A 59,241-nucleotide genomic window follows, 5' to 3' on the forward strand; every position below is an offset into this window, starting at 1 on the left:
CCTCTGCTGTCCTGTCTGCCCCCCGTACCCTAAGGACCAAATGACCATGAGCCGGGGAGAAAGTCCACTGCACGCTCCCGCCCAGCCGTGTCCCGGAGCCCAGGGCTCCTTGCACAATCCACGCTGGAGCCTGTTCACCCCGGGAAAGCTGGGCGGCCTCACCGACGGCCGGGCCTGCGTGTGGCCGGGGTCCTCCCGGAGGAGGCCAGCAGCTTCCGGAGTGGCTGGAAGGAACGCAGCTGCTCCTCAGCCCTCCGCGGGCCGGCCCCGGGTCCTTGCCCAGACCGCTGGGAACTGTCGTTAGTAACTACTTTCCGATTCAGAAAGAATGTGCTCTTTCAGCCCGGCTTGTAATAGCCCAAACCCGGAAACAACCCAAATGTCCAAAAACAGTACAATGGATAAATATATCACTTATTTCGTGGAAAACGACACAATGGTTACAGCAAGGAAAACGGGAGAACCGCAGCTTCATGCAAGAACGTGGATGAATCTCACAATAATAACATGGAGCCAAAATCAGAATATTCAAAAGGTGACAGAGAGTGTGATTCCCCTGGTGTGAAGTTCAGTGACAGGCAAACTACTGTTTTGTTTAGGGATGCATCCATGAATGGTTAAAGAGAAAGCAGGAGAATGACAGAGGAAGAAGAAAGAGGTTTGGGGAAAGGCTTCTGGTAATATTAATATTTCTTGCGCTGGATGGGTATTCACTTTATAAATACCCATTAAGTCATATGGTTGTATGGTAGGCACTTTGCAGTATGCATATTTCATAATCAACAATTTTAAAAGTTAGATACAAAAGGATAACCTATGCCCATGATAATCTGCCTTTTCTGACTCAAATGCAAAATCAAATCTAGTGTTTATGGAAAACTAGCAAGCATCATTGAAAGAAATTAAAGGTGACCTCATTGAATGGGAAGACATCCCATGTACATGGATAAGGTGTAACTCCATTAAGACAGCATTATCCCCCCAATTTATCTGCAGATGCAACTCAGCCCCTGTCAGAATCCCGGCAGGCTCTATTCGCGGAAATGGTGAAATGCTGATCCTGAAATTGATACGGAATTGCCGGGGACTCCAAACAGCTAAAACAATACTGAGAAAGAAAAGCAACATTGGTTCCTGATTTCAAAACGTACTCCAGTGCGATAGGAACCCAAACCATGCGGTGCTGGCAAGAAAGGAAACTTGGCTGTACATCTTCACGAGTTTGGATGAGGCAATGGTTTCTTAGAAGTAACACCAACAGCCCAGCAAACAAAGAAAAGAAGCAGGTCATGTGGACATGGACGAAATAAAAACTCTGTACTTCACAGTGCACTACCAAGAAAGTGATAAGGTGACCCACAGAATGGGAGAAATGAGGCTTCCAATGTCTTCACACTCTCCTAACACTTGACCATCTGCTTTTTTGACATTCAATTCAAATTTGACATTGTTGCTATAGTAATATAAATGGTGCAGCCACACAAAGTTCAACATTGAGTAGCCATAGGACCCAGCAATTTCACTCCATGAGAACTGAAAATGTATGTCTACACAAAAACTTATTCATAAATGTTCATAGCAGCCTTATTTATAACAGCTAAAAAGTGTCCAAATGTCCACCAGCTAATGAATGGGAAAACAAAGGTGGTCTATCCACACGAGGGAATATTGTCTGGCCATAGAAAGGAATAAAGCACTGAGACGTGCTACAACATGGATGAGCCTTGAAAACATGCTGTGTGGAAGAGGCCCGTGACGGAAGTCTGATTCCATCTGTGAGCTGTCCGGAACAGGCGGATCTGTAGACACGGAAGGTAGATTGCCAAGCGCTGGGAGGGAGAAGGGGAGAGAGATGGGCAGTGACCACTAATGGGGCTTCTTCTTAGGGTGATGACCATGTTGTGGACTGCGACAACGATGATGGTCACACCAACCTGTGAACACATGAAAAGCTACTGAATTGTACACTGAAAAGTGCCCGTTTTATGGTAAGGTATATCTCAATTAAAAATATGAAATTATTTTAAAAAATAAATTGGAATGGCTTCTTTGTTTTAAAAATTACACTTATACGACTCATTTTTTTTTTTTTTTAAGATAGTGTGCTCCTTGTAAGAAAAATGGTCACACCCCCTCCCGGGAGGAGTAGCCACCACACCCTGTGGACACTCTGTACCCTGCTTAGGGGAGGAGGATCCCAAGTGTATTTTTGTTACCAGTGGAAGGAATGCCTCCATCCCCCGCCCAACACACACACACACACACACACACACACACACACACACTCACACACACACACACACTCACACACGCGCGCGTACACACACGCATGCTGGCTGGAAGGATGGGAGGTAATATTAGCCCTAAAAATGCAAGTCCTTGGCTCCCAGGACAGGCGTCCCAGCCATCTGGTGAGGCAGGGGCAGCCTCTCAGGAGGGCGGGGCTCCAGGTCCGGAAGCCCGACCACCCACCGGACTTGGGCGCAGCAGGGAGGGGCGGGGTGTGAAATTGTTCGAGGGGCACGTGGGCGGGGCTGGCACTCGGGGGCGGGGCTAAGGGGTGGGCGTGGGCGTGATTGGCAATCGGGGCGGAGCTAGGGCGGGGCGTGGGCGTGGCCAGGCGCCGCGGGCAGGGCGTGGGGCGGTTTGTGAACGGCGCGGGGGCGCGGCTTGAGGGCGGGGGCGGGACCAGAGGCGGAGCCAGCAGCCGGGGCGGGGCGCGGGGCCGGGACCGGAGCCGCTGGCGGGTCGGTGCACAGTCGGCGGCGGCGGTGGCCGCACTGGCGGCGCAGCCTCTGTGCTCGTGGCGCCCTCGCCCTCGGCCCCCTCCCGCCCGGCCATGCCGCCGCCCGCGCCGCCCACCGTGCTGGTGCCGTCGGAGCGCGCCGTGGTGCTGCTGTCGTGCGTGCTGTCCGCGCTGGGCTCGGGGCTGCTGGTGGCTACGCACGCCCTGTGGCCGGACCTGCGCAGCCGGGCGCGGCGCCTGCTGCTCTTCCTGTCGCTGGCCGACCTGCTGTCCGCCGCCTCCTACTTCTACGGGGTGCTGCGGGACTTCCCGGGGCCCTCGTGGGACTGCGTGCTGCAGGGCGCGCTCTCCACCTTCGCCAACACCAGCTCCTTCTTCTGGACCGTGGCCATCGCGCTCTACCTGTACCTCAGCATCGTCCGCACCCCGCGCGCGCCCCGCACCGGCCGCCTGCTCCTGGCCTTCCACGTCGTCAGGTGGGTGGCCGCCCCGGGCCCGCGCCCTTCGGGGCCCTGGTCTGGGTCAGATCCCAGGGGGTGCCTGTGCGTGCGCTCCTCCCCGGGGCAGCCTGCGGCTGGCGGGACGGTCAGGCTGTCTGAGAGGGGCACCTGTGTGAGCACCCACTTTCTGCCTCCCTCCATCAGGGGGGCCCCTGGGCTCAGCCCCGGAGGGAGGAGGGCCAGCGCTGGCCCCCAGCGATCGCCCTGGGAACTGAGCGGCACCTGGAGAGCCGAGGCCACGCTGGGTCCCTGGCTCCCGCTTCCCTGCGTTCTGACCCCTGTGCTGCCCGCGGGGGAAGCCCTGGACCCCAGGTTGGGCGATGGGCTAGGGGGCTGCCCGGGTGGCAGGGCCTGCCAGCTCCCTCCCCACCCCTGCGGCCTCTCTGCACCCTGCCCCACGGGAGCCGTGCGTTCGGCAGCTCCGGGGCTGCGGGTCCCGCCAGCCCCTGCCCAGCGCGGTGCCTCCGCTGTGCCGTTTACAAAAGACTCCTGTCTTTCCTCTCCGCTCATCGCCGGGCCTCGGCCCCTGTCTGTTGCTATCTCTGTCCCGGACGGGCTTGACTGGCTGAGTTGAGCAACACTGAGGTTGAGGTTGAGGTCAGGGGCAGCGGCTGGCCTGGAGGAGGGCCACAGGCCGCCAGCGGATCTGAGACCGGGGAGGAGAGCCTCGCCCTGCCCTGCCCTGGCGTGGAGGCGGCTCTTCACGGACCCGCCGCCTGAGGGAGAGTCCCTGCTCCCGCTCCCTCCCTCCCGGTGTCGCTCCCGGACTCAGACTCCGGGGCCGTCCCGCCCCGAAGGGAGACAGGACTCTCCCAGGCACTTCCTCTCCTCCCTCCGCAGATAAGAGCCCCAACGACCGCCTAATTATAGGCCCTAATTATAGGCCCGCTCTGCGAAACGCTTGGGTGCTTTCCAGCGCCCAGGACAGTCAGCACTTCAGCAGAGACACCTGGGTCACGGCAGTGAGGTCACAAGACTGCAAGAGTCACTTGACCTCCTCTCAGAGCTGCTGGCGGGAGGCCAGCTGGTGCCCGGGAACAAATGTCCCAGGCTCAGCTGCTCCGGCCCAGCTGCAGCCGGCCGTTCAGAGGGCGCCGCTGCTCAGGGGCCGCAGACAGGGGTCTGTCTTCCCGCCCCGGCAGCACCCCGCCGGCCTCCGTGTCCATTCACAGACCGAGCCCTGGCCGGCTGGGTGGGTGAGGGCAGTGCATGCGCCAGGGTTCACGTGGACTTGAGAAGGCACCCGAGGCTTTCTGGGCAAGAGTCTCTTCTCTCTCCGCACTCTTTTAAAAATACCGAACCATGTATAGGTTCCTTAGGAAAGCTGTCTTTTCTATAGGAACTGCTGCACCCGGCTTATCTGTATCACCACACACACACACACACACACACACACACACTGAGAGGCCAAATGTTATGATCTCTGAGCACATACTCATCTGGCCACTCAGTGTGTATCATCACATATAATAAAAGGCTAATATGCAATGATAGATCCTCCCTTCCTCCAGTTGATGGACAGACGTAAACCCCACCTGCAGCCAGACATTCCTGAGCACTGAACCACCCATCAGCACCTGCCAAATACCCTAAGCCCCCGATTCCTAAGGAGTTTGACCAGCAGGCAGGCCTGCCAACTGCCATGTCTCCTCCTCCTGGCCAGTCTGGCCGGACCCCACCCACGCACGAATTCATGCTCCAGACCTCTAATACATACACACACACACACACACACACACACACACACTGAGTGGCCAGATTATTATGCATTCAGAGATCATAATAATCTGGCCACTTGGGGTGTGTGTCTGTGTGTGTGTGTATATATATATATTTAAATATATGTGTGTGTGTGTAAACATATATATTTAAAGATAAGCTGGGTGCATGCAGTAGTTCCTACAGAAAAGACAGCTTTCCTAAGGAGCCCGAGTCGGGAGTTCTTCTGTCCGCTTCAGGGGGTTCCCGTGATGCTTGGGAAAGCTTCCTGAGGAGGTCGGTGTGTCCCCTTCCGCCATGAAGAGGTGACCCTGTTCCTCCAGTTTGTTGAACGGGATCCACCTGCTTCTTAGAAGAAAAAGGAGCGGAAATAGCTGTGTCCACGCTGGAAAGGACTCAGCATTTCCCCCCGGAGGCGGAGGCGGGAGCAGGGTTACTGGACGGAGAGAAGCGGTCAGACCCGTCTAACAGGTTCATCTGTGGACAGAGATCCTCCGGACTGGAGGCTAACACCTGACTGGGCCCTGAGCATCCGTGGATTGTTGCTTAAGTGCCTGCTGGTGTGAGAAATGCCATCTTCAGACACTGGCTAGACCTGTGGTCGGCAAACCGCAGCTCGCGAGCCACATGAGGCTCTTTGGCCCCTAGAGTGTGGCTCTTCCACAAAATACCACGTGCAGCAGTGCGATTGAAATTTCTTTGCCCATGCACAGAAGTCGGTTTTTGGCCTGGGCAAATCTATTTTGAAGAAGTGGTTCTAACGCAGGGCCACACTCAAGGGGCCAAAGAGCCGCATGTGGCTCGTGAGCCGCAGTTTGCCAACCACTGGGCTATACTGTCACCACTTGTTACTATTTCAGATAACAGTCCATCCAACTCAAATCTCTGGTCTTGAAAACTAAAATATGACAGCACCCAAGGTTGTTAACTATATTCCGTAAAAGAGTTTTTATGAATTGATTATTTTTAAACTGACAGATATCCTGGTAAGTGGACAAAAGCCACATTCAGACAAACTGTAAAGGTTGGTAAATAGATGGGGAAAATTTAGCCCCATTAGTTAGTGCTCAAAGCAATGCGAGTTTTAACATTTGAGGTATCATTTTTCTCACTGAATTAAGAAAAATGTACCGAAGCAGAATAGGGACGTATTAAATGCCTTTGGAGCCGGTATTTCCCCGCATTGTTCTTGGCGATGTAATTCGGAGTGATCTTGTGGAAAGCACTGGGCTCACACCCCTTGATCCGGTAATCCTGTTTATGGAGACCTAGTCCGAGGAGACAATCCCACACGCACGCAAAGCTGTGTGTGCAGAGGAGCTTGTGAGACGGTTCAAAAGCCACCTCAGTGTCCACCAGAGAGGGCACAGTGTGTTTCAGACAGCCCGCGGGCATTGTAGCCATTACCGGCTGTGAATTCTGTACACCTTTTTTTTTTTTTTTTTTAGTGGTTTGATAGTGCTAGTCGGTTTGGCTCAGTGGATAGAGCATCAGCCTGTGGACTGAAGGGTCCCAGGTTCGATTCTGGTCAAGGGCACATGCCTACGGCGCAGGTTCGATCGCCAAGGTCAGTCCTGTTACAGTTCCATCTTGTCTCTTGGCCTTGACACTGATTTTTTAGTTTGAGGTATAATTTGACAGTGAGATATTTTTAACTTTCCAGATTTCCCCCGTTATGAACATTGTAGCGTGTCACCTTTGTCCTCTCCAGTTATTTCTTCTATTTTTTTCTCTTTTCTGGAAACATTTAAGAGTAAGTCGCAGCCCTGATGCCCCTGAGTGTGTGTTTCTGGAAGACAAGGACAGTCTCCAAGGACCACATAGAGCCCGGCTGCTGTGGCTCAGTGGTATGAGCCAGGAGGTCAGGGTTCGATTCCTGGTCAGGGCACATGCCTGGGTTGTGGGCTTGATCCCCAGTGTGGGACGTGCAGGAGGCAGCCCATCAAGGAGTCTCTCTCATCATTGATGTTTCTATCTCTCTCCTTCCTCCATAAAAGTATACATTTAAAAAATATATATTTTATTGATTTTTCACAGAGAGGAAGGGAGAGGGAGAGAGAGTTAGAAATATCGATGAGAGAGAAACATTGATCAGCTGCCTCCTGCACACCCCCCACTAGGGATGTGCCCGCAACCAAGGTACATGCTCTTGAACTGGAATTGAACCTGGGACCCTTCAGTCGCAGGCTGACGCTCTATCCACTGAGCCTACTTGTTAGGGCCATATGTATTTATTTTTTTAAAGGACCACATAGGCCTCCAGGGGCAGGGGGGTAGCCAGCGGCGTGCTGCAGGGCTGTGGACCTCACTGAGGCTCCAGTCCTGTCACACTGTCCGCGGCAGCAGAGCGAGTGTGGCCTGTGTGCGGACTCCCTCAGCCTCAGTCGCGACAGTTCCCCCGTCTCTCGGGGTCCCCGCGCTGGCTCTGGAGGGGCGCCCTCTCCTGTGGCAGCGCCTCTGCCCGGCGCCCGGCCATCCGGCCGCACCGCTGGCAGGAGCCTCGCAGGAGCGTCCTCTCTGCCTCCCCCGCGGCTGGGGCTGTGCCTCCCGCCTCGCTCCTGTGATCGCTTGGCCCAGGCGTTACCAGCCCGGCCTCCGCTGCATTACCGTGTTCCGCTTTGTCAGGAAGAGGTGCTGTGGAGGGAGCGTCTGCTGCTCTCAGACTCCCGCGCACAGTCCCGGGCAGCGCACTTGCTGGCCGTCGGGGGAGCGGGGGGGGGGAGATTCAGGTCCGGGGAAGCCCGTAGTCAGTCCTCTCGGCTCTGTTGCGGAGCCTGGTACCGACGCCCTGCATCACACGTTCATGCGCATGTGCATCTGTGGCCACCGGCTGCAGTCCTCACCTGAGGAAATGCTGGGCCCTGGCCAGTGTGGCTCAGCGGATAGAGCATCAGCCTGCAGACTGAAGGGTCCTGGGTTCGATTCCGGTCCAGGGCACATGCCCGGGTTGCGGGCTTGGTCCCAAGTAGGGGGCATGCAGCCAAGCCATGATTCTCTCTCATCGTGGATATTTCTATCTCTCCCTCTCCCTCACTCTCTGAAATCAATAAAATATATTTACAGAAAGAAAGTGCTAGAAGCTCAGGCCGCAGCTGCTGGGTGTGGGGTCAGTTCCCTTCCCCTAAGATCAGCCCCGTTGGCCTGGCCCATCCCGTGACCCCAGGAGGTGACCTCCTTTCTAAAGCAGCCCCCCCCTCGCCCCCCCACCAGCGGGCTGCTCCCGAGGGACGTGGGGATGGGTCCTGCTGGGTCAGGGAGCCGGCCCCCACCTGCAGGCCCTGGGCCACCCCTGTGCCAGGCCTCAGCCCGCCGTCCTGTGAGCCTGAGGGAAGGGCGGGCGGGCGCCTCCTCTCGCCATGGCAGGGGTACAGGGTGCTGGCCAGGCTGCCGCCTTGGGCGCTCCTAGGATTTCTCCTGGCTCCGCTGAGGCGGGCGTGGGTGCGGGCATGACCCCTGGCAGGGACAGGCCGCCTGTGCCCCGGCCCACGGCCGCACCCTCTGGAGTGTGCTTGGCCGTCCTGGAGGAAGGAGGAGTCTGGGGAGGAGGAGCCCCAAGTTCACCATCAACACTCCTCCTGGGGCGGGAAGTGCTGATCCGAGAAAAGGGGAAACGGGACCCTGAAGGGGAAGGTCCTCTGAGCGCTAACTGGAAGCCGGCTGCGGGGGGGCCGGCGAGGGGGCCAGGCAGGCGGCCTGTGAATGGGGGTGCTCCTGGCGCGGACCTGGCTTTTCTGTTGCCCCCAGACGGTTTCGGGGGTCTCTGCTGTGGCAGGTAGTTTGCACTGCGCGACCGTGTCCTCCCCAGGCTGATGGCAGAGGCGCCAACCTCCCCCCTCCCCTCCCCCGGTAAGGACAGACTGCCCATCCTGACCCCCCGCAGGACAGGCCGGGTGCCCGCCAGAGCCAGGCTGCAGGTGGTGCCGGGCGGGGGTACCACTTCCTTTGGGCGCCCCTCCCCCTTCTTCGGCCAGAGCCGCAGTGACCGCCTGGTGGCCTGGCCGTGGCTGACCCCTGACCCCTGACCCTCTCCCACATCCCACCCCTCCCTCCACACTAACAATTGGTGCCCATTGTTCCCCAAAGAGACCTGAGGCCCGTGAGCCCTCTCCGCAGGCCTCCCACTGCAGCTGCCTTCCCCCTGGGCCCCTTGTCCGCTCCCGGAGCTTCTAAATCAGCACATTGTGGCCTCACGGTTTCGCTCTCAAAGGCTTTTTGAGTGATGCTAACATTCAAGGCTCCCACAGCGCAGCCGAGGCCGGGAGGGGCGAGGCCCCTTTGTTTCCCTCGGCCTCCGCCCGCCCGCAGGGCCTGTAGGAGGGTGAGCAGCCGTGGGGCCAGCTATGGAGTGACCCTGAGCCCGTGCAGGCTGGCCCTGCGCCCCTGCAGGCCGGCCCTGCGCCCCTGCAGGCCGACCCTGCGCCCCTGCAGGCCGGCCCTGCGCCCCTGCAGGCCGGCCCTGCGCCCCTGCAGGCCGGCCCTGAGCCCCTGCAGGCCGGCCCTGAGCCCCTGCAGGCCGGCCCTGAGCCCCTGCAGGCCGGCCCTGAGCCCCTGCAGGCCGGCCCTGAGCCCCTGCAGGCCGGCCCTGCGCCCCTGCAGGCCGGCCCTGAGCCCCTGCAGGCCGGCCCTGAGCCCCTGCAGGCCGGCCCTGAGCCCCTGCAGGCCGGCCCTGAGCCCCTGCAGGCCGACCCTGTGCCCCTGCAGGCTGGCCCTGAGCCCCTGCAGGCTGACCCGCGGAGCAGGGGCGGGGTCTCCCTTGCCTGCGAGGGGAAGTGGAAGTGGCGCTCTGTCCCCCAGGTGTCCCCGCCCTGGCTGTGTGGCGGAGGTTGGGAAGGTCCCTCCGGGGCAGAGCCGGGAACTCAGAGGAAGCCCAGAGCACCCGCCGGCCTGGGCCCGGCGCCTGGAGGCCGGCTGACAAATGCCAGGGCCTGGGGACCAAATGCCAGGCACCGGGCCGGCTGAGCCCCTCCTGCTCGTCTCGTTCCCCTTCCCCGGAGACCCGACAACAAAAAGGCCGCCAGTTCCGAGAGAGCGAAGCTCCTCACCACCACCACCACCCCCCCCCCCCCACACACACACAGATCTGAGTGCCTTCGGCCAGTTTACCACCATCCCCACCCCCACCCCAGCTCTGGCAGTCAGGGTGTGGGGGGGGGAGGGAGGGTATTTCCCACCCATCCCTTCCCCTCTGGAGGTGGGAGGTGGGGTCCCCAGGCTGTGACTCCGCCCAGAGCCTGTCTCAGGACACCTCGGTGTTAGTGTCCTGGGTCTTACCTAACCCAGGGTCCCAGCATCTTAAACAACAGTGGCCCTCAGTCCTGGCGGCTGGACGTGAGAGGGGTGCAGTGGGTTTGCCTGAGGCCTCTGCCCTCGCCTCGCTGCATCGCTGTCCCTCTGCCCGCCTGGGTCCTCTGTCTCCTCGGAAGGACACCGGTCAGCTGGGCTTAGGGTCCCGCCTCCCTCACCTCTTTAAAGACCTCTCCAACCACAGCCACCTCCCAGGGGCCTGGCGCTTAGCTCCTCAACACAGGAGAACCAGGTGCCACAGCTCAGCCCAACAGCCTCCGGCGGGGCAGGGGTGGGGGGCTGCTGGACCTCAGTGGTGAGGCAAACACAGTGAGAGCGGGGACCCAGGCACCTCTGCGGGGGTAGGAGGACTGGGGCGGGGGAGGCCTCGGGGCCCCTCCACGTGGGGATTCTGCTCAGGGTGTTCTTCAGGCTCCTTCCGTCCAGGGGCCCGGCCTGCTCCCCCTCGGCCTGAGTCCTGGGCGTGGAGAGAAGGGGCCTCATCAGCCACCGGCATTAGCCACGTCCCCGCCCCCAGCGCCTTCCCCTGCATCCCCTGCACGTGGCCTGTGGCCTCTGAGCCTTCTCCTCCCAGGCCCAGCTCTGCTGCCAGCTTCACACTCTCAGGGTCAAATGTGGGTCGCAGCCCTAACAGGTTTGGCTCAGTGGATAGAGCGTCAACCTGTGGACTGAAAGGTCCCAGGTTCGATTCCAGTCAAGGGCATGTACCTTGGTTGCAGGCACATCCCCAGTTTTGGGGTAGGGGTGGGGTGCAGGAGGCTGCTGATCGATGTTTCTTGCTCATCGATGTTTCTACCCCTCTTCGTAAAAAATAATATATGTTATTGATTTTTTACAGAGAGGAAGAGAGAGGGATAGAGAGCCAGAAACATCGATGAGAGAGAATTATCGATCAGCTGCCTCTTGCACACCCCCTATTGAGGCTGTGCCCACAACCAAGGTACATGCCCTTGACCGGAATCGAACCCAAGACCCTTCAGTCCGCAGGCTGATGCTCTATCCACTGAGCCAAACCGGTTTTGGCCATATATATATTTTTAAATGTGGGTCGCAGGTGTCTTGAGGAGGCAGGACCTTTTGCTGGCCATTCTGAACCCCCCCCCCACCCCCCACCCCCAGGCCTCTGAGCATCAGGGCAGCCTCCTGCCACGTGTTTCTAGGTCAAAACCAACGCAAGGCCCTGGCACTCTCCGGTGCTGGTCTGACGCGATGCCCCCGTGCTCTGGCGTGTTGTCTGGGGGGTGACTGCCTTTTGTGGAGGAATAAAGACCCGGTAGGTGGCAGTGTCAGAAATCACAAGTGCACGTCGCGGGAAAGCAGGAACGTGTCACACAGGCCTGTGGAGTGCCTTCCAGCTCACGTGGCCTCTCCAGCCCCCTGTCCCTGCTTCTCCGTCCACATGCGTGTCCTGCAGCCAGCTGCTGGACCCAGGGGTCACATCGGAGGGCATTTTGTGAGCTGTTACGTCCCGCCGTTATTAAACATTAGATCATACCAACCTAAAAGGAAGTGATTATACAAAATTAAAATAACTCAATGTTGATTCCGTCCTGATTATTTCACTGCATTTCACGCTGGCCTGTGCACTTGAGGTTGTTGGCGTGGTTGTGTCTGTGCAGCGGAAATCCCAGCTGATGGCTCGCTGGCTTGAACGTGGCCGCTGGTGGGGATAGTTGCACCTTGGGAATTGGCAGACAGTGCAGGTCAGGGCTTGGCGTATGGTTTTGGTGGTTGTGCGGGGCAGCGGTCAGCAGACCTGTCCTGTGAAGGACCAGGGAGTAAGTCCTTGCAGCTTCACGGGCCATGTGATCTCAGTTGCAGCGGCTCAGCAATGCTGCTGCTGCGGATAATAGGCAAACACATGAGCGTGGCTGTGTTACAATAAAACTTTATATAAAAAAACAAACAAAAAAACAGACCTTGGGCCGGATTTGGTCTGAGGGCCCCAGTTTGCTGGACCCCTGATCTGGACTTAAGAAAGTGGTGGAGAATCCATTAATCAGTAAAGATTAAGCTTCAAATTGTTCCTTGTCTCTGAACTTAAGCAGAGATGGCAGCCACGGGGGGCGGAGAGGGGGGGCAGGCAGGAAGCCGGGTGTTTCGAGGAGAGAGGATGAGCAGTGTCGCCACCAGGAGGAAAAGAAGAAATACTCCTTCAGTTCTGGAAGGTTGTTATCTGTTCCCACCGAGAAGGCCAGTCCGTTCTGGCCATTCCCTGTGGCCTCCTGCTTCCACTCCCCTCTCCCTGTTACCGGCCCCACACCCAGAGCCACTGTCTGTGCTGACTGCAGCCATGCAGCGCGTGGCTGCGGATACTGCGTGGCTGCGGATACCAGTGTTACAATAAAGCTTTATTGTAGCACAGCCACGCTCCTGTGTTTGCCTGTAACCCACAGCGCTGGATAGGAGCACTCTGAGAGTCCGCTGGCCGTGCATGGAATTCACCACGAGAAGTCTTGTGTGTTGTTTCTTCTAAGTTGTGCTTCACACGTTTTATACCAGCTCACTTTACTATGACTCTGTATGTGCCCGTGCACACACATGCACACATGCACGCAAACGCGCTTTCCTGGAGAGCCTGCCGCTGGGACCGGGGGAGCCTGCGCTGTCGGTGCTCAGCAGCCAGTCCCTCCGCCCCCATCCCCACGCCCCTGGTCTCCCTCTTCCTACCACCTGCCCCTTCAGTACCTCCCCCAACAGCCTCTGCCCCCTCGGGAGCTGCCATCTGCTTAGTTCCAACCGCCCCTGGTCGGTCAGCCCTGCCTCACCCTTTCAAAGCCGTCCCTCTGCCTCTGGTCTCCTCGCCGGCAGCTCCCAGCGCACACTCGGCTCCGCACACCCAGTAACCACAGGAAATGCACCCTTTGGAGCTCCAGCAGCACACCTACAGCCTCAGGCTGTGGCCTGTCACCCCGCGCTCCCCCCGTAAGGGCCCCCAGGACCCGGACAAGGGGAAGGACCCCCACGCTGCCTATAGGGGAGCACCTCGGCCTGTCCCTCCCTCCTCGGCGCCTCCTGCCAGCCGGACTGGGGATCCTCCACCCCAGCCCAGCCTCCTTCCTGGTGACTGTCCACACACACACACACACACACACACACACACCACACACACACACACACACACACCACACACACACACCACACACACACACCACACACACACACACACCACACACACCACACACACACACACACCACACACCATACACACCCACACACACACACTCACACACACACACACATCCCACACACACACACCACACACACACACACCACACACACACACACATCCCATACACCGTACACACCCACACACACACACACTCACACACCACACACACACACACACAAACACACACCACACACCACATACACACACCACACACACACACACACCACACACACACACACACACACACACCACACACACACACACCACACACACACATTCCCCCCACACACACCACACACACTCACACCACACACACCATACACACCCACACACACACACTCACACACTCACACACACACACACACACACCCCACACACACACCACACACACACACACACACACACACACACACACACACACACTCACACATACACGGTGCTTTTCCCTTCCCAGAATTCCTTGGGGGAGCCCTGTAACCCATCACGTGATGAGGAACCACACACAGAACTGCAGGATTGTGGTTTTAGCAGCTTTAAAAGCCTTTTACTTCCTTTTCAATAATGTGCCTGCCGTGAACATTGAAGCAGTGGCTCGAAGTTCGTTCATTCATTCATTCATTCATTCAGCAGGCCCTTCTTTTGCCCCATCCAGTGACAGAATAGTGAACCAACACAGCCCTCGCCCTCACGGGCTCTTAGCAGTGACATGTCCTAAAACCTCAGGGTGGCATGAGTTTTTAAAAGGTAATTCTTAAAGCCCTAGCTTGGTTCAGTGGATAGAGCGTTGGCCTGCGGACTGAAAGGTCCTGGGTTCGATTCCGGTCAAGGACTTGTGTACCTTGATTTCAGGCACATCCCCAGTAGGGGGTGTGCAGGAGGCAGTTGATTGATGTTTCTCTCTCTCCCTCTTCCTTCTCTGTAAAAAAATCAATAAAATATATATATATATTTTAAAAGATAATATATTGGGGAAGAGGGGACAAAAGTAGGCTTACAGCTGTGAGTATGCATAACAGTTTATTGCTGTATTATTTATTAATCATTGCATTATTTTCTGTAATAACTGTAAGCCTACTTTTGCCCCACCCTGTATATTAACTTCCCAGAAAAATAACTGGGTAGAGTAAGCATTTAAAATGGACAAACTCCTTGATACTTCGTCATACCCTTTAACGGTTCTGTGCCTTTGTGACTGCCAGGAGGTCACGCTCCCTCCTGCCTCCCCGCTTGGGGGCGTGGACACGGGGCCCTGGCCTGCGGACTGCTGGGAAGGGCTCAGGCTCGGGGTCACCCCTGCCATTGCCATGGGGATACGAATTCAGCTCCAGAAAAGTGAGCCTGGCGCTGCTCCGGCTCCTCAGAGGCCCCTTTAACCCTCACTAGGCGCTCCCCTCCCCACAGAGCCCCCAGGACCTGGGGGATATGTACCCCCCAAAGCCCAGATCCCCTTCCACATCCTCCCTGCCCGGGCAGCCCCAAGCCATCAGAGTGTGCACCCAGACCGGCTGGCCAGGCCGGCTGGTAGGCGGTGGGGTGGGCCGAGCGGGCTGGACGGGGCTTTGAGGCCTCTCGCCCCTCTTTTCCCCGGGGACACTCGGGAGCGGGATTGTCCTTGTCTGAGAGCGTCCAGTCACCCCCCGCCGGCTGTCCGGGCGCCGGGCTGATGCTGTGCCCTCTGCTGCTTACCCCTCAGCTGGGGGGTCCCCCTGGCCATCACCGCGGCCGCCGTCGCCATGAAGAAGATCGGCTACGACGCCTCGGACGTGTCCGTGGGCTGGTGCTGGATCGACCTGGAGGCGGAGGACCGTGTCCTGTGGATGCTGCTGACCGGGAAGCTGTGGGAGCTGCTGGCCTACGTCATGTTGCCCGTGCTCTACCTCCTCATCCGGAAGCACATCAACAGGGCGGTAGGTGCCCGCGCCCGCCCCCGCGGCCCCGGCCCACTGTGCCCACTGCGGGCTCGCCCTGAGCTCGGGCTTTGGGCTCGGCCACCGTAGGGGACAGACCAGTATTGGAGAGCCCTAGCCGGTTTGGCTCAGTGGATAGAGCACTGGCTCCTGGACTGAAGGGTCCCGGGTTCAATTCCAGTCCCGGGCACTGACCTGGTTGCCGGTTCCCCGGCCCTGGGCGGGGTGCGTGCAGGAGGCAAGCAATCGATGTGTCTCTCACATCGGTATTTCTCTCTGCCCCTCACTCTCCCTTCCACTCTCTCTAAAAATCAGTGGGAAAATATTCTCGGGTGAGGATGAACAACAGGAGTAGTGATGGAGAGCTTGGGAGGCGTCATGGCCTGTCTGGTTTGCTGACCACACGGTCCTGTCAGGAGCGGGTCCAGGGACTCCTGCTTTGTGGGTGAGGAAAGGGGGGCTGACAGAGGTGAAGGGCTCCCCAAACCCTCTCAGCTCCCAAGGAGAGAGCACCAGCCTGGGTGCCGGGCCACAGCCCTCTACTGCCCCCTCCTGGGCAGCCCTGGGGTGGCTCAGCGGTGAGAGGACTTGAGGTGAGAGTGAGGGGTGTCCCAGTAAGTGAACTGGGAGGGAGGCCACGGGCCTCACCCTACTGAACCGGTCACTCAGCTCCTTACCCTTGGGGATTTGGGTTACATCGCAGCTGGTCCGCTTTGCAGGCACGCAGGCGGCCATACACCCACACGCTGGGCCAGCCGGCCAGACGTCTCCTGACCCCAGGGCTGGCCGCAGATTCCGGGAAAGAATGGTCTTCCTGTGACGGGCTGGCCGAGCTGCTCCCTGGGCTCAGCTGCTGGTTCTGAGTGTGAGGATGGGCTTCCTCCCGGCCCGGGCAGACTGCCGCCAGGAAGGGCCTCGGTGACTCGCCGCCGATCGGCTCGGCCATGTGCTCAGAGCACGCTCAGTGAGCATCTACTTGCCAAACCGCTGTGTGCGGTGGGGACCCAGCGGGATCCTGTCCGAGGGAGAGGCAGGAGTGTGAGTCGTTATGATAAAGATGCTCATTGTGATAACAGATGCTCATTGCGATAACAGATGCTCGGTGACCAGAGGCCAGAGCAGGAAGGCAGGTGCCCGTGACCCCGATGTGGCCTCCCTCCCGGCTCCCGCTGCAGGGTCTGGGTGCTCAGACGGGACGCGCAGCCAGGGGCCTCCCTGCCGCTCAGGGCAGACTGCTGCCCCGCAGCCATTTCTGGGGGTGTGGGCGCTCCCGGCAGCTGTGTGACACCTGATCCTCACCCCGGATTCCCACCCGCACGGACACTCCTGGTTCTCATTTTACTCTGACCTGGCCGGATGCTCGTCCCTCCTGTGCCCCTCTGGCTCAGCTGGAGAGATACCCGCAGGGTTACCCACTGGCCCGAAGCCCCCTTTGTGTTCTTGCCTGGGCCAGGGGGTGCCCGCCCACCTCCTCCTGTTCCCCCTGCCCTCGGGGGGCTCCGGGCTCCGGGATGAAGACTCCCAGAGTTCCACCGGCTCTGCCCAGGGCGCCCCTCGGAGCTGGCCTTCTGCGTCTCTCCTCCTCCCTGCCCCTCCTGTAACGGCAGGAAGTCTGAGACCATTGGGCCGGTCCCCAAGTGTGAGACATCCACGTGGAGATGTGGCACAGGCCGGGGATCGAGGAGAACGGAGTTCGGGGAGAATCTGGGCTTGGGAGGGGAGCCGGGACTCCTGCAGGGGGGAGCTATGCTGGGAGCCTGGGCTGCAGCGTGCAGGGGGAGGCGCTCCACGCCCCACTGCTCCCCCTCCTGCGAGTCAGGCCTGGGAGGACGGCACCCGGGCAGCTGCGGGCGCCCCGTCCGCTCACGGCGCTCTGGCTGTCCCTCACAGCACCAGGCGCTGTCCGAGTACCGGCCCATCCTGTCCGAGGCACACCGGCTCCAGCACCACAGCTCCATGGCGGACAAGAAGCTGGTGCTCATCCCGCTCATCTTCATCTGCCTCCGCGTCTGGAGCACCGTGCGCTTCGCGCTGACCCTGTGTGGCTCCCCGGCCGTGCGGGCCCCGGTGCTGGTCGTTCTGCATGTAGGTAGCTCTGCCCGCCCCCTCACTCCCCGCACCCCTCCAACCCCCCCCCGCCCCCCCGCTGCTGCTCCCAGCGGCGGTGTCAGATCCCTCCCCCGCAGGGTGGGCACGTCCCAGTGCATCAGCCAACGCAGGGCTTCCTGCCGGCCGAGGCGGAGAGCCTGGGGGAGAGAAGGTGGAAGGTCAGCGGGCTCTAGGCAGCCCCCGCGTGTGCATCCGGGTGCTGCCCAGCGGCCTCGGAGGAGCCCAAGAGAGGGGTGCTCCTGGGTCCTTCCCAGCTGGGACACCTGGAGACGGGGCTGGGCCGGGTCTGCAGGCTCAAACCCGCCACCGGCCCACATGCAGGGTCATAGCAGCGGGGTGCAGGGTAAGGTCTGGGGTCTGCAGCACCTACCTGCCCCCCCCCCCCGCCCTGTGTGCTGAAGACCCCTGCAGCTCCGCACCCCTGCCCCTCCTCTCGCCCCGCAGGGGATCGGGAACACGTTTCAGGGAGGCGCCAACTGCATCATGTTCGTGCTCTGCACCCGCGCCGTCCGCACCCGGCTCTTCTCCCTCTGCTGCTGCCGGTCCCCGCCGCCCGCCGAGGGCCCGGCCGCGCCCAAGGCCTCTGCGGCCTCCGGGGCGGGGGACTCGGGGACCCGGGGGGACCCCTGCGAACTTCCGCACACCTGAGCCCCCTCCCGGGTCCGTGCGGGCGCTCCTCCCGGGACCACGGCTCTGACCCGCTGCAGGGCGGGGCGGGCACTCTGCAGCGGAGCCTGCCCTCTGCGGTCAGAGCTCCTGAGGCCTGTGGAGGGCGGCCGCCACCAGCTTCTTCTACCTCTGGGCCCTGCGGCAGCAGGTGTCCGCACCGTGTCCGCGTGCTCGGCGTCGGTCCGCGGGAGGTGGCGGTGAGACTCAGGGCACCAGGGCACGCGATCACTGCCAGGTCAGCGGCCTCTGGACCACACGGCACTGTTTACAGTCTGAGGACCCACCCCCGCGGGAAAAGCAGGAAGAGCTACGTGCACCATGGACCCTCCCGAGTCAAACGCCAGGGGGCGCCAGAGAGGTGGCCCCACCTGCATACCGTGCAGCAGATTCCCGGCGGGTCAGGGAGTGGACCTGCCCCCGGAGCGTGGCTGTTCTGCGGGGGCTTTGCCAGCCAACAAGAGCCAGGCACCTTGAACCAGGGTCCGCAGCCTGGGACCCTCCCAGCCTCCCGGGTGCCAGCCTTGGTGTAGGTGGCACCTGAGTTTCCAGCACTGGCCAGAGCCCGGCCTCCGGCCTCCACCGGTCACGTCAAGTGCAGGTGCCTCCTCCAGGGCCCGGCTGTGGGGCGGGGATGAGGAAGGCCGTGGCGAGTACCCCCGGGGGTGCCCAGGGTGGCAGGTCTGTGCTGTGAGCACCGCTGGCCGTGTCAGGAGGGGTCTGCCCACCCCCTAGGTCAGTCCTTACAGGAAAGGGGACCAGAATACTACTGATCCCGCCCTGAAGGCGCAGGTTTGGGAGCTGGCGGGGGGGGGGGGGGGGGGGGGATTGACATATGGGTCACAGATGGTAACTTTCGTTTAATAGAAAAAGGACTTAAAAGAAGCACCTGTAACTATGTTCTGTAGCTCTCCTGCCAGCCCTTTAACTTTCTTGGAAGTCACAGAAGACCTTGGCTAAGGAGATGCTTAGATGTCACCACAGGAGCCTTGGTGGAGCCTCTGGGGTCCAGAGCCTTAGTGGGGCAGAGACAGTGGGTGGGTGGAGCCTTAGTGGGGGCGGAGCCCTGGTGGGGGCGGGGACAGTGGGTGGGTGGAGCCTTAGTGGGGCCAGTTACCCGACAGGTGTTGCTCCCTGGGGCTCTGTGAGGACCCCGCCACACGGGATGATTTCGGAGCCTATAAACGAGTCTGGATTAAAACCAAAGCCCGCCACACTGGGTTCCTGTTTCACTCCGAAAAGCCGCGTCTGTAACAGGAAGAGACCCTGAAAGCCAGGCCGTCTGCAGAGCTGGCCCAAAGCGCTCCTTTCCCGTCTCCTCTGAGTTCCTTTTTGAAAACCAGCAGCAGGTACGCACCCCGGAGGATCCGAGGACGCGCTGGGCAGCCCCCTGGCAGAAAGGGCGTGCTAAGGGGCGTCCGGGGTCCCCGACGTCACTCAGGTCACGCCTCAGCCCGTCCCCGTCCGGGCCCGCACGTTACTCCCAGGCCGGACGGGCAGGGAGCTGCTCGCTGCATAGGAGGTGGTTCCCGGCCGAGGCCGAGGCCGGGCCTCCGGGGAAAGTCGCTGGAACAAGTCCTGCTCCGAAGGGCCCTCACCCCAAGCCCTCCCTCCCCATCCCAGGCTCAGCGGGAGTTCACCCAGACAGGCTGCAGTCAGAAACAGCCAGCAGGGGGAGCCGGGGGCTCAGGAGGCATGGCTGGTGCCCTGTGCTCCCCCAAGTTCTCATCCCAGCGTTTGGAGCCCCGCTGTGCTGCTGCTTCTGTCCACCCCCCCCACCGGGCATCTCCTCCCTGCTGCCCACCTGTGCTGTCCACCCGCCTGCTGCCCACCTGCGCTGCAGCTGGTGAAGGTGTTGCTGTGAGCGGTGGGGCTGTGGCCGACGAGGGCTTGTCCCAGGGCCTGGGCCTGAGGCCTGGAAAGCAGCATCGCCTGTGAGAGCCGGCAGCTGGGAGGGCGTTGGGAATGGGTCACACGGGGCTGGGGAGAGCCCCGGGGGAGGCAGGAGCGCACACCTCGTCCGTGTCCCTCATGCTGATCCATCTTCACCCCCAGGGACAGACGTGTCCTCTGCTGGAACAGGTGCTGTAGACTCAGACACCCTCGGAAGCTTGGTCTTTATCATTATTATTTTAATCCTCTCCCAATGATATATTTATTTTTTATTAGTTTTTAGAGAGGGAGGGAGAGAGGAACATGAACTGGCTGCCCTCCGCACGCGCCCCGATTGGGGACTGAACCCGCAGAGCGGGTATGTGCTCTGACCCCAGACCCTTAGGTGCTCGAGATGATGCTCCCACCCACTGAACCGCACCGGCCAGGGCTGACCCCTGGTCTTTCAATCAGGTTTACCAGGCACTTTCTGCCTCTTTTTGCTTCAGAGTTGTTGTTTTTGTTTGTGTGGTGTGACTTTTTAATGAAGATTGTTACTTGGCCCCGGACTGAGGTTACAAACAGCGCTCCCCACACGTCCACGACAAGAAGGGTCTCTTTTGTGGCGCCACCACGTGGCGGGAGAGGTTTCTTTGCACGTGCAAAACGGTACTGAGCACCCTGACCATTTAGGTTGAGGCCAAAGGCCTGCTGTTTTAAATGAAATAAAATAATTATGTTCCCTTTGCGTGTTTGGTAGTCTGATGGCCTGTGATGGGGGGAGGGGAGGCAGGGTGGCTCCCACGGACCTGTGCGAGGGGGGCCTCCCCGGAGCCTCCCACGTGGGGGCCTGGACATGGCGACTGGACCCTTCCCTGTGGGGACGGGGAGTCAGGTAGTGGGGACCAACAGGCCCGAGTTCCAGGGACCCACGGTTTGGGGCCAGGCTCTCATGAGGGGACACCCCAGCGTTGAGTCCTCCCAGCACGCCTCTGTAGGTCCTCCCAGCGGCAGCTCCAGGCTTGGGGGTCAGGGACAGCGGGCCACACGGCTCTTCCGTGAGGGCAGCGCCTGGTTCTGAGCGGGTCTGCCCAGCCCAGGCGGCCCCCCTTCCAGTCTCCTTTTTCCTCTTCGTTAACTGCTATATCCTGTGTACTTTGCTCCTTGATCATTTGTTCTACTTTCTGGGTTTTGTGAAGTTAAAAATACATTAACTGTCAAGAGAAGAAGACAGGCCACGGACGGAGAAAATATTTGCAAAAGACACAGCAGCGCGTCTCCATGAGAGGGTACCCGTGGAGAGGCACACGCAGGCTCTGCTCTGATGTACACGTGTCCCTGGAGAACCCCGCATCCTCCCCTGTGGCGAATAGAAACAGCAGGGATGCAGGGAAAACTGGGGTTGAGGCAGGCCACTCGGATCCGTGCAAGTTCTTAATCAGAATTCGAACAAAAACGTGCTGTTTAATGAAGTCAGCAGCCGGGGGAAGTCTCCACTGATCTTCACACCCAGAACCTCAGGGGCCCATACTTTCTCCTTTAAGATGAGGGTCTTTAGGCCGTTCATTCCCAAGAGAGAGCCCTTTCTCTCCAGGGTTCTTGTCCCAGCATTCAGAAGGGTTCAGCAATCTGGAGAAAGGCTGTGCATAGATGAAGTAGGAGTCCAGAGATGAAAGATAGTTTTGAAAGGCATTGGGAGTCAGAGGAGCTTCAGCTAAAGGAGCTAAAGATTTCCCTTGACTCAGGACCCTTGCTTTTTATTAACACAATTTGTCCTAAGGCAAGGTGGAGATAATACACTTCAAAGGGTAGGGTTTCTGCCTACAGAGTCCATTGTCAGATTCCCCAATGACATTTGACAATGACAATGACATTCCTATGGCTGGCCAGGTAGAGGCAGTAACGTGTAGATTAAGATGCCCTGAGCTGTCTGGTAGCAGACAATCATCCTATTCAGGTTTGGGGGAAGTGCCTTTCCAGCCGTTCCAACAGGTAATTACATGTGTGACTCCTCCCTTGTTAAGCCCCCAAGTTCCATCAACCTTTTGTTAAAACTCTTGTAATGATGATGTGCTGGAATTGGCTCCTGGAGCTTTCATCAAAAAGTTAAACATGACCCGGGCCACAGTCAATGAAAATGTCTTCACAGCTTCTCCAAGGGTTAGGCTCCCTCCCCGTTCTCTGTCCCAACAGGTTTTCAGACAAATGCTTGATGGTTCTATCAGTGAGAATCAGGCTCAGCTGCAAGCAACAGGAAACAAAATGGAGGAGCATTTCATGTTGAGTTCAGGCAGTGGTCCTGGGCTGACATAGCCCCACAGGGCAGGGGACCCAGGCTCCTACTGTCTTGTTGCTCTGTTCCGTGTGACCTCAACCACGTGGTCAATGCTGGGGGCACCCTCATTTTAGGCAGCAGGGGTGGAGAAAGGGGCAGAGAAGAGAGCAAGGTTCCTGGAAGCCACCACAGGACACGGCATATGAGGCATTAGACAGAACCAAGTCATGTGTCCACCCAAGTACTGGGATAAAGGGGAGAGGCAGTCTTTATTTCGGGCAGCTCAGCAAATGGAATTGGGTTGCCACAGCAGTCTACAACTGAAGCCCATGGCAAAACTTTAAAATTCCAGAACATTCCTAGGTAGAGGTAAGACTGCTGGTGACCTGAAGTGCTGGCACCATTGTCTGGTCTCAAAACAACCCAGGGATGGCCAGTCTGCTGTGAGGTGCTAATTCAACATGTTACATTCTGGTTAAATTTTCCCATGTAAACTTCTTTCAATTCTGAAACAGCTTCAGTTTCCAAAAAAAATATCATTTTTTTTCTCCTTTTCATTTTATTCCAGCACTAATCTGGAAATGCTCTTATTTCCCCTCCGCATCATAGTGTCAGTCACCAAGTTCCATCAGCTTTACATCCTATCTCTCAAATGTGTCCTCTGATCTCCTGCACCCTCATCTTCCAGCAAAGAACTGCCCCCTTTCCTCTCCCCAAACCCACCCGCCTCTTGTCCCCCTCGAGGGTTGGTTAGCCTTTAAAAACACAAACCTGAGCACTCTCCAGAGCTCTTAACGCCTTCTCTCTGCTCCTTAACAAGACCCACAAGGGCTAAGGAGAGTTTGGCCCCGCCCCCCTCACCAGCTTCCTCTCCCTCCACTCTTCCTCTCTGCTCTGTGTTCTTGAGCCACACCGACTTTACAATTTCTTTAACACATTTTTATTGGTTTCAGAGAGGAAGAGAGAGAGAGAGAAGCATCAACGATGAGAGAGAATCCTGGACTGGCTGCCACCTCCTGGGGATCCAGTGAGCAACCTGGGCCTGTGCCCTGACTGGGAATCGAACCGTGACCTCCTGATTCAGAGGTGGAAGCTCAACCACTGAGCCACACCGGCCGGGCTGACCTTACAATCTCTTGACGGCATCACACTCTCTTCTACCACAGGGCCTTGGCACCAACTGTTCCCTGTCTGGGAGGCTCTCTCTACTGCCCCATCCCCTACCCCGTTTGCCTGGGTAAACTCTCTCCATCCTTCCTTCCCATCTCGGCTCAAGCTCGCTTTTCTAAGGAAGCCTTTCTTGACCACCCCCACCGGTTCCCCGGCCTTCGGAGCCCATGTGTAGTTGTAAATTCATCGATGTGCTTATTTGACCAAGGAGCGTCTCCTCACGCAGAGTTAAGTCGCAGGAGGCCAGGGCTGTTTTTATCCTTTGCGCCCAGTCGCACCCCCTCTGCCACAGTAGCAGGCTCCGTAAAATAAATGTCAGCCTATGCGAGGGCTCGGGTCATCCGGAACCCCACGTCCCAGCGGAACCACTGCTTCCAGATTCTGGCAGGTCCTCTCCAATCTTGTGCTGACACATTTACGTTTCCTAAGATAGTAGATGCCAGTAATAAATAGTGAGAGCGGCTTGGGAGTGGAGCTCTGAGGCCCGCATCCTCAGGTCAGAATCCTCGGTGAGCAAGGGCGCTCGGCCAGGCTTTCCCCACTGGGAGGTCAGCGAGAGGACCTAGGCCGGGCCCTCTGGGAAAGAGGAGCCCTAAGACGATGGCACCCTAAGATGGCGTCCCCGGGATGGATCACTGTGGGGGGCGGGGGAGGAAAAGTCCGGAAGGCCTTGCTGGAACCAGGTGTGGCCCCTGCAGTTATCCACTGTTCCCTGGACTTGAAAAATGATTCTTTGGCCCTGACCAGTGTGGCTGAGTGGATAGAGCGTCGGTCTGCGGACTGAAAGGTCCCAGGTTCGATTCCGGCCAAGGGCGTGTACCTTGGTTGCAGGCACATCCCCAGTAGGGGGTGTGCAGGAGGCAGCTGATCGGTGTTTCCCTCTCATCAATGTTTCTGATTCTCTGTCCTCCCTTCCTCTCTGTGAAAAATCAATAAAATATATTTTTTTTTTAAAGAAAAAGAAAAATGATTCTTTGGCTCCCATCAGAGGTCGTTTCAAAACACAAGTCAGTTCCCTGGAAATAGGAACACGCGGTCCTGGGACACCCTGAGCCTGCTATGGGCCAGCACACCAGGCCCGGGCTAGTCACTGCCCTGTGAGTCCCGGGGAACCGCGAGGCAGAATCCCTTCCCCCGGCCCGTCCCTCTGGGCCGCGGGGGACAGAGGTGGGGCGGGGGGGGATGGGGGGGCCCGAGGCCAGGCCGCGGGAGGGGCAGAGACCCCGCAGGCTCTGGCTCCGGTGGGTAGGAAACCAGCATGAAAGTTCTAGAAACCAAAACACCACGTGCGGGGGCGAGCCGGACCGCACCCCAGGCCAGCGGGCACAGGGCCTGGAAGGAGCGGGTGGGGACCCCCTCCCCCGCCTCCGATCAGGGGCCAGCCCGCCCCCATCCTCCCGTACCCCCACCTCCGCCCCCGCCCCCTGCCCGGAGCCTCCGGCCCCGCAGGCCTCCGGGCCGGGCTGGGGCTGGGGGTCCCCCCGAGGCTCCTGGGCGGAGGAGCCGCCGCGGCCGCCCCCGATCCGCGCCCCGCGCCCCGGCGGGGACGCATCGCGGCCCCGGTCCGCGCGCCGCGGCCGCAGGCGTTGGTGACGACAGCGCGGGGCCCCCTGGGCGGCCGGAGAGGTACCGCCGCCCGCCCGCCCGCCCGCCCGCCCGGAGGGGCCCCTGGCCTGGCTCCCGTGGGGAAGGGGAGGCAGGGGAGAGGTGGGGCGGGTCTGCATCCCGTCACCCCCACCCGGCGCGGCTGCCCACAGGCCAGGCGCGGGAGGCGGGGAGGACGTGGGCGGAGGCGGGTGTTCCGGTCCCCCCCCACTCCCTCCCCCGGCCTGACTTCTGCAAACGTGGGACCCTGTTTTTGTTTGCACCCCTGTGTCCGCCCCTGCCCTCCCCGATGGCCGACCTCCCTCCTCCCCCCGGAAGTGCACTTTCCCGGGAGAAGTTTTATAACTCTTCCAGACAACTGCCAGCCTGGGGCCTTGCCAAGCTTCAGGTGGAAATGGTTGTCTTCGGCCGGTCCTCCTCCCTTTTATTTGTTTATTAGACTTGCGTTTATTGATTTCAGAGAGGAAGGGAGAGGGGGAGAGAGAAACATCAATGATGAGAGAGAATCGTTCATGGATCAGCTGCCTCTGCACACCCCACACTGGGGATCCGTCTGCAGCCCCTGATTGGGAATCAAACTGTGACCTCTTGGTTCATAGGTTGATGTTCAGCCACTGAGCCATGCCTGCCGGGCCAGTCCTCCCTTTTAAATAGGGACATAGGGACCACCCACCCTGCAACACACGCGCACACACACACACATACGCACACACGCACGCACACAGGCACACACGCACACAAACACGCACACACGCGCGCGCACACACACACCCCTGCAACACACGCGCGCGCACTCACACACAGGCACACATGTGTGCGCACACACATACATGCACACACAGGCACACACTCACACGCAAGGCACACACACATGCACACATGTGCGCACATACACATACATGCACACACAGGCACACACTCACGTGCACGGGCACACACACACACAGGCACACACATAGGCACACACAGGCACGGCAGTTACTACACCGTCACCCTCTTCGCAGTCCCCCGCTCGGCGGAGCCCCACCACAATCCCCATGGTTGCCGCTGAGGCCGGAGATGCGCCCGGCCCCCAGGTAGGTCACTGGAGGGCGACGGAGGCGAAGCCATGGCCGGAGGGATGGGCGCTGTGTGCACGCGGGCGCTGTCCTGGCAGAGGCCGCGTGCAGCCGCCGGGGACTTTGCTCTGGATTTTGGCCGGGCCGCTGAGCACGTGCCCGCAGGGGTCTGGCGCTGGCCTGGCCACGCGTGGCGCACCCAGACCAGCCGCCGTGACTCACCCTCCTTGCCCTGCTGATAAAGGGCTCGGAAAGACTTGATTGCATGTTCAATAGTGATCATTACACGGAGAATAGCGGCTTGGGCCGCTTCTGAAGGAAAATAAACCTCCGAGGAAGTGCTGCGGGGCAGGAGGGCCCAAGCTGAGCCCCGGGTAGAGACGGGGGGCGGCGGGGGGCGGGAGGGACAGGATGGGATGGGGAAGGAGGGAGAGGGGGCTGCTGCCTGGCAGGGACCACTTCCTGCAGCCACTCTGGCTCCCTTGACCAGGGCTGAGGGGATGGCAGCTCTTGCTTTCTTCCCATGCGTTTGTGACAGAAATAACCCTCCAGCCACTCGCCCCAGGCCTGGCCGTGGGGACCGCAGACCCTGTGCCCACCAGGAAGGCGGCTGGGTGTGGCCATGTGCCCGCTTGCCGGGCCTGTGCAGGAGAAGTGAGAGGAGGCAGCCCGGGTTCCGGAAAGGGTTACTGGGCTCGGCTATAAAACCGCGGTTGGATTGGCCAGGACCTGGCGGGCCAAAGTGCAGCAGGTTCCCTGTCTCCGCAGAGCCTCCGCCGTCCTGGCTGAGAGCGAGTGAACGGAACGGCTTCCCCAGCGAGGATGGAGAAGGAGAGCAAGACCAAGAGGGAAGGGGTAAGTGGCTTCCGCCGAGGGCGGGGAGCAGCCCCCGGCGGGCAGCCTTGCAGGGGGTCTCCTGGGAGCTCGGGCTTGGGGAGCCCTGTTGGGGGTGACCTGCCCTCACCGGTCACCCAGCATCCGGGCTTTTTCGGGGACTAGAGAAGGGAGGCGTTTGGGGCGTTGGGATCTGCGATCCTTTGGGAATCGTGCTGCTGGAGCAGCTTGACAAGTACCTGCAGCCAAATTGAAGGGACTCGGGGGGCTCGTTTGTCCCAACTCCCTTCACCACAAGAAGCTGAGGTGTAAGGACCCCAAAACCAGCCACAAACTCCTCAGACATGGCTGGTGAGGGGCTTTCCTCTTTTGTTTTGATTTTGGTGTCAGACTTTTGCAGTGAACCTTTTCAGCAGGTAACATAAAGACGCAGAGAAGATGCTGCGAGAGTTGAATGTAATTCACATCTGCGTGGAGACTCCCACCTTTTAGATGATGAGACACCCCGCCCCCCTTTTCTTTTAGAGAGACAGAGGTTTTTCTGGACCTGCTGTTAGACCTTCAGAGGGTTCTCAACCTTCCTAATGCCGACCCTTTAATACAGCTCCTCTTGTTGTGGGGACCCCCAGCCATAAAATTATTTCCGTTGCTCCTTCATCACTGTCATTTTGCTACTGTTTTGCTAATATCTGTGTCTTAGGCGACCCTAGTGGTTCTCATCACTCACAGGTTGAGAACCGCTGCTGTAGAGCTGCTGTGGAGCCTGAGACCATCGGGAAACACAGATATTTAACAGTAGCAAAGTTACAGTGACGAAGTAGCAATGAAAATAATTTTAATAAACAATAATACATTGTTCACCACAACATGAAGAACTGCATTAAAGGGTCGCAGCATTAGGAAGGTGGAGAACCGCTGCTTTATGGCCTCTTGCTGGAGGAAAATGCGTAGGCAGACAGGTAATATACATTTATGAATGCTTTTCAGGCCTTGTATTTTGTTCACCACAGCAGCACATGCTTATATTTATGGGAGGAGAAGTCCGTAGCTGGGCAGATTATTGTTCATTCGGTTAGGATGGCGAGACCCGGCCACAGGCCGGTTCGGAGCACGCTCTGTGCGGGGAGGTAGAGGCACCTGGAATTCATTCCTGCTCCGGGTGGGGACTTGGGCAAGTTCTGTAACTGCTCTGCGCCCCAGTCTTCTCATCTGTAAAGTGGGTATAATAACCATGCCATCTCCTAGGGCCGCTGGGACTGTTACATGGCAGAGTCCATGTAAATGACCTGTCACACAGTGGATTCCTCATATGTGTCCTGACTTTTTGGTCATCGTGTAGAGCAGGGAACTGCTGACCTCTGGGCCGAGTGATTCTCCGCTGTGGGGGCTCCCTGGGTGCTGGGGGTGATGGGTGGGGACAGGGGGGCGGGGGGAGCACCCCTGGTCTCCCTCCCTGGCCGCCAGTGGCACCCCCGTCCCAAGGAGAACCACTGCTTCCGAGATCGCCGAGCAGCGGCACCTGGATTATCTTGTCTGATTCCCACAACTAAGGCAGTGCTGGTCCAGTGAGCCCCGCTGCTCTATCGAAAAGGGACTGGAGGCCACGAGGACTGAGGGGTCTGGGGAGGTCACGGGAGGCCCTGGGCTGGCCTCCGTCCCCTCTTCCAAGAGCAATGCACCGCCCAGGCGTGCCCCCAGGTGAGTGCCCAACATGGAAGCATCCCCGCCTGGTGGTGCCTGAAAGTGAACAATACATCGGAAGAAATCATTAACATGTCCACAGGGAAAAGGTATTGGCCATCACAGCTTCCTGCCCCCTGGGTTCTCCGGGGAAGGAGGCCTCCAGCCCCCAGGGCAGAGCAGCGCCCCGCCCCCCGGGGGCCGCCTGAGGGTGGACCTGCCCCTTTGGGCACGAGCTGAGCTTCCTGGGAGAAATCAGAGCAGAGCTCTTCCACGGGTGACTCATTGTAAGATTCTGCAAATGATTAAGCCCAGCGGAGGGCGGTTTGGGAGCCAAGGAGCAGGGAGGGCCCGGCGGGCGGGGGCTGCAGGGAGCGGGCCGGGCTGCCAGGGCCGGCCCACCGGCTCTCTGTCCCCATGGCTGTCTGACCCCATCCTCCTGGCCTCTGGGTCCTCATATGTAAGGAGAGAAGCATCCCTCTGATGGGCCTCAGGGACTTCCTGCCAGGAAAGAGACTTTTAGCCAAAAGGAAACAATAACGTGGGTTAGAGAGAAACGCCTAAGTGCTTTGGAAATGAGAGTGCGTGTTTTGTGTGTGTGGAGGGACCCCCCTCTTTCCTCCCCCCCCCCCCCCCCAATCACAGTAGTTCAATGGCACTGAGGAGCAGCTTCCCCGCGGTCCTCCCTGTTAATGATCAGCGGCACAGGTGTGGCTGAGCGTTTTACACGCTGGGCGGAGGGCGGGTTATGCTGACAATAAAGAGCTCGGTGCCAAGCGAGCTGGGGACACGTGAGCGCTTACGAGCTTGTGCCGAGCGCCCGTGCCGCTCGCCGTGTCCTGGCTAACGAGGCTCACGGCTCCTCTCAGCCGGCAGGGCGTTCCCCGAACCAACGGCCGCCGGCCTCCCTTTGCCCGTCCCTGCGTCTGGCCTCCTTCATCCTCCTTCCTTTTAACCCTCACTGAGGACATTTCCCCCATTGGTTTCCAGAGAGAGAGGAATGAAGGGAGGAGGGAGAGAGAGAGAGAGAGAGAGAGAGACATGGACGTGGGGAACCTGCGATCGATGTACGTGCCCTTGACAGGGAACCTAAGCCAAGACCCTGAGGGCCACAAGCTGACACTCTGACCACTGAGCTAACCGGCCAGGGATGAACTCACTTTTTCTTCACATCAACCCTGTGAGGAAGGCAGTGTCCGGGCCCAGCCCAGTCAGCAGATCCTCTCTGCAGCCGGGTGCTTTTCCAACTCATCCTTGCAATGCCTCTGGGGGTGTTCCCATCCTTGTCATTTTAAAGACGAGGAAACTGCCCTGGCTGGTGTGGCTCACTGGTTGGAGCACCAACCCGGACATCATCCTGGGTGGAGGGTTTGATTCCTGGTTGGGGCCCATGCCCCGGTAGCAGATTCAATCCCCAGTTGGGGCTAATGTGAGAGGTGGCCTGATTGATGTTTCTCACTCTGATGTTTCTCTCTCTCTCAAATCGATAAAATAAATTTTTAAAAAAATAAAGATTAAACTGAAGCTGGTGGAAATTAAGCTAGAGGGTGGCAGTGGCAAATCCAAAATGAAATCTGCAGAGTCTCAGAGCAAAGTTCTTGCCGCCTCATTCTTTTCCGCTCGGCACCAGGGACCGCCTGACATGGAGGCTCAGTTTCCACGCGTGTCAGGGGTTATGTGTGTGTGTCAGGAGCTGTGTGTGTGTGTCAGGGGCTGTGTGTGTGTGTCACGGGCTGTGTGTGTGTGTGAGGGGTTATGTGTGTGTGTCAGGGGTTATGTGTGTGTGTCAGGGGCTGTGTGTGTATGTCAGGGGCTGTGTGTGTGTCAGGGGCTGTGTGTGTGTCAGGGCTGTGTGTGTGTCAGGGGTTATGTGTGTCTGTCAGGGGCTGTGTGTGTGTGTCAGGGCTGTGTGTGTGTCAGGGGCTGTGTGTGTGTGTCAGGGCTGTGTGTGTGTCAGGGGCTGTGTGTCAGGGCTGTGTGTGTGTCAGGGGTGTGTGTGTGTCAGGGTCCCCAGCTTCTCCCTGCGCCCTCTGCCTGTTTCAGCGAAGGTGCAGGGGCTCAGGGACCTGCTCGTGGTCCTGACTCGTTTAAATCGCTCGCATTTCTCCGGAGTTCCAGGGCTGCTGGCAAGGGCAGTCACGCCGCAGGAATGCAGGGAAGCGATTCAGACACTAGATGGGGTGCTTCTGACCCAGTGCATCTCATCGGGGGCAATCCCCGCCCCGGGCAGTTAGCAGCGTCTGGAGACATTGAGGTGGTCCAGATGGGGGAGGGGAAGTCTGTCCGAACCCCAGGGAGCAGAGGGCGGTGTGAGGACCAGGGAGCCGATGACAGACGCAGATCTTCCGGTGCCAGTCTGTCTCCCTACAAGACGTGGAGCCTGATCGGGCCCCCTCGGCCCCCTGACCTCACCATGACCTCTCCTCCGCAGAGGCTGACGCCGGTGCTTGCCTTCGCAACGCTGATCTCGGCCTTCGGGTCCTCCTTCCAGTACGGGTACAATGTGGCCGCCATCAACTCCCCTTCCAGGGTAGGTCTCTGCAGGAGCGGGACCTGGACCCACGGCCCAGGGAGGCGGGTTGGAGCAGCCCGGGCCCGGGGGGCACCAGGATGGGACTGCCCACACGGAGGGCACACAACGGGTCCTGGAGGAAAGGGGGCTGGTGGGCCCAGGATCGGGGACGAGCCAGAGCCCAGGCCTGGCTGGACCCTCGTGGGGCTGGCCTTGCCATCCACGGCGGAGTCCGGAGCAGCAGGGATCACCCACTGAGCTGGGGGACCGGAGTCCCTCCGCTCTGGTGTTAGAAACATCCGGGCAGTTCTCCTCCCAGAGGCCTCGAGCCCTCCCCAGGGGGCCTCTGCTCCTTGCCGTTAATACAGCGTTGTCCTCCCCTGCACCTACCAATGTCCCTATCTGTGTGCCAGGCTGTCCCCTGTGGGCCCAGCAGCTTACGTAGCTCTCTCTGCAGACCGGCTCACACCACTCGGGCCCTCTGTTTTGGTTCCCTCTGCAGCTCATGCAAGAATTTTACAACGAGACCTACTATGATCGGAACACCGACTACCTGAGCGACTTCTCCCTGACGCTGCTGTGGTCCCTCTCCGTGTCCATGTTCCCCTTCGGAGGCCTCATCGGGTCCCTCATGGTCGGCTTCATGGTGAATAAGTTTGGGAGGTAAGGCGAGCAGCCTGAGACCTAGCCTCACGGGAAACCCTCACTGTACGGGCGGCGAAGCCCCGGAGGTGACTCTGGCTTCCCACGTGGTCTCCAGACCGGACATCGGCCGCATGTTGGGGCTGAGGAGCAGCGGGCAGGCCCCCGGCTCGGGGCGGACACGGAGCGAGCAGAGAGCGTGCGGGCCAGGCCTGCTCCCTCCCGCCGCCTCTGCTCCCCAGCCTGGAGGGTTGTCGTGTTTGGTGGTTTTGTACAAAACCCAAACTGAGATCTCTCCTCCTCCTTCTCCCCTTCCCCTTCCCCTTCCCCTTCTTATTTATTTATTTATTTATTTATTTATTTATTTATTTATTTTTGCCTTTGGAACAGTCAAAACCTCAGATGACATGGCCAAGAGGTCAGTCCCAAGGTACAGCTTGGTAAGGTGACCAGATCGTCCCGCTTTTGGCGGGACAGTCCCGATTTCTAACAGAGAGTTAGAAACATCGATCAGCTGCCTCTTGCACACCCCCTACTGGGGATGTGCCCGCAACCAAGGTATATGCCCTTGACTGGAATCGAACCTGGGATTCAGTCCGCAGGCCAATGCTCTATCCACTGAGCCAAACCGCTTTTGGTTAATTTACAGTTTTTTACTTGTTTTGTTTTTAAATATATTTTATTGATTTTTACAGAGAGGAAGGGAGAGGGAGAGTTAGAATCATTGATCAGCTGCCTCCTGCACACCCCCCTCTGGGAATGTGCCCTCAACCAAGGTACATGCCCTTGACCGGATTCAAACCTTGGACCCTTCAGTCCACAGGCCAATGCTCTACCCACCGAGACAAACTGGTTAGGGTGTCCGTGTTAATTTTTAAATCATTTTATCAAAATCTATGAAAAAGATTTCATGTTTGTCGTAGGATTTTAGGAGACTTCACCTTTATCAGCTTACAGAAGTTCTATTTATAGTTTGTTAATGCTGTGGTTTTTTTTAACTACATATATATATATATATATATATATATATATATATATATATATATATGTGTGTGTGTGTGTGTGTGTGTGTGTGTGTATGTATATATAATTGATTTTTTACAGAGAGGAAGGGAGAGGGATAGGGATTTAGAAACATTGATGGGAGAGAAACATCAACAAACTGCCTCCTGCACACCTCCTACTGGGGATGTGCCCACAACCGAGGTACATGCCCTTGACCGGAATCAAATCTGGGACCCTTGAAACACTCTATCCACTGAGCCAAACCGGTTAGGGCTAATGCTATTTGTTTTTTATTATAATATATAATTTTAAGGACTTCTTTTGCAGCTTCAAATGATAATCTTATATTTTCCCTAGGATAACCTTTTTTAAAAATATATATATTTTTTATTGATTTCAGAGAGGAAGGGAGGAGAGAAAAACTAATGATGAGAGAGAAACATTAATCATCTGCCTCCTGTACGGGGCATTTGGGGATTGAGTCCACAACCTAGGCATACGCCCTTGACCAGAATTAAACCTGGTCCCTTAAGTCTGCAGGCTGACACTCTACCCACTGAGCCAAACCAGCTAGGGCTCCAGGATAATCTTTAATGTGTTTATATATGCCAAAGAATTCCATCAAGGACTTTTGCATCTATGTTGACAAGTGAGGTTGGCTCATACTTTTCTTCTAATGTTCTTACCCAGTTGGGTTTTCAGATTATACCCAAATCATGTCAGTCTGTGATTGCAAAACCTTTACTGTATTGATACTGGATACTGCTGTCACCAGGCACACACTTGGTGAGCCTCAGACCAAACTGGTTTTTACTTTTGTTTTGTTTTTAATGTCTTGATTTTTTTAGAAAGAGAGGAGAGGAGAGGAGAGGAGAGGAGAGGAGAGGAGAGGAGAGGAGAGAGAGAGAGAGAGAGAGAAACACTGATGTGTTGTTCCACTGACGGATGCATTCACCAGTTGCTTCCTGCATGTGCTGTGACCGGAGTCGGGGCCGCCAGCCGTGGTGTATCGGGACGATGCTCTCACCAGCTGTGCTGCCCGGCAGGGCCCGGCCTGGCTGACGCGCTGTCTCCTGCAGGAAGGGGACCTTGCTGCTGAACAACGTCTTCTCCATCGGGCCCGCCATCCTGATGGGGTTCAGCGAAGCGGCCAGCTCCTTTGAGATGATCATCGTGGCCAGGTTTCTGGTGGGCATCTGTGCGGGTAAGCCGGGCGGGCTGCGCTGCCGAGCCGGGACCGACAGCCGTCACGGGGCAGGAGGCCGGGCGCCACACCGGGGTCTCTGAGGCCAGACGCGCGCGGTGGTCCCTCCGTGGGTGCTGTGTGAGCCAGGCTCGAACCCTCCGCCCAGCGCGGCGTCCGGCTCCAGTGCGGACAGTGGGCGGGCCTCCCCTGTGATGTTTCTGCGAAGCAAGCTGGTCTTCGAAAGACTGAGGCTCCGGATCTTAGCTTCTGGAGGGTCCTTCCACCCCAGTCCTTCATCCCGGTGTGTTCTCAGCAGCAGTCGGGACCAGCGAGGGGGTGATGACAGCTGTTGAGAGAGCCATGTTTCTGTGTGTGTGTGTGTGTGTGTGTGTGTGTGATTGTTAATCCTCACCCGAGGATATTTTTCCTTTGATTTTTAGAGAGAGTGGAAGGGAGGGGGAGAGATGGAGCAGAACATCAGTGTGAGAGAGACACATGAATTGGCTGCCTCCGACACGTGCCCCGACCAGAGGGCACCCAGGTGTGTGCCCTTGACCAAAATCAAACCCGGGACCCTTCAGTCGGAGGGGCGACGCTCTATCCACTGAGCCACACGGGCTCGGGACGTGAGTGACATTTTGTTTAACTGGAGTCCACTGACTCACTCTCTTTTGAAACGTGGGTCCCGGTTATCTGTCTGCCCGGTAGACCCAGGCTGCCGTGTGAAATGTATTTCTGTGGCTTTAACGAGGGCTGTGGCCAGAGCAGCTTGAGGAATGACCCAGGGCCTGGGTGCCTCTAACGGCAGGAGTAAACGGTAGCAGCCTCTCTACTTTTATAAAGAACTGAGAGTTTGTAAAGGGCTGATCGTGGCTTCTCTCTCTCTCCCTCCCTCCACGCCCACCTGCTGGGCCGGGGAAGGGCCCGCCCACCGTGGGAACCTGCAGCTGCTTTGCAAACCCCGCAGAGCTGGGCCGCCCAGGCTGTGCTGCTGGCGGCTCTGGGGAGCTCCCTGCGGTAAGGTGACCAGACGCCCCGCTTTTTTTTAAATCGGGACTGTCCCGCCTAAAGCGGGGCGTCTGGTCACCTTACCCTACAGTGGCTTCCGACTGAAGAGGGGCGGGGAGAGCCCTCGGGGCCTCCCTCGAGCCCATGCTCTCCGGTGGGCAGTACAGTGAAGAGGCACCTCACTTATCTGCTCCCTCCGCCCTGGCACTGCCAGGTAACCGCTTCTCCTTCCAAACCGTGTGGCCAGTGTCCTCGAACCCCTTTCCCTGAGGTTGACGGGCAGCAGGGAGACGAAGCCCGTTAGCGGGAGGCCGAAGCCAGGCCGGCTCTGCCCGCAGGCGGCACCAGGCAGGAAAGCGAGGCCCGACGCACCCTCCTCTCTCCGCGCTCAGAGGGCCAGGGATCAGAAGGGGCGTGTGCTCACCTGGGCAGGTTTCGGGAGGTTTCAGCCCAGGCACAGCCGCCGAGTCAGAGCACGCGTGCCGGAGGCCCGGCCCGGCCCCGCCACCCGGCCCCCCTGATCCTGTGTCCTCTCGCCCTCCTCCAGGCCTGTCTTCCAACGTCGTCCCGATGTACCTGGGGGAGCTGGCCCCCAAGAACCTGCGGGGGGCGCTGGGGGTGGTGCCCCAGCTCTTCATCACCGTGGGCATCCTCGTGGCCCAGATCCTGGGCCTCCGGAGCGTCCTCGCCAACGAGAGAGGTGAGGCGGCCGCCCGGGCTCGGCGCCCCCTCCGCGCTGCAGCCGGGCTTTCCTCTCTGCTCGGCCGGCCGGCCCTCCGGCGGCCCTCCGGCCCCCACGCGGCGCTGGCCCCAGAGGCGCCGGTCCAGCCCGGCTGACGTGTTCTGGGCCCCGGTGAGGCGGCTTGCTCCCGGCCCAGTGGTGGGTCTGCGCGGGGCCGAGACAGAGTCCGCGGTCCACTTCTGGGCTTTCTGCAGCGGGGCCCCCGGCGAGGCCCGCGGTCGGCAAACTCATTGGTCCGCAGAGCCAAACATCAGCAGGACAGTGATGGACATTTCTCTGGAGAGCCACATTTTTTTAAACTGAAACTTCTTCTAATGCCACTTCTTCAGTATAGACTCGCTCAGGCCGTGGTATTTTGTGGAAGAGCCACACTCAAGGGGCCAAAGAGCCGCAGGTGGCTCTCGAGCTGTGGTTTGCCGACCACGGGGGTAGGCGATGGCGCCTGAGTCTGGCTTCCTTGCCGGGTGGCCCGGCCCAGCAGGACGGCGGGGTCAGAGCTGAAGGGCCCAGCACCCCAGCTCCTGCCGGCCTGTCCTGCAGGGCCGCCACGTGTCCACACGGCCGTGGGGACCTGCCCGTTGCCCGCATCCTCGCCAGCACTTGGCGGTGTCGGCTTTTCCCTTTGCCCCCCCCCGGCAGGTGGGCGCGGGCGGTCATCACCGCCCCTCTTGTCCGTGTCCGCAGGGTGTTGGTCAGCGCCCTCCTGGGTGCTGGGGACGCGGGAGAACCTGTCCGGGTGATGGGGCGGCGTGGCCCGCTGGGTGCTGGGGGCTGGGTGATGGGGGGCTGGGGGCTGGGGGCTGGGTGCTGGGGGGCTGGGTGCTGGGGGCTGGGGGCTGGGGGCTGGGTGATGGGGGCTGGGTGATGGGGGCTGGGTGATGGGGGCTGGGTGATGGGGGGCTGGGTGCTGGGGGCTGGGTGATGGGGCTGGATGCTGGGGGCTGGGTGATGGGGGGCTGGGGGCTGGGTGCTGGGGCTGGGGTGAGAGGCGGGTCCGTGGCCGGGCCTGAGCCTGGCGCCCGTCCCCTGCAGGCTGGCCCATCCTCCTGGGGGTGACCGGCATCCCCGCGGCCGTGCAGCTCCTGCTGCTGCCCGTCTTCCCCGAGAGCCCGCGCTACCTGCTGGTCCAGAAGAAGGACCTCGAGGCGGCCAGGAAGGGTGAGGCCCCGGGGGAGGGGGGGTCAGGGCCACAGTGTCCCTGCTCCGGGGAGGCTGCAGGCCCCGCTCAATGCCCCCCCGCCCCTCCCAGCCCTGCGGCTGCTGCGCGGCTGGGACTTCGTGGAGGACGAGGTGGAGGAGATCCGGCAGGAGTACGAGGCGGAGCGGGCGGCCGGCTTCATCTCGGTGGTGAAGCTGTTCCGGATCCGCTCCCTGCGCTGGCAGCTCATCTCCATCGTGGTGCTCATGGCCGGCCAGCAGCTGTCCGGCGTGAACGCGGTACGGCAGCCGGGGTGGGGGGCAGCCGGGGTGGGGGGGCGGCCCAGGTGGGGGGCTGTCTGGGGGGGCGGCTGGGGTGGGGGGGTGAGGCCTGGGGTGGGGGCTGCCGGGGTGGGGAGGTGAGGCCCGGGCTGGGAGGGCTGTCTGGGGGGCGGTCCGGGGTGGGGGGGTGAGGCCCCGGGGTGGGGGCAGCCCAGGGTGTGGGGAAAGGGGACAGGCTGGGCAGGGACTCGGGCAGGCGTGGTCTGGCCAGCCCACCAGCCTCAGCCTCGGTTGCCTTCCAGATCTACTACTATGCGGACAAGATCTATGAGGAGGCGGGGGTGGCGAAAGACAACGTCCAGTATGTGACAGCGGGCACGGGGGCAGTCAACGTGGCGATAACCATTTTGGCCGTGAGTGTCCGGGAGCTGAGCGCCCTCGGCCACCAGGAGGGAGGGCGCCTCGAGGGGGGTCCTGGCCCAGGAAGGAGCCCTCGGTCCCTTCCCGTGTGGCCCTGGGCTCTGCTCCGGTGACAGCCTGTCCTTCCCGGAGGTGGCCGGGGCTCTCAGCCCCAAAGCGCCCTGTGCGAGCGGCCCCTGCCCGCGCCCCAGCATGAAGGCGCAAAGGGGACCCGGGCTGCGGGTGCGGGCCGCTGGCCGTCCAGGGGCACCGCCCGGGGCACCGAGGGGTGTGCGCATTGGGCGGGAGGAGCTTCCTGCACAGGCCGCTCTGGCCGGGGTGTCGGGGGGCCGGCTTGCAGCTCCTGAGCCCCCCTTTCCCGGGCCCGCCCCCCAGGTGTTCGTGGTGGAGCTCCTGGGCAGGAGAATCCTGCTGCTCCTGGGCTTCTCCGTCTGCTTCCTGGCCTGCTGCTTGCTCACTGTCGCCCTGGTTCTGCAGGTGAGGGGGTGCAGCCCCCTTGCCCCGCCCCCGCAGCCCACTGCCCACTTCCTGCCCATTTGCCAGTGGCAAGAGATGGCGCTTCCTGTTGAAGGAGGAGCCCGGTGCCATCCCTGCTCCAACGGGCAGAGCGGCCGGCCCTCCGGGAGCCGAGGTTCCCCGCCCTCCCTGTCCCCGGCCGGCCCTGCGCTGCCCGGTGTGACCCCACTCTGCTTCCACCCCAGGCCACCGTCTCCTGGATGCCGTACCTCAGCATCGCCTGTGTCCTCAGCTACGTCATAGGACACGCCCTGGGGCCCAGTACGTACCCGGAGCCGCCCCGGCCACCCCGGGAGCTCCTGGCCTGAGCTCCCTGGAGGGGATCTGGGGGGCCTGTCCCCACACAGGGGGGCTGGACAGAGCCCACTGAGGGCTGAAGCAGCAAAGCGGCTGTGGAGGTGGAAGACACGGCCCCGTGGGAGTGGGGTTAGAGCCTTACGGGCGGCGGGCCCTGTAGGGGCCTCCCTCGTAGGGTGTTGTGCCAAATTCTGGCTTCTGGTCTCCTCCCCCGGCTGCTGCCCCCGGGGTCCTGGAGGCTCGCCACGCCCGCCCTGCACCGCACCCCGAGGCCCCTGGCACCCAGCGGGGGCCCCGGACCCCGGCGGGCTCGCTCTGCCTCCAGCGGGCGCCGCTCTCCCTCCTCCCCTCCGCAGGCCCCATCCCCGCGCTCATCATCACCGAGATCTTCATGCAGTCCTCCCGCTCCTCGGCCTTCATGGTGGGGGGCAGCGTGCACTGGATCTGCAACTTCGCCGTGGGCTTGCTCTTCCCCTTCATCCAGGTGAGTGTGGCCCCCGGCCCGAGGGACACCCCCCCCCCCCGCCGCGGTGAAACGGGGGCCCCTCCCCCAGGACTGAGCCCGGCCCCCTCCCCGCAGGAGGGCCTCGGGTCCTACTGCTTCATCGTCTTCGGCGGCGTGTGCTTCCTCACCGCCGTCTTCGTCTTCTTCGTGATCCCCGAGACCAAGGACAAGACGTTCATGGAGATCAACCTGACCTTCGCCAAGATGAACCACGTGTCCGAGGTGTGGCCCGAGGCCGGCGAGGAGCTGAACGGGATCCCCGAGGAGATGGAGCTGCCGGAGCAGACGGAGCCCCCGGGCGGGAAGGAGCTCCCGGACAAGCTCACGCTGGTGTCGGAGGAACTGAAGACGGTGGCGGACGGCCTGAGGGAGCTGCCCCAGAAGCTCAGGCTGGTGTCGGAGGAGCTGAAGTCGGCCTCCGAGGCGCTCAGGGTCGTGTCGGAGGAGCTTCCCGAGGATTCCAAGCAGCCCCCGCCCCCCACGGTGCGGCTGTGAGCCCCGGGGAGGAGCCTGCGGCATGGTCCAGGGGGGCTCCCTCCTCGGGGTGTTGTTCTGGGCCATCGCGGTCTGTAAACATCCAGAACTGGGACCGTCCGGGGTGGGTGCCCACAGGGCCGGACCGACCCATCCCCAGGCCCAGGCCACAGCGAGCAGCCGTCCTCCTACCGCGGCCGGGCCAGCCCCGGTGCGGCTGCCGTCACACCAGCTTTCAGGACAAAACGCACCCGTATGGCGGTGGGATAGGAGGAATCAAATCTGGCCAGAGAAGCAACCCTTTCTCCAGTCCCAGGGGTCTTCTGGGGGCCTGTGTTCAGAGCAGAATCCATCCTCCTGTCGCATCCACTCTCTCGAAAAGGGTGAGGTCACAAGTGACAGTGTCCAGGAAGTTGGAGGACAGGGCCCTGTGGAGACTTGATCCAAGTCACGGACTCCTAATCCTAAATGACATTGTGAGAGGACAATGGAATTGCCTCGGTATATTCAATAAAACAGATGTGATCATTTTTTCACCAACATGTGCTTCTTCTCTGTGAGCAGGTGGGAGGTGGCGGGTGTTCCCGGCTGCTTCAGGCCGTTTGACTGTCCTGGGGTGTAAGCCCCTTGAGAACACGGGTTTGTCCCGTTGTGTTTATCCCAGAATCCCCACTGCCTGGAGCAGGTGTAAAGGGGGCACTCAGGAACTGTCTTCTGAAAGAGGGGGAGCAATGAGAGAGGAGGTGGTTGCAGCGTTGTGAGTTTTTAAATTTGAGTTTGGGGATCCTCTGCATGTCTTCAGGTACAAGGGAACACGGAGAGGTCCTAAAGGTGAGATGGGGAGGGAAAGAGGGGAGGAGGGTGGGAAGGAGGGAGGTAAGTGGGTGTGTCCCCCAACAGATGCCACAGAGCTAGAAGCTTTGCCTAGAGACCTGTGTGTGTGAAGAGGGCACGTGCAGGAAGATGGAGAAAACGCCGAGGCCTGGGAAAGGACAGTGGAGAGAACACCTACTGAATGGAAAATCTGGTATTGGGAGGGGAGGCCCAAAGCTCAGGACCAGGTGGGACAGAAGTGGGATTGGGAACAGGTTTTGTGGGGGGAGAATGATAAATAACTTACACGAGTGTTGAAGACGCAAAGTAAAAAGCAAAATGCTGGGGTTGAACCATCCTTGACCTCCTGCAGCAGGGATCTGCGGTGTGGAGGGGCCACAAAACCAGCCAACGGTGGACGCTCTCCACTCTGAGGAGCAGGAGGGCTGGCACGTGAAAAGCCAAGGAGCTGTGGTGTTACTGATTCCGTTCAGGTCACGCACAGGAAGGCCGTGGGGTCCCTGACTCTGGAGGGCTACTCCCTCAGGCCGGCCTTGGTTCTGTAATCGCATATCTTGGCTTGAACTTTTCTGTACCTCTGGCTTTTCTGTACCCGTGTCCTCTTCTGTTAAACGGGGGTGATAGTAAGTGTCTCACGTGGTTGGTCATGAGAATTCAATGATGTGTTTGAGTGTTTAGATCAGTGCCTGGGGTATATTAAACACTTATTTATTTTTTAGTCAATTAATTAATTTTTTAAAATTAAATCGTTGTTGAAAGTATTACATATGCCCTCCTTTTTCCTCCATTGACCCTTTTTAGCTCATTCCCACTGCCCTCCCCAGGCCTTCACCACCCTATCGTCCATGTCCATGGGTTATGCATATACGCATTTAAGTTCTTTGATCTCTTTCCACCCACCCACCCTCTTCCGCCTTCCTTCTGAGGTGCCACAGTCTGTTCCATGCTTCCATGTCTCTGGATCTGTTTTTGTTCATCAGTTTATCTTGTTCATTAGATTCCACAGATGAGTGAGATCATGAATCACTTAGTTATTTTTACGTGCTTGGGAATGAGCTTGGATCTTGAGGGCAAATAAATTCACAGGTAAAAATACCTGTACTATCCATGGATACTGAGATCTAACAATGGATCGTTGCAGTGGTAAGTTACAGATAAACCACGAGAGGGAGTCTAGGATGATCCACGTAGTATTCGAGTAGAGCTGGAGATAGTGGTACGAGCTCATGTTCAGCTTCCTATGGACTCAGGGGCTATATATGGGAGCATTTAGAGATGGGTATGTATATCAGGGGCAGTAAAATCCAGCCAGAAGAGAAAGGGATGGGCCTGGTGCTATGGAGGCACTGGAGGAAGATGTGGAATTAGGAAAGGCAAAAAGGGTTTCTCCAGCTGGAGAAGAGGCAGCTGGGAAGTGCAGGGTGGCTATTCCACCTGAGACGTGGCGGTGTTTAGGGGAACTCTGGGTTGGTCTGAAAGTAAAGCCAGAAAGATGTGGGAAGCTGACCTAGAGTCTGTGGGTCCTTGGGAGCCAAACTGAGTCTGAACTTTGACCTCTAGATAATGCTGCTGTTTTTGTGACCTCTGAGTTGCAGAGCGCGGTGTGGCAGTAATGAGGAAGGGGTGGAACTTGGGTAGGGCGACCGGATGATAAGAAATAATGCCGGCCCTGAGAAGCCAGCAGTGGTCAGGCCCAGCGGGGAGGAGGGTCCAGAGAGAGACTCGGTAGGCCAGCACAGGTGAGATCTCATTCGTTCAACCAATGGTTTTGAACACCTCCTATGTGCCCTGCAGTGGATATGATGGATCTAACAGTCAAAAACACACAAGTACACAAATCCTGAAGGTCATTTCAGACAGCACTCGGGGTAAAGTGTCAGAGAATGTCAGGCGAGAGCGGGTTTACTTTAAAAAGGGTGGTTGCAGGGAGGATGTTTGGACCACAATGGTAAGGCCCTGAGACTGAAAAGCCACCCCCATAAAGCGGAGGACGGGGGCCGGTCACTCCAGTCTGGCCATTAATAGGGTCTAGTGAGGGGAACTCACATCCGAGGCATGTCCTGGCTGGCTGCAACGTGAAATGACTTCCCGTGCTGCTTGGCAAGTGCCGACAAATTCCATAGTCACTAGTAGCCCTGTGCACAAATCCGTGCACATGGCCCAGAAGCTCTCTGTGGCCCAGAGGCCCATCCGCGGCCAGGGGTGGAACACGTGCCTCGTCACCGTGGTGACGAAGCGAGCATTTCACCAGGCCACGTAAGTTGCCTGCTCTCAGCGGCCACCCCCCTGGGACTAGGGGACTCTGGTGGGGCTGAGAGGACTGGAGGCCACCATCATGTGGCTATGGGTGCCACCATATTTGTGACAGAGTGACAGTTAATTTGCATATTGCCCTTTTATTATGGGGGTGGGGTTGAGTAGTCATGCCTGCTAGTCCGTGAATGCCACCAGGTCCAGGAAGTGACGGGCTGGACCAGGTGAGGACAGCGGTCTGTGCAGGGACCAGCACAGAGCAGGAGACAAAGGAAGGGGGCTGTGTGTGCCCGAATGAGCACCAGTTATGATCACACCGCCTCAGGGTGGGGTTGGGGGTGCAGTAAGCTGTCTCCCCCCCCCCCCCGGCCCAGGTCCACTCGCAGGTCGGGCAGCGGTCACCTCCTGGAGCAGCCTCTCCTCCACAGAGGCCCTCCCCACGGAGGTGGCATTGCAGCTGAGACTCGGGGGAGGAGGTTCAGGCAGAAGGAACAGCAGGTAGGAAGGAGCTCGGTTTTGCCATCAGCTTGACTTTGTTGCTGTGGTCGACTCAGAGGAAGACAGGAGAGACACCCAGCGTGGATCAGTGCTATCCAACTCCGACCTCGTGGCCGGCCAGCCGGGGGCGTGCCAGCGGGGAGCTGAGAGGCCTGCTGGACCAGCTCTCCCGGGTCTGTAGGAGCAAACAGAGAGCGAGCTATGGTCGCAGAATAACCTGCGCCCCCCCCGCCCCAAACCTGTCCACGTCCTAATCCCAGAACCTCCAACCGTGTTATGTCACAGGGCAAAGGGGGGTGGACATTGCAGATGGTGTTCAGGTCGATAATCATGTGACTCTGAGATGGGGGATTCCACGGGATTACTGGAGCAACCACGGGATTCCATGGGATTACTGGAGCAACCACGCTGACCAGGGAGGAGCAGGAAGACAGCAGCACAAGAGAGACTCAGTGTCAGGTGCCGGTGTTGAAGACGGGGAAGGGGCCGTGGACAAGGAAGGCGGGCAGCCTCCCGGAGTTGGAGAGGCGAGCGAACCGACTGTCCTGCGGCCTCCAGGAGGGACCGAGGCGCTGCTGACCCCCTATCGCAGCCCCATGAGACTGGGTCCCAGTCACAACCTCCAGAATGACAAGGTAATGACCGTGTGGCAGAGTTTGTTATAGCAGCCACAGGAAACTCATCCAGACCTTGGTCCTGGGCAGCGGGGGAAGCGTGAACAAATACCTACATATATGGAGTGGCCATGGCAGTGGGCGCAGGTGAAGAGGCTGGGGGAATCTGGAGGAGCGTGATAGACAACGCCGAGATCGCCTTGGACAGACTGCTCATAGAGATACGACAGTGCACTGTCCACTGGGTGGCCAGGCCGTGCAGCCAGGTTAAAGGGCAGTAGAATGCCACCCCGGGGAGAGACCAGTGTCTGAGTCAAGGTCACTGAGAACAGACAGTCCACACACCTGGCTCTAGTGCAGCATGGACTCCCAGCAGAAGAGGAGCGAGGGCCCTGGCCTGTGGCTCAGCTGGTGAGAGCCATGTCCTGCGCACTGAAAGGATGCTGGTTCGATCCCCGGTCAGGGCACATGCAGTAGAAGGCGTAGAGGAGGCAGCCAATCAGTGATTCTCTCTCATCATTGGTGTTTCCCTCTCTCCCTCTCCCTTCCTCTCTCTGAAACCAATAAGAACATTTTTTTTTTTTAAAGCAGAGAGGGGCTGCACAGATCCAGTCCCTTGCAGGGTGTGGGTCCCCTGGGTGGCTGTGGTGGGTGATGTGGCTGCACGCGCTGTGAAAGGACCCTGCCCCTCCCCAGGGGGTCTGGCCTGCAGAAGGCTGGGTGTGCCGGAGGCCCTTGCCTCACTTGCTGTAAGCAGAGCCCAGGAGCACACACCGTCCCCGCCCGGGGCCCATGCTTACGTGGCAGAGCCGGCAGGGCGAGGGACACCTGCCTTTCTCTCCCAACAGCTGATCGCTTGGCTGGCCAGGCCCCAGAAGCCACGAGGGGCACCGCAGAGTCACAGCTCTTTAGAGCACCGATGTTCACCCCTGCACCCCGAGAATTCTTCAGACGTGCGATCGCCGACCAGGTAGTCAGGGGCGAGGCCTCTTCTCCCTTAGATGTCAAATAGCAAGATGCCAGCAGCCAGCACCAGAGCCATCCAGTGGGAACGAGTCAAGGTTATGCCCAAAAGACGGAGAACGGCAGCACAAGTGTACGGGGTGCTGCCGAATGTCAGTCATCGGTTTCTGGGTGCCCTGAGATGAAGAGAGTGGAAGCCCCTGCTTTAGAGAATTGGGGGGGCGGGTGGGGGGGGGGGGAAACTGTTTCTCTGTTTTCCGCGTCCATCTCCATCACAGAAAAGGAAACAGTCAGGTTCCTGAGTGGAGGAGCTGGGGATTAAGAAATTAAAGAAAGAGACCAAGAGGCAGAAATAGATTCATCAAGCTGGGAGCCAGGTGGGCGCCATCCTCTCTGATGGAGAGGCAGCGAGCAGCCGAGCCACGCAGCAGGTTCATTTATAGCAGTGTTTCCCAAACTTCTCTCATGATGAGAATCACCTGGTGGAGTTGTTAAAACACAGATTCCTGAATCCCAACTACGAAGTGCTAAACTAGAATTTTTGGGAACATATAGGTAAAATTGTATACTTAACTAGTGCTCTAACACAGATGTTATATACAGAGCACTAAGTTAGGTATGCAATTTTACCTATATGTTCCCAAAAATTCTAGTTTAGCACTTCTTAGTTGGGATTCAGGAATCTGTGTTTTAACAACTCCACCAGGTGATTCTCATCATGAGAGAAGTTTGGGAAACACTGATTTATAGGGTCAAAGGAGCTTATTTGCATTCTTAACTAGGCCCTAGCATTACTGGATTTACATATCTAGACCCACCCCTGCTGACACCTGGACAAAGGTCAGTCAGAAACTGAAGAACACCCCCAGCCCTCGGGCTCAGCTGACAATTTAAGGGACGTCCATGTGCCTTCTCAGGCGGCCCTCTACAAGAGGACCCCTGCCTGTCGGCGCAGGTGGGCGGGAGCAATAAGGACCTTGTGTTCTTCCTGTGGGCTGCGCCCTCGGGCTGCCACCCACGTGCCAACACTGCGCCCGGGGCCCCGGTACGTCCCGCGTTGGTGACCACATGCATGATTTTCAGGATGGTCCTCTGACCATTACTCCTGTCCTTTGATCGTAATTTCCTAATCAGCCTTCATCGTTACTCCGTCGTTCCCTGCTCCGTGTTTCCTCGGGAGAGGCCGTTCTGGAATGAACACCTTTGCTGAATGTGTCACTGACTCGCTGCGAGCCGGTGGGCGTCCTTAGGAGTAATCACGTCGCCTGCCTGTGAGAGTGTTTTGTTTGCTCTTTCCTCCAAACGGACAACCAGGCCACATCGCTGAACTAACGGGGAGAAGCGGCCGAGACCCAGACGAACCCCCAGTCCTGCTCCCAGCCATGGGCCCGTGGTGGGCACCGGGCACTCCGTGGTGCACCTGGAGCGTCGGGCCTGGGGCTCGGCGGAGGCAAAGACAAACCCCTGCTGGGTGAACCTTATCTTATCAGACTTCCCAGGAGAGTGGCTCTGGGAAGGGGGCAGGGTCCAGAGGTCAAAGGCAGTCAGGGCACCCAGGCCCCGGGGCGAAGCCGCGGGTGCAGGACAGACCGGTGTCCCTCGGAGGCAGAGCCACGGCTTCTCCCCTGAGCGGCATGGAGGTGCCCAGCCCTCCCCGGAAGGGGGTAAGTGCCAGGCTAGGAAAGGCCCCGTCACTGGCCCATTCCCACCAGAAGAGGGGACCGAGGAGGGAGGGGCCGGCTACTGAACCGCCTACAGGGACAGGACAGCACCGCCCACAGGGGTCAGCCCGTGTGGGGACAGCGGCTTCCTCAGACAGGAAGCAGCTACCCCAGCTCAGGCGCAGGCAGGCGGGCCGAGCCCCGCTCTCAGGAGGAGATGGAGGCTGAGCCTCCCTCTGAGGAGGTGATGGAGGCTGGAGGAGGCTGGCAATGCCACGCTTCTCGCAGCCCCGGCCCCGTCCCGGTCCCATTGCCCAGCCTCTGAAGGTGCCAGAACCCTGTGCCCGCCCTTCTCTGCAGGCTGGATCCCGGCCAGCAGGGTGAGGTCTGCGGGCGTCACACAGCTGGGGTGGGTGGAGTTAGGGGTGCAGTTAGCAGGCAAGCAGAGGGTGGAGCGTGGCTCAGGGCGGTGGCTCTGGACCCGCTGGTTTGCTGGAGTCCTGGGAGGCAGTGCCTCAGGCAGCTGCAGATCTGCCCTGAGTCTGCCGCCCCTGGGCTCTGAGGCAGTCTCCCCTCTCTCTTTCCCCCCCCTCCAGCTGCCCTGGGCTCTGAGGTGGCCAGGGGAGCGGGATGTGGTGGGATGTGGAGTGAAGGACAAGCCTCAGGGCTCTCCAGCCCTCTGTCCCTGACTCCCTCCACCTGGACACTCCTCCCCCGGCCCAGGGCTCAGCCGCTCCGGCTCAGCTCCGAGGCCCCCTCAGAGGCCTGCCCTGCACCCTGCGGAACACCCCTCTTCCCCCCCACTTCTCCCCTCCTGGCCCTCAGAGCATCACTGGGATGTGGTGTCTGTGTGCCCTTTTCCTATCCGGCCTCCCCCGCCCCGGAATGTAAACCCCGGGAGGCCAGGGGGCGCTGCCCCCTTTCCCCAGCCTCCCCCACCCATCCCGCGCCGGCACGTGGTGGGGGCACAGCTCTATCTTTTAGGAGAAATGACTGCGTGCCAGGAGCAGGAGACCATGCCCTCCACAGTGCCCCCCACGGTGCACCCCACATCTCAGTGCCCTGAGAACCCCACCCCCAGCCAGCCACCCCCCACCTTCCCTGGGCGGGTCCTGGGGTCCCCCACACCCGGCCCAGCTGGTGGGAGCCCACTTCTCGAGGCCCCAGGACCCACCCTGAGCCTCTGAGCACGGATGGACCTCCCTCACGTCCGCCTCCCGGCCGTCCACAGCGGCTGTCGCCCACGCTGGCGCTGGCCACCCTGAGCGCGGCCTTCGGCTCGGCCTTCCAGTACGGCTACAACATCGCCGTGGTCAACACGCCGCACAAGGTGGGCGCGGGGCCGGGGCCGCCCGCGCCGGGGCTCCGAGCCGCCAGCCTCCCGGCTACGACGGCCGTGTCTTCCAGGTGCTGAAGGCCTTTTACAACGACACGTACTTCGCGCGGCACGGGGCACCCCTGGGCGAGACGCACATGCTGCTGCTGTGGTCCTGCACCGTGGCCATGTTCCCGCTGGGCGGCCTGCTGGGCTCGCTGCTGGTCGGCGGGCTGGTGGACACGTGCGGCAGGTGCGGGGGGCTCGGCCCCACTCCCGGGTCACGGGGTCACGGGGAACCACGCCGTCTGCGGGTGGTCTGCACCAGGCGGGGGCTCGATGTGGCCTTGGAGAGCCTCGTCCCCACGGTGCCACAGACACGATGCCCTAAGCCGGTCCCTGAGGTGCCCGGGACCCTTCCCTTGTCCTGGCCCGGGACCCGCAGGCCCTCTGTCCCAGCCCCGCGGACGGCACGGCCCTGAGAGCAAAGTCCCGGCCGCGGCTCCCCTGGTGCCGTGTCAGCACCGCAGCAGGCGCCCCGCGGGTGCGTGCCCATGGGCCTGCCTCGTGGCCAGTGACCGGGGCTCCGGGGGAGACCACGCAGCCTCGCCCCACACGGCGCAGCCTCACCAGGGCTGCTGGTCCGAGGCCGGGGCTCAGGCTGAGTCACTCCCCATGCGCCTGTCCCGTGTCCTCCCTGAGATGCCCAGTGGCTCTGTGTCCTTTGCTGGGCTTGCCCGGGCTCCCTAATCTGGGGCCCACGCCCAGGAGCTGCAAAGAGGTGACTCCGCAGATAAGGCGGGGTGCCCGGGCCAAGGTCCCCAGGAAGGGAGGGTGAGCCACGGCCTCGGGGTGAGGCAGCGGTGCCATCTGGCCACATGCCATGCGGGGGCATTCGCAGTGACACGTGGGCTCGATACGCGGGGACGGCAGTTCTGGGGTGTGAGTGGGGACCCTCTAACGGAAGGAACGTCTGAAGCCCGGCAGCACTCAGCGCCCACGCCCGGGACACACTCTCGGCGGCTGGACCCCGGTTACGGCTGACAGCGGGCCCACAGGCCTCTTCCTCCAGGCCAGTGGTCGGCACACTCATTAGTCAACAGAGCGGCAAACCTCGGCTCGTGAGCCGCATGTGGCTCGTAAGCCACAGTTTGCCGACCACTGTTCTAGGTGCCTGATTGGCATCTGCCATCTGCCGCCCACGCGAATGAGGAAACACTCAGATGTGGTCATTAGGCCCTGACCAGGCTTTTGTGTAATCCAGACGGCTGTTCTCAGCTACACCGGGAGCGGCTGGGCTGTTCTAGAAGCCCAGGCTTGGCTCCTCACCTGGACACACACCCCTTCCCCGTCACAGAGCTTGGGAGCTCAGGGATGGTCTCTTGCCGCCCTCACCTTGCAGACGAGGACACGGAGACCGCTCCGGTGGAGCCGGCCTTGTCCTAGTGGGTTCCCGACCGCCCTGAGCAGGAAGGGCTGGGGAAGCCAGGAGGGGGGTGCGGGGGGTGCTGTCCTCTCCAGGCCCCGGGGCGGCTGATCCTCGGCTCTCAGTCCTGCCCCGATGGCAGCTCTCAGAGGATCGGCCGCCCCGAGGGGAAAGGGGCCTGAGAAAAGCACCCCCTACCGGGTGGCCAGCGCTGCCTCATCGGAGATTCCATGGGACTCTGTGGCCACCCCTCCAGAGGGGCTCTGTGTTTCTGATTAAAGACATCCCCTTTCCCTCTCCCCCTACCCTTCTCCGCCCCGCCCCCCCCCACGCTCCTGGCATAGCCCTCAAAGGCCCAGTGGTCCTCAGAGGCGGGCAGAGTGTGGGCAGATCTGAAAGGCCAGTGCGGCCAGCAGCCACCCCACAGCTGGGACCTCCCTTCCTTCCTCACCCTCCTCTGGTTTCTCCTTCGGCAAAGCCCAACCCAAGCTGGAGTGTGGGTGCCAAGGGAGCCATTGCCGGAAGCCCTCAAAGGGCCCAGAGCACAGTCTGGACGGGAGGGCTGGTTCTGGGGGGCAGGGCGGCCTGGTCCCTTTTTCTAGACACCTCTCCCTCTCCTCATAGACTCCGGGCTGGCAGCCTTGTCATGGATCCGAGCGATGCTCTAGTTCCGTGGTCAGCAAACTCATTAGTCCACAGAGCCAAATATCAACAGGACAATGATTGACATTTCTTTGGAGAGCCACATTTTTTAAACTTAAACTTCTTCGAACGCCACTTCTTCAAAATAGACTTGCCCAGACTGTGGAAGAGCCACACTCAAGGGGCCAAAGAGCCGCATGTGGCTCATGAGCCGCAGTTTGCCCACCACTGGGCTAGTCTCACCCTCCCGGCCCTGCGGGCCCCAGACCTTCCTTCCTGGGACTCCAGGCCTTGGTCCCAGCTCCCCGTCCTTCCAGCACATTCCCGCAGGCGGGGCCAGCGCCTGCAGAGTAGGAGCTGTGCCAGGGCAGCCCCTGCCTCAGCCCCCCCTCCGGGCCCGCTGTCCTTGCAGGAAGGGAACGCTGCTGATCAATAACATCTTCGCCATCGTCCCCGCCATCCTGATGGGAGTCAGCAAGGTGGCCAAGGCCTTCGAGCTCATCATCCTGGCCCGGGTGCTGCTGGGAGTCTGCGCAGGTACCCCGGGCGGCAGCGAGGCCCCAGGCCGCACTCAGGTTCACCAACGGGGGAGGGTCTGAGGCCGACCCCCCCGGCACAGGGGCCGGGGCTGGGCGCCGGGAGAGGGGGGTCCCCCGGCCCTGCCCGGCCCTGGCCCTCTGGGGCTCCCTCCTGTCTCCTTTCCCAGCCTCCGCACTAGCCAAAGCTCTCTTTAAAAACGCACCTTTGGGTGGTGAGCCCACAGCAGAGCACACAGGTGTCGCATCCTAAGTGTATAAGATGTTATTAACCAAGTTACCCCAATAAGCTTAATTGTAAAGCTTTTCTTAAACCCCATCCCCTTTGCCTGGAGGACAGCTCACTGAGAGGCTTTTCGGGGTGTGTTCTGGGAAGGATGTCCAGGGTACACGGAGCAGGAGGGGCTTCGAGCAAAAGAAACAGAACGTGGGGCCTCGCTCAGCAGGGGAGCCAGGCTCCTTAACCACAGTGGTTTCTGTTTTTTTCTTAAGTGACACAAGTTATCTGTGCTTTAGAAAAGTCAGAAAATAGGTCAAAGCAAGAGAATCGTCCCAAAGCCCCACTATCCAGGCCCGACCCCGCTGCAACTAGGACGGAGAGGACATTGGCCTCATGCCTGCAGGTGGCCCAGGGGCGTGCGGATTCTGGAAGGGTCCTCTCAGCCCTGCAAACCAAGCAGCCCACAGGGCCTGTCCATCTCCATGCGGGGCTTGCAAGGGCGGGGCTTGTACGTGGAGGCAGGGCTTGTGCCGGGAGGCGTGGCTGAGGGGGAGGCAGGGTCTTGTGGGGCCGTGACTGTTGGCATGTGGTTGTGTGGGGAGGCAGGGATGTGCGAGCTACCTGTCAGTGGCCTGGACACCCCAGAGAAGCTGGGGATTATGGGAAGGAGCTGACTGACATCCCAGGTCCAGGTCCCGGAGGCTGGGGCTGCTCTTCTCCCTGATCTTTGTTTTGCTGGAACCAGGCATCTCCTACAGCGCCCTGCCCATGTACCTGGGGGAGCTGGCCCCCAAGAACCTCAGGGGCACGCTGGGCACAATGACCGAGGTTTTCATCATCGTGGGCGTCTTCCTGGCGCAGATCTTCAGCCTGCAGGCCATCCTGGGCAATCCCACAGGTACCCTCGCCGTGCCCGCCAAGGTCAGAGGGGAGGAGGGGCCTGGGGGCCGTGGGCGCTGGGTCTGGTGTTCGCTCAGCTGTGCCCACGTTATTGGTGGGTCAGCCCGTGGAGGCCGAGAGGTGACCTTGGGCTGTGCAGGTGACCTTGATGAGGACATCGTGGTGAGCCCTGGGGCAGTTGTGCTTGGGCAGGGGAGGAGAGGACTGGGGATAGAGGCACACGCACGCCTGGGGAGGGAAGGAGAGAGCTGGGGGTCGCTGGATGGGGAGGGAGCTGGAGGGGAGGCTGTCCCCGGGAAGAAGAGCCACGCATGGGGCTGCTCGCTGGCCCCGGAGCGGGAAGACGGGGGGACCAGCATGCACCGGGCCGGCCATGGTCACCGTTTGTGGGCGGGTATGGCCTGGGAGACGTTTTCTTCCGGCTCCTTCCATCTCCTCAGGGGAAGAGAGGCAAGGCCATGCCTGAGGGGATGGGAAGGAGTGGGAGGGGTGGGGATGGTGGGAGGTTAGGAGAGGGCGAGGGTGGGACCACGTCTAGGCCGCAGGTGCAGTGGGGTTGGTTTGGGGTTTTCATTTTACACATTTCCCAGTCAGGCATTCCTTAGTGGGTGGGCTTAGTCTTTGTGTTCCCGCGGTGCCTTGAAGGGACTTGGAACCCAGCAGGTGCTTCGTGAAAGGTCTTTAGTATCAGCGATTCCCAGGCTGCCAGAGAAAACACAGCCGGGCCTCGTTCCTAATGTTACGGCTGGAAATGACCCCAGTCTTCTCGCCGAGGGCTGGAAGGTCGTGGGCGAGTGACCTTGTAGCAGGAGAGAGCCAGGCCCGGGGGAGGCCGGCCGGAGGGACCCTGCGGTCGGTGTCAGTTCTCGGTGCTGGTCCCGCGCAGGCTGGCCCGTGCTCCTGGCCCTCACGGGAGTGCCCGCGCTGCTGCAGCTGCTGTCGCTGCCCTTCTTCCCCGAGAGCCCGCGCTACACCCTCATCCAGAGAGGAGACGAGGACGCGGCCCGCCGAGGTACCGCACGCAGCTCCCGCCGCCTCCCGCGCCCCGATCGCCCCTCCCTGGCGCCCAGCGCACGGGACAGGCGGAGGCCGGAGGGAGAGGGCTCCAAGGGGCAGGCGGGGGGGCTAGGAGGAGTCCGGGCAGCTCCAGGGTGAGCCCAGGGCGGGGCGCACAGGCAAGGTCACAGCCACGCTGACCCATGCGGACTTGAGAGCCTGACCAGCATGGGATGTGGTTGGGGACCCCATCACCTGGTTGGGGTCCTGGTTGGGGTCCTGGGAAAACGGGGAGCCGGTGGCCAGAGCTGGGCCGAGCAGGTGGGCCGCTGCCCTCTTCCCTGAGCCCGGGTGCGTGCGGTCAGCCACGGGGCGGCTCTGCCCCCCGCAGCTCTGCGGAGACTGAGGGGCTGGGCCGACGTGGAGGACGAGATTGAGGAGATGCGTGTGGAGGACCAGGCCGAGCGGGCCGAGGGCCGCCTGTCTGTGCTTAACCTGTTCACCTTCCGGCCGCTGCGCTGGCAGCTCATCTCCATCATCGTGCTCATGGCCGGCCAGCAGCTGTCCGGGGTCAACGCGGTACGTGGGGCCCCGCGGGTGCCTGTGTGCCCGGCGTCCGCGGGGGCGGGGCGGGCGCGGGGGACGGAGGGGGCTATGATGGGTGATCGGCCCTCAGGCGGAGGCAGAGGCCAGAGTCTCCCTCAGAACTTCTGGTCCATTCGGAAGCCGCTGGACTCAGTCAGATGGGCAGTCCTTCACCGGGGCTCCGGCAGCCCAGCCTCCTGGAGCCACGTCCCAGCTCTTCCCACCCCCTGTGCCTCCTCCTGTCCCAGAGCCCTGGGCTGCAGGGCCAGGACAGGGAGGCCGGTGGCCGTGGCTGTGGCCGGTCCTCACAGCCCTGGGCTTCTGTTCCAGATCAACTACTACGCGGACACTATCTACGCGGCGGCCGGCGTGTCGGCCGGTCAGTCCCAGTACGTGACAGTGGGCGCCGGCGTGGTCAACATCGTCATGACCGGCGTCTCGGTGAGCGCCCGGGAATTCCCTTTCCACGGGGGCCCCGGCAGGTGCCCCAGGTCGACGGGGGCCCCTCGGGGTCCACTGAGGGGCTGGTGACCCGGTCCTGGTCACTGAGGGCCACGGACTTTGGGATGCACGTGCGCACACACGTGTCTTCCAGTGTAAGATGGTCACCGTGGCCGCAGTGCCCAGGAGGCTGAGGTGGGTCAGGCCCGGAGAGAAGGTGGCTTCTCTCTCTCACCTGCGCGGTGCCAGGCTCTCCTGCAGGCCTGGTCGGCGGCAGGGACAGTCCCGCCTGCAGGGCTGGAAGGGAGGGGCCACAGTGGCTGGATTGGGCCTGCCACCCCGTTGGCCTCGGTGCGGCCCGGGTGCTGGTGCTGGTGCCTGTGCCGGTGCTGGTGGCAGGGATGCGGTAGAACTGGAAATGCCGTAGAACTAGGAGAGAGGAAGGAAGGCCGGCCGGGCAGCATGGCCACGTTGGGAACATCCGAGAGGGTTCGGGCTGAGAGAGGGTGTGGGCCCGGGAAGTGGGGGAGGAAGGGCGGAGACGGGAGGTCAGATCCTGGGTGCTCACTGCCCGGCATGGAGCAGCCGGTGCCAGGGGGCACTCTGACACGTAGGTTATTGTTGGTCAGGTCCGGGAGGACGGCACAGCATAGGGGACTGCCGTGGGAAAGACCGTCTGTCACTCACAGTTCCAGGCTGTGTGAGGAGGGGGGGGGGGGGGCAGGCCAGGCCCCGCAGGGCCCCGTGGGGAGGCCCAGGGTCAGCCCGGAGGCAGAGGAGAGGGAGACACGGTCAAGAGCCTGCATTGTGGTTTCTGTGGAAAGATGGGGTGAGCAGGCTCAGGCCCGGCCTGTGTGAACAGTGTCAGTGGTTCTGGGGGGCAGGGGCTGCCCCCCTTGGTGTCTAGGACCTGCCCTGGGTGTGATCAGGGCAGGGGACAGCGGCCCTGGGTGTGAGCACCCCCTGGAGGAGGAGGTCGGAAGTGCAGGCTCTGGATGGGTTAGCTTCACAGGAAAAGCATATTCAAGAAATCTGCCAACCAACGGAGGGCCCCAAGATGCCACAGCATCCAATGCAGAAACTAGAAACGTAGAAGGGGTGGTGGCCGAGAGTTCTGGGCGCCCTGGGCCCTGCAGGCCCCTCACGTTCTCCCTCCCCCAGGCGGGCACCGTGGAGTGGCTGGGCAGACGGCTCCTCCTGCTGGTCGGCTATGGCATCTGCGGCTCGGCCTGCCTCGTGCTCACGCTGGCGCTCCTCTTCCAGGTCTGGATCCTCTCCCGCACCCAGAACCCGGCACCCCCTCCCCACCCGGCAGGGACCCAGGGCTGCAGGCGGGAGGGGACTCGGGGTAACAGACCGGCTCCAAGAGGCCAGGGTCTCAGCCGGTCCCGCTCACACCCCTTCAATGCTCATATTCTGTGTTGTTGGTTTTGTTTGTTTGTTTGTTTGTTTGTTTAATCCTCGCCCCAGGAGACTTACCCCTTGGTTTTCTAGAGAGAGTGGTGACAGTGGCCTGTGTAGCTGGGTGGGTCGAGGTCGGTCCCCCTGGTTTTGTGCCGGCCGTTGTCCTGTCGGTGGGGAGATGGCCCACCGGCTCTCCCGGTCCCCGGGCTTCTAGAAGGATCCTCTCAGCTAGCGTGGAGTCCTGGTCCCGGCGCCATGCTGCCGATGGTCTGACCTGGGTGCTGCCCCCTGCCCTCCTGGTCCGAGTCCCACGTCTCCGGGATCGGCACAATAAATCCGCGTTAGTGGGTAACGCGGTGACGGGCAGAGGGAGGGACCTCGTGGCAGCCGCGAGGGCGGGAGGCGGCCTCTGGGAGCTGGCACGCTGGCCGCCCTGGTTTCCTCTCCCTCCGCCCACCCTCGCTCTTGCCCAGCGCCCTCAAGGCCCACCCGTGAGTGACCAGAACCAGGCCCCTCCGTGTGGCGGGAGGGCCAGTGCGGGACGCAGCTGCCCGCGCTCCTGCCCGCACTCTCCGGCCCGGCCGGCCCCACAGCCCTGCTCTCCCCTCAGAGTGCGGTCTCCGGGCTGTCCTACCTCAGCGTCGTCTGCGTCTTCTCCTACATCGCGGGGCACTCCATCGGGCCCAGTGAGTACCGCACCCCGGCCCCCGGCCCGGCGCAGACACCGGGGGGCGTCAGCCGATCAATGATTCTCTCTCATCATTGATGTTCCTATCTCTCCCTCTCCCTTCCTCTTTGGAATTAATGAAAATACATTTTTAAAACCATAGACAGGTACACAGTAAATAAGCAGATATACAGTGTGTCTGTGGTAGGGAGACATTATAAGGGATGATGAGGAGGAAAAAATGAGTTTATAGATTTTAGACAAGTCTCCTGAAGGGCAAAAGTGGAGAGACAGACCCAAGGCAAGGTGCCTGCCATTCCCCAGACCTACCACAGGGGGCAGCACTTCCCAGGAACAAGCTCCGCCCCATTCATTGAGAATCTCAAAATGACAGCAACACCGGGAGAGTGGACTCGGGGTGACCTCGAGGCCCCCGGGGAGATTGTCCCCCTGCCCCTGCCACGCAGCCCTGGTTCCCCCCCCCCCCCCCGGAGGAGCCGAGGGGAGAGGAAGCAGGGCGACCGCTGGCTGAGAGCTGCCCGCTCCTCCCTGGCCATCCAGGACCTAGGAGGCCCTGGGTCCGAGTCTCATCGGGTTTGCCTATCGGAGGGTCTGGGCTGGGCTGGGCCCCCTGCTCCCAGCCCACTGCACCCACTGGCCCGTGCTCTCTGCCCTCGAGGTCCCGTGCCCTCGGTGGTGAGGACCGAGATCTTCCTGCAGTCCTCCCGGCCGGCCGCCTTCATGGTGGACGGGGCTGTGCACTGGCTCACCAACTTCATCGTGGGCTTCGTGTTCCCTTCCGTCCAGGTGAGCAGGGGGTGGGCGGGAAGCACAGTGGGTGGCCCCTACCCCCCTCTTTGCCCCCCCCGCACCCCCCCCCCACCCGAGGCAGGAGCCTTTGGGAACCAGGCACAGGTTCCTTCTACGAAGAACATCAGCGATTTCGACGCACGTGGCACCGTACTGGCCAAACGCGGCGAATGTGCCGTTCCCACTGCGGTGGGAGCCCCTCCCTCGGTCCTGGCGGGCCAGTCACCAGGGGCTCCGTCCGCCGAGGTCAGAGGCGATCAGCAGCGCCAGGAGCCAGGGGCTGGGACAGGGCTCCTTGCTGCTGCCTCCTTCCTGCTTCTGAAGGCAGGCACCTCGGCTCCCCCCCTTCACACCCCAAGGCCGGAGGACACGGGGTTCCTGTTGTGAAAAGGCTGAGGGTCCTTTCCCACATGAGGGGGGACCCGATGTTCCTCCTCTCCCTCCTCGGGGCGTCACACAATCCAGAGGCTCCCAGAGGCCTCCAGCAGCGGCCCCGCCCGTCCCCCCTTCCCTCCCGCTCTCTCCTCTCCGCCCAGGCGGCCATGGGGGCCTACAGTTTCATCCCCTTTGCCGCGATCTGCCTCCTCACCGCCGTGTACATCTACGTGGTGATCCCCGAGACCAAGGGCCAGACGTTTGTGGAGATAAACCGGATCTTTGCCAAGAGGAACGGAGTGGAGATTCCAGAGCCGGAAGAAGGAGCCGCAGATGCTGAGCCTCAGGCGTCTCCGCCCACCAAGGGAACGTCCTTCTGATGGCCCTGCCGGTGCCACCCACGACCTCCGTCCCTGAGACCGGGGCCCCGGCCCCAGCCTCGCAGGAGGGTCCCAGCTCCGAGCCTTCGGTGCCCCGGAGGCAACGGGAAGGCTGAAGGAACTGATTGGTGGAGACGTTGTTGGGTGGTGTGACTCCGGAGAATGGGCAGGTCCTGGGCATTGACTGGCAGGACTCTGATTCTGTGGATGCGTGAGTCAGAGACTCGCGGACTGTTTAGAAAAACACCCTCTCGGGGTTGGTCAGCTGACATCTGCCTCGGAAACAGGAGAGCTGCTGTATCGTAAGATACAAAGTGCCAAAGCTCCCTCAGTAAGAAACAGACAGCCTGTATGGTCCTACATCAACGGAAGAAATTGAATTGGTAGGCAAAAACCTTCCCAAAGAGAAAACCCCAGGCCCAAATGGGCTCACTGGTGAAGTCTACCAAATATTTCAGGAAGAAATAATACCAATTCGACACAAAGTTTTTCAGAAAATTAAAGGCTAATATGCAAGTGTCACACCAACCGGTAGCTATGATACGCACTGACCACCAGGGGGCAGACGCTCAACGCAGGAGCTGCCCAGCTGCAGTGACTCGGCAGAGGCGGTTCTCAGGTGATGCACCCCAAAACCAGAGAGGAGGGAGCCCGAATCCTCGCAGGGCTGCACGATTCCACCTTCGGCCGTGGGTTGTGTTGTTGCTGGGGCACTGTCGACCCGAATCTAGCTTACTGCACACGTGCGTTTGCGCTCTGCACCCTGTAGACAGCAGCTTTGCAGAGTGCCCTCTCCCACTCCAGGACCCCTCGGGGGATGTCGGAGAGCCGGCGGCCGCCAGATCCCTGCAGGCCAGGCTGAGGGACCCCGCTCACTCCACAGACACCCTCTGAGCCACGGCGTCAGGTACAGGCAGCCAGGAAGAGACCACGGGATGTTGGCTCCAGGGCACATCCGCCCTTTTCGCCCAATCCCACCCTGGCCAGCCATTTTCTAATTAATTTTCTTTCAATGTGCACGAATCCGTGCACCAGGTCACTAGCTTTTAATAAGAAATGATTAATTAAAAATATTTTCAATTTCTCGTAAATGAGTTGCACCGTCTCCGGGTGGTCTGCACCAGGCGGGGGCTCGATGTGGCCTTGGAGAGCCTCGTCCCCACGGTGCCACAGACACGATGCCCTAAGCCGATCCCTGAGGTGCCCGGGACCCTTCCCTTGTCCTGGCCCGGGACCCGCAGGCCCTCTGTTCCCAGCTCTGCTGATGAGGCACAGCCCTGAGAGCAAAGTCCCGGCCGCGGCTCCCCTGGTGCCGTGTCAGCACCGCAGCAGGCGCTCCGCGGGTGCGTGCCCATGGGCCTGCCTCGTGGCCAGTGACTGGGGCTCCAGGGGAGACCGCGCAGCCTCGCCCCACGTGGCCTCACCAGGGCTGCTGGTCCGAGGCCGGGGCTCAGGCTGAGTCACTCCCCATGCGCCTGTCCCGTGTCCTCCCTGAGATGCCCAGTGGCTCTGTGTCCTTTGCTGGGCTTGCCCGGGCTCCCTAATCTGGGGCCCACGCCCAGGAGCTGCAAAGAGGTGACTCTGCAGATAAGGCGGGGTGCCCGGGCCAAGGTCCCCAGGAGGGGAGGGTGAGCCACGGCCTCGGGGTGAGGCAGCGGTGCCATCTGGCCACATGCCATGCGGAGGCATTCGCAGTGACATTGGACTCGATACGCTGAGACGGCAGTTTTGGGGTGTGAGTGGGGAACCCTCTAAAGGAAAGGACGTCTAAAGCATATGCCCGAGAGACACTCTCGGCGGCTGGACCCCGGTTACGGGTGACAGCGGGCCCACATGCCTCTTCTGCCAGGTGTTGATCGGCATCTGCCATCTGCCGCCCACGCGAATGAGGAAACACTCAGATGTGGTCATCAGGCCCTGACCGGGCTTTTGTGTAATCCAGACGGCTGTTCTCAGCTACACCGGGGGCGGCTGGACTGTTCTAGAAGCCCAGGCTTGGCTCCTCACCTGGACCCCTTCACAGAGCTTGGACAGTGGGGTCCCCTCAGCTCCGTCATTTTGCAGAGGCCCCTGGGCTGGGAGGTGTGGGTGGAGCCAGCCTGTCCCCTGGGCGGCCTGGAGCGTCCAGTGGCTGGTTCAGCTCCTGTCTTCAGGAAGGGGGAGAGGGGGAGGGAGAGGGGGGCAGGAGGGAGGGACAGGCGGGGGGCTCAGGGTCGGCCGCGTACACAGCCGGCAAGGTTTGGCTCTGAGGAGCAGCCCCTCGGAGAGAAGACTGGCTCCAGGTGTGGGGTCAGGTGTCCCCTGTAAAACCACTCAGCCCAGCCCCGCCCCCAGCCCCGCCCCCAGCCGTGGCCTCAGCTTCCCAGGCTGGCTGCCGG

General features: G+C 60.4%; 2 protein-coding genes across 6 annotated transcripts; both read left to right on the forward strand.

The window, feature by feature from the left end:
* The first annotated feature begins 2,739 nt into the window (after window positions 1–2,739).
* On the forward strand, window positions 2,740–39,882 carry LOC311618333 (G-protein coupled receptor 157-like). 5 transcript variants are annotated; one of them, XM_084875810.1, is made up of 14 exons: window positions 25,031–25,066; window positions 26,050–26,121; window positions 26,872–26,958; window positions 31,049–31,147; window positions 31,632–31,792; window positions 33,856–33,980; window positions 35,518–35,670; window positions 36,745–36,870; window positions 36,962–37,149; window positions 37,434–37,544; window positions 37,927–38,028; window positions 38,253–38,328; window positions 38,721–38,848; window positions 38,945–39,882. In XM_084875810.1, exons 3-14 carry the CDS (start codon window positions 26,926–26,928, stop codon window positions 39,362–39,364), a joined length of 1,722 nt encoding a protein of 573 aa, XP_084731936.1. In that variant the 5' UTR covers window positions 25,031–25,066; window positions 26,050–26,121; window positions 26,872–26,925; the 3' UTR covers window positions 39,365–39,882. The 5 variants fall into 5 exon arrangements, with proteins under 5 accessions (XP_084731939.1, XP_084731938.1, XP_084731936.1 ...); XM_084875813.1 differs by lacking the exons at window positions 25,031–25,066; window positions 26,050–26,121; window positions 26,872–26,958 and adding exons at window positions 2,740–3,222; window positions 15,135–15,348; XM_084875809.1 differs by lacking the exon at window positions 25,031–25,066 and having other exon boundaries at window positions 26,006–26,121.
* Window positions 39,883–46,117: 6,235 nt separating this feature from the next.
* Window positions 46,118–57,763, forward strand: LOC311618335 (solute carrier family 2, facilitated glucose transporter member 7-like). The gene is made up of 12 exons (XM_084875815.1): window positions 46,118–46,169; window positions 47,398–47,496; window positions 47,574–47,734; window positions 49,962–50,086; window positions 51,051–51,203; window positions 52,092–52,217; window positions 52,593–52,780; window positions 53,117–53,227; window positions 54,389–54,490; window positions 55,242–55,317; window positions 55,978–56,105; window positions 56,645–57,763. The coding sequence occupies exons 1-12, from the start codon at window positions 46,140–46,142 to the stop codon at window positions 56,861–56,863; spliced, it is 1,518 nt and encodes a 505-aa protein (XP_084731941.1). The 5' UTR covers window positions 46,118–46,139; the 3' UTR covers window positions 56,864–57,763.
* The last annotated feature ends 1,478 nt before the right edge of the window (window positions 57,764–59,241 follow it).

The sequence above is a fragment of the Pipistrellus hanaki genome (genome assembly GCF_964339955.1).
Source record: "Pipistrellus hanaki genome assembly, chromosome: 2".
Lineage (NCBI taxonomy): Eukaryota > Metazoa > Chordata > Mammalia > Chiroptera > Vespertilionidae > Pipistrellus > Pipistrellus hanaki.

Coding starts and splice junctions, on each gene's coding strand:
- LOC311618335 (XM_084875815.1), top strand. CDS start 46,140: ATGGAGGTGCCCAGCCCTCCCCGGAAGGGG. Junction 47,497..47,573: donor TGGTCAACACGCCGCACAAG/GTGGGCGCGGGG, acceptor CGTGTCTTCCAG/GTGCTGAAGGCCTTTTACAA. Junction 47,735..49,961: donor CTGGTGGACACGTGCGGCAG/GTGCGGGGGGCT, acceptor CTGTCCTTGCAG/GAAGGGAACGCTGCTGATCA.
- LOC311618333 (XM_084875813.1), top strand. CDS start 2,840: ATGCCGCCGCCCGCGCCGCCCACCGTGCTGGTGCCGTCGGAGCGCGCC. Junction 33,981..35,517: donor TCTGGTGGGCATCTGTGCGG/GTAAGCCGGGCG, acceptor GCCCTCCTCCAG/GCCTGTCTTCCAACGTCGTC. Junction 35,671..36,744: donor CGTCCTCGCCAACGAGAGAG/GTGAGGCGGCCG, acceptor CGTCCCCTGCAG/GCTGGCCCATCCTCCTGGGG.